This window comes from Pelobates fuscus, chromosome 8 (assembly GCF_036172605.1).
Source record: "Pelobates fuscus isolate aPelFus1 chromosome 8, aPelFus1.pri, whole genome shotgun sequence".
NCBI classification, from domain to species: domain Eukaryota; kingdom Metazoa; phylum Chordata; class Amphibia; order Anura; family Pelobatidae; genus Pelobates; species Pelobates fuscus.
In genome coordinates this window covers 175,171,614-175,243,702 of record NC_086324.1, presented here as the reverse complement: position 1 = coordinate 175,243,702, position 72,089 = coordinate 175,171,614, and the positions used below count along the sequence as shown (strand labels likewise).

General features: G+C 40.2%; 1 protein-coding gene, 1 long non-coding RNA gene and 1 pseudogene across 2 annotated transcripts in view; all 3 read right to left on the bottom strand.

The window, feature by feature from the left end:
* Nucleotides 1-4,882, bottom strand: part of LOC134571043 (uncharacterized) — a 12,295-nt gene extending 7,413 nt beyond the window's left edge. Inside the window, exons 1-3 of the long non-coding RNA XR_010085177.1 lie at nt 4,803-4,882; nt 3,848-3,912; nt 302-409 (exon numbers count right to left, since the gene is read on the bottom strand). This is a non-coding gene — a long non-coding RNA (uncharacterized LOC134571043). The remainder of the gene's footprint in view (nt 1-301; nt 410-3,847; nt 3,913-4,802) is intronic.
* Nucleotides 4,883-21,833: 16,951 nt separating this feature from the next.
* LOC134571042 (uncharacterized) lies at nt 21,834-63,810 on the bottom strand. Its single transcript, XM_063429084.1, has 14 exons — nt 63,774-63,810; nt 54,539-54,641; nt 53,941-53,974; nt 49,292-49,347; nt 46,881-46,944; nt 31,968-32,023; nt 31,325-31,375; nt 30,892-30,982; nt 29,324-29,406; nt 27,760-27,822; nt 25,884-25,940; nt 24,378-24,431; nt 23,016-23,067; nt 21,834-21,920 (listed from the first exon to the last, which is right to left on the bottom strand). Exons 2-14 carry the CDS (start codon nt 54,630-54,632, stop codon nt 21,896-21,898), a joined length of 780 nt encoding a protein of 259 aa, XP_063285154.1. The 5' UTR covers nt 54,633-54,641; nt 63,774-63,810; the 3' UTR covers nt 21,834-21,895.
* On the bottom strand, nt 38,968-39,125 carry LOC134572136 (small Cajal body-specific RNA 11; annotated as a pseudogene).
* Nucleotides 63,811-72,089: the final 8,279 nt, after the last annotated feature.

Below are 72,089 nucleotides of genomic sequence, written 5' to 3'. Positions count from 1 at the left end.
TGAGCAGGCAGTGGAGTTCAGTAAAAACACTAGTGACACTGTGTTTCCATATTGAGGGCAGTTATAACCCCCTGCACTATGCTACAGGCTCACAGAAGCATTGATTACATTAATTTACATAGCGTGCCAGGGCCGTGCCAGAACAGCCAGACATGTCATGTAAACTGAAAAACTCGTTTTTAATTAAATATCAGGTTGTAAAAATGCCCACGTGACATTCCTGTTAATATCTAATAAACGCAGTTAGCTATTTGTTTTATACATTTACGCCTTGACAAGTTAATAGCCGCGATTCACTTACAGGCCGGAGATTCGGTTCTGGTGATATTCTCGTACGAGTGGCACAGACTATCTGACAGTGTCAGCGATAGCGTGGCAGAGCTGTTAATGCTTTTTCTTCCTGCTGATGCTGAAAAAACGGAAAGAAATATAGAATGTGTAATAAGGATTGTGGCTGACATTTTCAGTATTTAACCCCTTAAGGACACATGACATGTGTGACATGTCAAGATTCCCTTTTATTCCAGAAGTTTGGTCCTTAAGGGGTTAAAGGAATAATCCAAGCACCATAACCACTACAGCTTCAGACAGTGTCCCGCTACCCGGTGTGGTAGTGGAGGTGGGTGCGGTGCTTGGTGGACTGCAGGTAAGAAATCAAACTGCTCTAAAATGGTTTGATTACTTACAATAGGGGTGGGGGTCAATCTTGGAACCATAATCACTGCAGAAATCTGTAATGGTTATGGTATTTGGATTGTTTTTTTAAGGTAAAAATGTGCAGAAGGCATTTGTGAGCTGCGCCCAAGCTCACACTAATGAGGGTTCACCTATCCCCCATTGCTCCTGTTTAGGTCCTTACCTGCACGTATGTGACACCTAGCATTTATCTTTGTAAAATTATGTTTATTACCGGATTAAAAACATTTGTTTTACTGCTGAGCTTTGAGTCCAAGTATTCAGCTGGTCATTCAGAAGCCATTGTTTAGTTATGTTTTAACTGTTTGAGGAATAGAAACCCTTTAAATGGTTGAGTTTTCAATAAATACTCTCCAGATTATCACTCTATGGAAATGTGCTGAGCACACTACGGTTACAAGCAAACACCACAATAACTTTAATACATATTACAGCTCCAGGATAAATACTGTACCTGCTTACGCGTGCTCACAGCTGTCTAGATTTAACCGTAGAAAACTGCTTTAAAGGAATGCTACAGACGTCTAAAGCAGTTTATTTGGCAGACGTACTTTATCTGTGAAGAGTGTGTCCCTTTTTTTAATTTTACAAATAGTGCAGATTTCAATAGAAATTGTCACATTTATAAATTAACCTTGTTACACCCACCTGGCTGTCAATCAGACAATCGCTCCTGTTACTTCCTGGTTTTGGTTAGCTCAGAGGAGATAAACTCAAGAGGCAGCAATTGCCCAGAGCACCTGCCTTGCAAAGACTTCTCATTGAGCTGCATTGGGGAGTCTGTGATTGGACAGCCACAGAAAGACTGGGCGGGGCCAGAAGGGGAGGGCTTGTAAAGATCTGCACCTTTTACAGGATGTTTAACCACGAATGAAAACATGCATAATGAAATACATGTGTTTTAATTTAAGGTATATCTACTAAACAGCTGTTTGCTTTTTTTGTTTGTTTTTTATTTGGGCAGTGGAGTGTCACTTTAAGTATAAACAACTTTCTCACAGAACACAGGAACCATCTTTTTCTTTGCAATGTGTTAACAAAACATGTATTGGGACTCAAGCAGCAATTCCCACCAGTAGAATCAGAATAACTAATGATGTAATTACAGTTATCACTGAAAAATCAAGATAGGAGAGAGCAATGTGTTGATGTTGGGAATAATAATTGTTTATAGTGGACTTTGTGTAACAAGCTATTTATCATTATCTGGAAGAGTTTGCCAAAATATATCACGGTATCATTTTATTTCATTTTATTGGCAAACTTAGGTTTCAAAGGAAACAGATAAAGAAAGCTAAATACAAGCACTGTATATACAATAAACTACTGGTGCCTGGTATCTCACATTCATACTGCCGTAGCGACCAAAATGTATACATGTAACAGATTAAGGAACCAAGCTCACATAAAAATACAGTTCTACATTTTATTAGTGGAATTAGTGTAGGACCCATCGATATTGGGGTACTGTGACATAATTAGTGTAGGACCCATCGATATTGGGGTACTGTGATGTAATTAGTACATTGCCAGCTACCCGGGTGGAGGATTTCATTATTTTCCACCCGGCGCTATGAAGATGTTTCGCACAGGGCGCCTAAAGGCCTAAGGCCGGCCCTGGTAGGACCCACCGATATTGGGGAACTGTGACGTAATTACAGTAGTGTAGGACCCACCGATATTGGGGTACTGTGACGTAATTACAGTAGTGTAGCACCCACCGATATTGGGGTACTATGATGTAATTACAGTAGTGTAGGACCCACCGATATTGGGGTACTGTGACATAATTACAGTAGTGTAGGACCCACCGATATTGGGGTACTGTGACGTAATTACAGTAGTGTAGGACCCACCGATATTGGAGTACTGTGACGTAATTACAGTAGTGTAGGACCCACCGATATTGGGGTACTGTGACATAATTACAGTAGTGTAGGACCCACCGATATTGGGGTACTGTGATGTAATTACAGTAGTGTAGGACCCACCGATATTGGGGTACTGTGACGTAATTACAGTAGTGTAGGACCCACCGATATTGGGGTACTGTGACGTAATTACAGTAGTGTAGGACCCACCGATATTGGGGTACTGTGACGTAATTACAGTAGTGTAGGACCCACCGATATTGGGGTACTGTGACGTAATTACAGTAGTGTAGGACCCACCGATATTGGGGTACTGTGACGTAATTACAGTAGTGTAGGACCCACCGATATTGGGGTACTGTGACGTAATTACAGTAGTGTAGGACCCACCGATATTGGGGTACTGTGACGTAATTACAGTAGTGTAGGACCCACCGATATTGGGGTACTGTGACGTAATTACAGTAGTGTAGGACCCACCGATATTGGGGTACTGTGACGTAATTACAGTAGTGTAGGACCCACCGATATTGGGGTACTGTGACGTAATTACAGTAGTGTAGGACCCACCGATATTGGGGTACTGTGAAGTAGTGGTGGGCTTAACGCAATATGGCTGTATGGTGGGACTGAAACCCCATATTAGTTTGTTGAGATAAGTGATTTTAATTACCGTAGTCTTATAGAATTTAGAAATGTATTCTCTGAATCCCCAGAGTCATCGAACTGCTTTGGGATAGGGTGATTATATGTTTCAGAGTTTTCTGTGGATCTTGGTGTACTCTTGCTCACTAAACTTGCCATTTTGTTTCAAATAAATTGCAAATTGTCAGAATTTTCGGTGATTAACTATTTGTCCAAAATTCCAAACTCCCAAAACACTGAGGACAAAACCGTCTGCAACTTGTTATTAGTAATAATTCCTAATATGTTAATATATCTATCGTAACGCAGCGGCTGTAACAACCCTGGATCAGATGGAACATCTCCTGCAGAACATTCTGTGACAGTAGGTGACAATAATGACATCAAGTATCCGTGTTTGGTGGCTCCATCATATGTTTCAATAAACTGATTTTATGGCAGTTTAATAGATGTCCAGCCAGTGGTCCATGAGGGGTTATGGTGACATTGATAGCGCAGTCACCCTGTGATAGAGACATTACGAGGGTGCACAGTGACATTGATAGCGCAGTCACCCTATGATAGAGACAGGATTCAGCCCACCGTTTAAAGGGACACTGCCACCTCCTGAGACAGAGCTACAGGCTGCGACTTACCCTCAGTCTTCTCCCCAAGAGGCTGCCTTAAATCCTTTTCATTACTTTCATCTGGAAGGACCTCGCTGCACAAAATATACAAAGAAAGTAAACACGTAGTTAAATAATTCAGGAGAAATGTGTAAAAATGCTATATAACTTATTATTAAAGGGACACTATAGTCACCTGAACAGCTACAGCTTAATGTAGTTGTTCAGGTGAGATCTATAGCTCCCTGCAGGCAATCTAATGTAAACACTGTATTTTCAGAGAAAATACAGGTTTTTTTTTTACATCGATTGATAGGAATACCTCCAGTGGCCGTCACTCAGACGGCCACTAGAGGGACTTCCTATCACGCAGGGCCCTAAAAAGGCCCTGTACACGTCAGATATATTAAGATCGTCTGACGTGTGCAGGAGAGAGAAGGCACTGTGCGCGCACCTTCTCTCTACTGCCTGTCAGCAGAGGAGAGGGGGCAGGCAAAGACCGCGAGCTGAGCTGTCAGTCAGCTCAGCTCGCGGCCACGCACACCGCGTGCATGCACGGTAGTGCGCTCAGGACTTCATAGGGCTATGAAGTATGTGCGCATGTGCGGTGAAGCACAAGGGAGCAATGACGCTTCCGAATGGAAGAGTCTGATTGCTCCCTGCTCGCACCCGCCTATTTCGTCATTTTGACGAAATAGGGGGCGCGGCTTCACGAGGCTCCCGGCACTGGGACGAGGTGAGTAAAAAGGGCTGCCTGGAGTGTCCCTTTAATCTAACTATCTATCTATCTATCTATCTATACAGTATGTATCTATCTATTTAAACAGTGTCTGTCTGTCTGTCTGTCTGTCTGTCTATCTATCTATCTATCTATCTCTCTTCCCTTTCACCCATATTATAAACACAAATCTTGTATAATAAATGTTTTATTGTTTGTCTGATCAGTCCTGTCTTTAATCACCCCTAATAAAATAATGCTTCTTACATGTACACGGGATACGTTTTTGTCTCAGTAGCTGTAGAAAAAAGGAAGCAAAGTAAAACAAATGTAGCAATAAACTAGATTATGATTGAGAAACATGGTAAATAGAAAAGCCCTACTTCTTCTTCACACATTGTTTCCATGCGCTTAATTAAAACTAAGACTTTATGGGAATTTGGGTCTCATTTCCAAAGCCAGACGGTGATTTCTTCTCAATAATCAATAAATCTGAATGCTATTCACACCGGCCCCCACTGATACCGCCCACTGCTCAGAACTGACCATTAAGAAAAGCTGTGAACGTTAAGAAAAGCTGTGAACGTTAAGAAAAGCTGTGGACGTTAAGAAAAGCTGTGAACGTTAAGAAAAGCTGTGATCTCCAGTTTATTGCAGAGTCACTCCATGTGGAGACCATGAACGGTTCAGTCAGCGCATGCGCACTTCACCTGTCAAGCTCTAGCCAATAAAAGTTACCAACAACCATGTTAATGGTACGGTAGGTCCAAGACAGTATACGACCACAGAACATGAGCAGAGATTTACTAACATGTGAGACAATAGACTGGGAGACATTATCATCCCAGCCTTTGTTCTATGTGAAATATTTGTCTCTGTGTTTAATTCTTTAACTTAAAAAATCTAACCCATTGTTCTACATTTTACAGAAATGTCCAAACGATGATTAAAGCTTTTATAATTATGATTGTACAGTATAAAATAACCAAGTAATGTGTTGTGTAAGCAGCGGTTTTCGGTATCACATCATGGCTTAAGAGCCTTACACTAATACATAGGAAATCCCACATTATAGGAAGCGGTGTTAACCGTTCCTATAAGCCTGGGGACTAATACACGTAAAATCCTATGTAGGAAACGAGTGTATCATCAAATTATATAACGGTGTTATGGGATCCAATGAGATGAAATTAGAAAAAAAACAATCTACAGTATACTAAATAAATTACAGAAAATAAATGATGAAATGACATCAGTAAAATAAATGGAAAACATTGTCAGAAATGAAATGCATTAATAAAGATTATACGGTATATCACGTGCTAAATTAGATATATTCAGATACACTGTCTTCGGGATATATGTGTGCTAATTTAATTACATACATATAATACATTATAATACAATTGTAATCCAAGTTAAATAAAGGTATAGGCAGCATTGTAATATACCGAAAGTGACAGACACTTGGAATAAGTAACACATAAATAGGAATTATTTTAAATTTGAGGTGCAGTATTTATTATTTGGGGCTGTTTTTTTTGTCACAAGATGACTTTGTAGAACCTAAGAAATTATAGCCTCAATTTAATATTTTGGGATCGTTTCCAAAAATTTTTTTTAAATATTAAAATAGCGAAAGTATATTATATAAAAAAAATATCAATATAAAAGTAAAACAATATCAAAGTATTAAAATATTTTTCCAAATATTAAAATATTTTCAAAGTTTATCGAAAAATATTATGACCTCTATTAGTAGATAAGAGCCCTCCCCTATGACAAGTCAGCTAGTTCCTATATTTCCAAATTTTCATTAAAATTAAAGGGTTTAGGAGGCGCAAATGGCCCGTGAGAGGTACTTGAACACCCAGAAGGAATGGATTATAACATTCGGCTTCAGGGAGCTGTAAACCTTCAGCCTGTTAATAGTGCTATCACAATATCCAGGGAGTGAATGGTGGGAATGATATGCTTGCTTGAAGTTTAGTTTTTTAGTGTCCGACATGGCCGTCACACTCGATTCATGTCACACCCCATCTCTATTGTGCTCAGTGCTGCACCCCACAATGCCAAGCCTGTGGTCATATTCTAGATATTATGGGATGCGCCAAACATAGGGTAGCGGGAGGGAATGGTAATTATTATCTGTAGGTTTAAGTGAATGATGACAACTAAACAAAATATTAACATTGTATCTAGATAACTATGTGGCTATTTGGCCATCGTGAGATATAGCTAGAACATTCTTTTCTTACCAATACAGTCATACAGTACTAGGTTTTGCATTACAGGCAGACGTTAAAGAATGTATTTAACCATTTAGTGGCTATAAAATACTTTACATTTTAGGTGTTCATCTTCGACATTCACATAGTCCCGAGATTGATCCTCTTCTACATATTTAGAGAAAACATACAATTTGTGCGTTAAACAGAGATTGAGAGCCTTGATCATGTAAAATACATGTGAGACGTAAAGAAACATTAATAAGTCTGTTTGTGATTTTCACGTACATGGATTGGAAAGCCAAGTGTGTGAATTGAACCTTTCTCTTTCGGACAACAATGTATAAATAGCCCATAATGCTTTGCTCCAGCCATGGTTCTCACCCTGCAGAGAAATGAATACCTTCCTGCATTCGGAGTGGGCAGTGAGTCGTCTTAGAACCCTCACTTCTTTGCAAGTGAGACATTGTGCATTCACGAACGTTGACAGGATTATTCAGTCAATTGAGAATTCAAAGAGTTTTTGCCCTTAAAATTTAGACTCGCTTGGAATTCTCATACTAGTAAAGTTAGCTTTATATCAGTATATCAGCCCTCAATGTCTAGTATATATATACTATAAAATAGCAGATTTGTAATAAATTCTCCTTTTCCACTGTAATCACAGCTCATTTATTGTAGCATAAATCTTAGAATTTTACATTTAGTGTATAAACCCCAAATGGATTAATCATTGGGAACGGAAAGTGAATTTAAAGTATTTCAGGCTTTACGACAAAGTAGACAAAATGATTGAGCCGTGTCTTCATGGATATTTTGAGATAAAATTTAAATTTCACACTTTATTAATTACCCTTCGGGTTATTCACTGAACGTTCAATGTTGGCATATTAGGGCCTAAATCTGAATTCCAAACAGAGCCAAACTGTGAGTTAATCCGAGACTGAGAATTTGTCCAGACTGGCTAATTTAGTTTAGTAAATCACCCTATGTGTCAGAGTTTAGTGACCGTCAGGGTTATTTACAAAAGTAAAATTCAAAGGATTCAAAGTGAATTTCAAAATTTTGTAAAACTGGTTGAATTCTTCAAATTCTCCAAGTCAATTCTAGCCTTATGTTTAAAATTCATTTTGAATTAACTCTGTTAGTCTTAAAGTTTTCAAACCCTTTGATTTAAAAGGACACTGCAGTCACCCGTCTCCATAAAGTGATCTGGACCCTCCTAATCCTGTAATATCAAACGTTGCAGGTTCTGAGAATCAGTGTTCATTGCAGGGTTAAGTCCTCCTCGAGCGGCTGTCAGTGACCGGAACTAGAGGCGCATGTCCTGCACTGACCGAGTGAAACTCAGTCGCGGAAGCCCTAGATGGAAGCATTAATTCATTGTTTTCATATGAGGAGGTTTGCGTATTAGATGACTAATGCTCAACATTGCCTGAGGCAGACATGCCTCCTTACTTATGTCCTCGGAGGCGGAGGGAGACTTGACGCTGAAATTTGCATTTTTCTACATTTTAATGCCCCCACTAGGAGGACCTAAATACAAGCAAAGGCACTACAGTGTCATGAATACAGATCTGCAATCCTGACGCTATAATGTTCTTTTAAGGCAAAGTCATTTTTTTTTAACATGTTTATCTTGTATATTTACATGCAACCAAATACTTACCGATATTAACATATGTACCTTGGTGACTGGTGCCTGCAAAAAGGAAAATTAAATTTTAATCATTGTTCTAGCGGACCTAGCCGCCCATAGACAATACGTCAGAGTACGCCTACATTTGGGGTCTTAGTTTCAAGTGAGGTTTTTTGACTAAACAGAGGTTTGTGAAGAACTGACATAAGAATTGATGAAAATAAATAAAAATGTTTTTACCATATCCTAAAATATGATTTGCTTACAATCAGAGGTGTAACTACAAACCACGGGACCCCGGTGCAAAAATTGCCCTGGGCCACCCCCATATGTCAACTCCCCCCCCATATGGCTACTTCTCCCCTCCCCCCACACACACATGCGGACTGACAGATACACATGCAGACACAAATACAGACACGCACATACTGTCAAGATCCAAAAATGTAAATTCTGAACTTTATTAATTTTTCTTAAATTCGTTCCTGCAGTGACTAATATTTGTCTATAGTTGCCTCCCTTACCACTAGCACTGAGATTTACATCGCTACCTCACCTACCTGGGTTCATTACTTTAGCTACAAAAGGCCACACCTAGCTTAATACTGAGCCTTTGCATCGAAGTTGTTGATTTGCCTGAAACATTTCAAATTCTGGCTCCTGTGAACCAACCTGTGGACTTACCTTCTTTGCTTCAATCCTTCTTACTTCCAACCCTGCTCAATACCAGCCTGAACTGCTCCTCAATCCTGCTTCCTTCCAACCTGCTCAATACCAGCCTAAACTACTCCTCAATCCTGCTTACTACCAACCCTGCTCAATACCAGCCTGAACTACTTCTCAATCCTGCATACTTCCAAACCTGCACAATTCCAGCCTGAACTACTCCTCAATCCTGCTTCCTTCCAAACCTTCTCAATACCAGCCTGAACTACTCCTCAATCCTGCTCACTTCCAAACCTGCACAATACCAGCCTGAACTACTCAATCCTGCTTACTTCAAACCTGCACAATACCAGGCCAAACTACTCCTCAATCCTGATAATTTAAAATGCAGCTCCATACCAGCCTAAACTACTCCTCAATACTCCTTAGCTGCAACCCTGCTCCACATCAGCCTGAACTACTCCTCAATCCTCCTTACTTCCAGCCCTGCTCCATACCATCCTGAATTACTCCTCAATCCTGCTTACTTCAAACACGCTCAATACCAGCCTGAACTACTCATCAATCCTGATAACTTCCAACCCTGCTCCATACCAGCCTGAACTACTCCTCAATCCTGCTTACTACCAGCACGAACTACTCCTCAATCCTGCTTACTGCCAAACCTGCTCAATACGAGCCTGAACTACTCCTCAATCCAGCTTCCAAACCTGCACAATACCAGCCTGAACTACTCCACAATCCTCCTTACTTCCAACCCTGCTCAATACCAGCCTGAACTACTCCTCAATCTTGCTTACTTCCAACCCTGCTCAATACCAGCCTGAACTACTCCTCAATCCTGCTTACTTCCAACCCTGCTCCATATCAGCCTGAACTACTCCTCAATCCTGCTTACTTCCAACCCTGCTCAAGACCAGCCTGAACTACTCCTCAATCCTGCTTACTTCAAACACGCTCAATACCAGCCTTAACTACTCCTCAATCCTGATAACTTCCAACCCTGCTCCATACCAGCATGAACTACTCCTCAATCCTGCTTACTGCCAAACCTGCTCAATATGAGCCTGAACTACTCCTCAATCCAGCTTCCAAACCTGCTCAATACCAGCCTGAACTACTCCTCAATCCTCCTTACTTCCAACCCTGCTTAATACCAGCCTGAACTACTCCTCAATCCTGCTTACTACCAACCCTGCTCAATACCAGCCCGAACTACTCCTCAATCCTGCTTACTTCCAACCCTGCTCCATAACAGCCTGTACTACTCCTCAATCCTGCTTCCTTCCAAACCTTCTCAATACCAGCCTGAACTACTCCTCAATCCTGCTTACATCCAAACCTGCTCAAGACCAGCCTGAACTACTCCTCAATCCTGCTTACTTCCAAACCTGCACAATACCAGCCTGAACTACTCCTTAATACTCCTTACTTCCAACCCTGCTCAATACCAGCCTTAACTACTCCTCAATCCTGCTTACTACCAACCCTGCTCAATACCAGCCCGAACTACTCCTCAATCCTGCTTACTTCGAACCCTGCTCCATACCAGCCTGTACTACTCCTCAATCCTGCTTCCTTCCAAACCTTCTCAATACCAGCCTGTACTACTCCTCAATCCTGCTTCCTTCCAAACCTTCTCAATACCAGCCTGAACTACTCCTCAATCCTGCTTACTACCAACCCTGCTCAATGGCAGCCCGAACTACTCCTCAATCCTGCTTACTTCCCACCCTGCTCCATACCAGCCTGTACTACTCCTCAATCCTGCTTCCTTCCAACCCTGCTCCATACCAGCCTGTACTACTCCTCAATCCTGCTTCCTTCCAAACCTTCTCAATACCAGCCCGAACTACTCCTCAATCCTGATAACTTCCAAACCTTCTCAATACCAGCCTGGACTACTCCTCAATCCTGCTTACTACCAACCCTGTTCAATAGCAGCCCGAACTACTCCTCAATCCTGCTTACTTCCAACCCTGCTCCATACCAGCCTGTACTACTCCTCAATCCTGCTTCCTTCCAACCCTGCTCCATACCAGCCTGTACTACTCCTCAATCCTGCTTCCTTCCAAACCTTCTCAATAACAGCCCGAACTACTCCTCAATCCTGATAACTTCCAAACCTTCTCAATACCAGCCTGGACTACTCCTCAATCCTCCTTATTACCAACCCTGCTCCACACCAGCCTGAACTACTCCTCAATCCTGCTTACTTCCAACCCTGCTCAATACCGGCCTGACTACTCCTTAATCCTGATAACTTCCAAACCTGCTCAATACCAGCCTGAACTACTCCTCAATCCTGCTCACTTCCAAACCTGCACAATACCAGCCTGAACTACTCCTTAATACTCCTTACTTCCAACCCTGCTCAATACCAGCCTGAACTACTCCTCAATCCTGCTTACTTCCAACCCTGCTCAATACCGGCCTGACTACTCCTTAATCCTGATAACTTCCAAACCTGCTTAATACCAGCCTGAACTACTCCTCAATCCTGCTCACTTCCAAACCTGCACAATACCAGCCTGAACTACTCCTTAATACTCCTTACTTCCAACCCTGCTCAATACCAGCCTGAACTACTCCTCAATCCTGCTTACTACCAACCCTGCTCAATACCAGCCCGAAGTACTCCTCAATCCTGCTTACTTCGAACCCTGCTCCATACCAGCCTGTACTACTCCTCAATCCTGCTTCCTTCCAAACCTTCTCAATACCAGCCTGTACTACTCCTTTTGTCTAAACCCTTTATTACATGGCCGAGTTTCTACCTGTAATTTCAGTTATAGGAGATTCTGTTTATTTTATAATGTCCAAATCCAGCAATAAAGATCGTAATGTTAACCCTGGCAAACATGTCCTTCCTGACCTGATCATGAACATGACACATGCACACGCATGCGCACGTGCACACATATAGAGGAACATACATACATACAGACACACACACACACACACACACACATACATACAGACACACATACACATACATATATATACAGACACACATATAGACACGCATACACTAACACATGCACAATGTTTAAGTCACCCTCATGTTTCCTACCTGTTTAGGTGCAGGAGGGTGACTTTCCCTGGGGTCCAGTGGTGCCTTAGGTTGATGGAAGTCAGAGTTCTAACTCTGACTCCCTCTCCTTCCTTCCTCCCGCCCAGATCTCTGATAGCTGGGAGGAGTGACCGGGGCAGTCACTTCCTCACAGTGTCTGACATCAGCACAGGTGGCCCGGTCGTGCAGTTAAAGTGCCATACTGCTGACCGGGCCCCCTGGATTTTCATTGCCCTAACAGCATGGGCCACCCGATGGGCCCCTTAAATGCTCGGCCCTGGCGGTTGCACCGCGCTGGCCGGGGCCAAAACATATGGTGGCTGGCACCTGGTCACAGGGGTCCGCAGGGCGGCCGCGCCCCTGGAGTGACTGGCCCAGTCGCAGCTCCGACCCCTGCTTCCAACAGTACTTACAATAGTTTCCTCAAGTGATTCTGGGAGGGATCCAAGTTTGATCCAGATCCAAGTTTGTGGTTTCTTTACTCCCCAAATACACTCCATATTCAGTGAGTGCACCCTTTGTATATTTGAGCTCCATTTTGTTACCTGGGCCCTTGGTCAGTGGCGTGGCCGTCTGAGCGTTTCCTGAGTTCTGCTGGCTCCTGGAAGAGATCCATTATTGTTCAGGCATTTATCTCCGTTTTATTGAAATTTATATGAAAGATTTAGCACCTGGCATCACAGTTCAGTTCAATCCTGGCACAGCCAAGGCACACTTTGGTTTGCATAAAGAGAGAGAGTCAGAAATATTAAGTTTAGTTCTAAAAACCTTCACTCCACTATACAAGCTTGTGGCATATCTGTCCATCTCAGCCACTTTTTATAAACTTTCTATACTTTGTACATTGTGGCATTTTGTTTTGTTTATACATTTTTAGTTTTTACTTTACTCTTAGCGGCTTCAGAAACATCTGCCAAAATGATGGCGGGTTAACATTATTAATGAATCATTAGACAACGGGTATTTCATCTAAAAATCGTTTAAAAAAGGATTTACAGGGACTGACATGGAGCAAAGAAAGAGGCGGCTTATGGACAGGGAATCCATTTTTAGTAAGAGGTAAATATTGTGGTGGGAATTTCTACATTCAGTTTTATTTGTCAGACCTCACAAAACACACATTTGTTAATTATAAGAGATAACAAAACGTGATGTTACAAATCTCGGCAAGCAATAGTTCTCTTTTAACAAACATTTAGAGTAACAGCATGATAACTTACATGTCGGCTGGATGTTTCATCCTCAGTGTAGGCACTTGGGGAATAAAATTGGACGAATTAAACATTTTGCTTGTTGAATTATTTCACTCCACACCCTGACCTGAATATTGCATTTTAATATATTCGAGAATCACATGAGAATAGGATTCTGGGAGTGATCCTCAGCAGCCAACATTTACACTCGCAGCATGTGATCCGAAGGCTGGATCTGTATAAATACATCCATTCAAGATAATCCAACGAGTGTGCCTCTCCTGCTACGGAGGACCAGGTGGACATTTTATTACATAAATGGAATTCCCCTAATTGCTCTGTGTAACAATGCGTGTTTTACTGTTACATTTATATCACCAATAACAGGAAATATTAATAACTTACTTTCTTCAAAATCATTATCAGAATCATTGTCAGGTCCTAGTCAAATAAAGGATATTTAATTAATTGAAAAGGAAATAAATTAAGATTCAAATAATTATTAGATTTTTTTTATCTAGGCGAGAAATATGGAGAAATACAAGGATCATTCATTCAATGTAAAAAACCTTATTGGGAGATTTACATGGAATAATGGGGGGATTAATATAGAGTAATGGGGGGAGTTATATAGAGGGTTATATGGAGTAATAGGAGGAGTTATAGGGAGGGTTATATGGAGTAATAGGAGGAGTTATAGGGAGGGTTATATGGAGTTATAGGAGGAGTTATAGGGAGTGTTACATGGAGTAATAGGAGGAGTTATAGGGAGGGTTATATGGAGTAATAGGAGGAGTTATAGGGAGGGTTATATGGAGTAATAGGAGGGGTTATAGGGAGAGTTATATGGAGTAATAGGATGAGTTATAGGAAGGGTTATATGGATTTATAGGAGGAGTTATAGGGAGGGTTATATGGAGTAATAGGAGGAGTTATAGGGAGGGTTATATGAAGTAATAGGATGAGTTATAGGAAGGGTTATATGGAGTAATATGAGGAGTTATAGAGAGTGTTACATGGAGTAATAGGAGGAGTTATAGGGAGGGTTATATGGAGTAATAGGAGGGGTTATAGGGAGAGTTATATGGAGTAATATGATGAGTTATAGGGAGGTTATATGGAGTAATAGGAGGAGTTATAGGGAGTGTTACGTGGAGTAATAGGAGGAGTTATAGGGAGGGTTATATGGAGTAATAGGAGGAGTTATAGGGAGGGTTATATGAAGTAATAGGATGAGTTATAGGAAGGGTTATATGGAGTAATAGGAGGAGTTATAGGGAGTGTTACGTGGAGTAATAGGAGGAGTTATAGGGAGGGTTATATGGAGTAATAGGAGGAGTTATAGGGAGTGTTACGTGGAGTAATAGGAGGAGTTATAGGGAGGGTTATATGGAGTAATAGGAGGAGTTATAGGGAGAGCTATATGGAGTAATAGGAGGAGTTATAGGGAGGGTTATATGGAGTAATAGGAGGAGTTATAGGGAGGGTTATATGGAGTAATAGGAGGGGTTATAGGGAGGGTTATATGGAGTAATAGGAGGAGTTATAGGGAGGGTTATATGGAGTAATAGGAGGGGTTATAGTGAGGGTTAAGTGGAGTAATAGGAGGAGTTATAGGGAGGGTTAAGTGGAGTAATATGAGGAGTTATAGGGAGGGTTAAGTGGAGTAATATGAGGAGTAATGGGAGATGTTACATGGTGTAGAACATGGAGTTAAATGGTATTGTCATACAGGGCAAAACTATAGAATTAGATATTTATCTATATATGAAATGCTATTCTTACTTTCTGTCATTTGTTGGCTTGGTGTTGCTGGGTAAAGATCTGGAATATAATTTCCATAAATAAAAATGAGGTTAATTGCCAGAACAGTTGATATAAATACTGCCTTTCTATGTTATACGGCCCCATGTCTCCTCTATATTATGTGCACTATTGATCGTTAGTGGTATTCATTAATCTCTGATTAAATAATTCATTAACCATTTCTCTGCCACTGTGATACATATTATGATTAATTAACTCATTCTTTCTGAGGATTCAGTTATTATTAGACAATAGTCTCTGCTCCGCCAGGCTTTTACGGAACATTTATCATTTTAAGGGGACGGTCTAGCCACCATAACTAGTTCAGCGTATTGAAGTTGGTATAATGCCAGTCTATGGGCCGTGTACCCTTTCATATGACTGATACAGCAGGAGTTATAGTACACCTGCTTTACAAAGCCAGGGTCTGAGTTATCAATATACATTAACCTCTGCACTGCTGGTTCTTAGTATATCTGCATATAGCTTTCTTGTATAGTTAATTATATAGTTATATTGGTCAAATGACACTGTTATATGAAATAGGTAAAGAAGAGAGATTTTGATAATGTTTCCTATTTTTTTAAACCTTTGAAGACTAAAGTTGCCTATATAATTCACTTTTTATTATTAATTAAAACCAGCATTAAAAGTCTGAAGGCTAGTCCAAGGCATCAGGTGAACGCTGGCGGCCCATGCTCCGACCAGATACTCACTACTTTCATATCGTGGAACTGTTTCCGGAGTCCTATATAAATCATACAAGAAAATCTGATGAATTATCGTCTCGATACGTCATTCAGAAATAATATAACAATTACACAGAGACGCGTTTCTTACGGAGGTGCCGGCCGGTTTGCGATGGAGACTGGTGACTTTTCTGTAAAGTTAAGAAGAAATTTTACATATTTATATTCACATCAAGACGACTGACAAGACAAATGTATATTTTGTATTGAGATGCCATCAGATTGTATGTTTTATGTCTTTTTTCTTAATTATAAATCTAAATGTCCATTTCCTGCATTTTACACCATTGATCAAAGCATTGAAGATCACCTACAACTTGCGTTCACCAATTTTTTCAATGTTCCCTTTAAACACAGCTTTTTTTTCTAGCATGGCACACAATGGAAATACATGCATCTAAAACCGAGCTAATGTAGGGGTTTATTCACTGAAACTAATTGTAGTGAATTAAAAACTGAAATGTAAACTTAATGCTTAAACTGCCCAGCTGTGACTATATCAGAGTAGGGGAATTACCCAGATCAGATATTTTCCCCTCATGTGTGCAATTTGGTCTCTATTCAACATCATTTGTTTGAATTCAAAATAATAGACGCAAGTTGGAAAAATAGCTGAATTGTTTCCCATAATTTGTATTTTCTGGTCAATTCTCCACAATCCGCAAACAGATATATGGCTTTGATCTTTTTCAGTCTGGTCAGTTTAATAAAGACGTGTTACTGGACTCTGTCCTTTGGTGGGTTATATTCAACGTGTTGATTTGTCCTACATTTATATGATTTCATCTTCTCCTATATCGCCTTTAACCTTTTCATTGGAATTAAATGGCATGTCATTATAGCAAAACATAACTCATCATATGTCCATCCATTGGCTAAAACAGAGAGTTGCTTCACACTGGAGAGTTGGACACGCTTATAACATGTTAAGATCATGGTATTTCTCAGTGAGCTTTAGACTTTTAGGAGGATATTTGATTTCCATTAGGAGATGTTGGTTACCATGGAATTTGACACATTATCAATTTACCTGAGTGACTGAGTGTTTCTTTGGGTGTAAGCCCAGATACACGGCCAGATTATCAGGTGCATAGTATTGGTGGCTGGATTCTTCCTACTGCGCATGACTTGACTTTCAAATTTTGGTTTAGGCAGTGTAATCCTTAATGACTTGGGATTGGTGACCAATTTCTTAGCTTATCTGTGATAATAACTATATGCTCTTGGACTTGTGGAGGATGACCAAATTCTAAGACTCTCCATGTAATTGATATCAGAATGATGTGAGGTTGATGGCCAGATTGTCAATGTGAGTGGACAATGTTCTCAGGACTCTGGTTGCAGGGCTGGAATTTGCAGGATCTCTCTCTGCATGAGTGTTGCTCCATGGATCTACGTATATAATTACATTATCAGAGTGTCACTTACACTAGGCAGATTATTGGCCTCTCGGAGTGGATAGCCAGGTTCTGAGAGGTCCTTGGGATTTAATAATGTGATTCTAAATTCCATAAGTTTTAGGATGTATAGCTCACTTCCAAACAATCAACGCTTGAACAGAATCTCAGCATTCCAGAATGCATTGCCACAGTCTCCTTATCCCGCAATCCATGGCCATACTGGCAGATGGAAAGGTTGTGGTCAGATTGTTAGGGTTATAATACAATGCTAAAACAGTCCAGAGAAAGATATTTTATGTTCTACTTAAATGAAATAATTGTTTGTGCTGTGCTTAGCTGAATTGTAATGAGGAAACAATAAACTGAATAAAGGCTACCTAACAAAAAATCTCATCAACCGATTTTGACTCACATGGATATTAAAGTTGGTGTCACAGTACGTGGCATCTACAGATTTCTATTTTCTAATTATGTTATTATCAACTCATTCAAATATCTCCCAGCTCTGTGGGAAAGTAATGGGTACTCACTTTGGCAGCAGATGATGCAGTTTATGAGAAGGACGATGAAAGATATTCCGCATAAACCAAAGACCCAATGTCCAAGTCCTGTTTGAAGCATTACCTCCTCCACAGACATCTTTTGCAGTCTCTCTCTCTCTCTAACCCAACGTTACTGCCAACCTCTCTCATCTAGCTGTCCTTATCCGCATGTCTTCCTCACTAACTTTCTAACTTGAGCCTCTCTACTTTAGGGTCCTCTCACTAAAATGTTACTTTAGGAAATGTTACCGCTTGTAATGCCCACTGCTTTTGAAATGTTACCTACCTCTCTTTGTCTACAATTAATTTTGCCTTAAAATATCCTCTTCTTCAATCCTTGCAAATGTATTCAGCTAATCGTTGTAAGCTACATATCTTGCTACAGTTCCCACCCTCTGCATTAAATTCCCCTTATTTGTATCACCCCTTCTCTCACTCTACTCTTACTCTCCCAGCCTGATGTTCCATCTTGGCTCACTTATTTAATCTCTTTCTATCTCTAAGAAAGGATAACTTGATTTATTCTGTTCTAACTCTGTGCCTGCTGTCTCTTGTTGATCTGGGTGGATTTCCTGGGTTTCAAATATACAAAAATTCACAAGCAAACTGTGGACAGTCTCCTCCTATGTCTGACTCAGATCAAACTTTGAAACCCACAGAACGCAGGCTGTTAACTATCCACCTCTTTAGCTTTGAGTTCTAATTTCATTTCCTGCCCATTCTGACATTTACAGGTCTATGCAAATTGAGCAACCTCGATAAAGCTTTATTCGTTTCTCTACCACCTCGGATAGGAGCTACTGACATGGCTCATGTATCTGTGATTTCCAATGTGTGTGGCACAAACCCTGATCAAGTCAACACCATCCTGCAGAATTAACTCATCAACAGCTTGCTGTATCTGATTTTGGGAACATCTGGTTATATACCAATTGCATTCCTAATTTAAAGATACTGTAAAAATGTTAATTTTGCTATGTTGGCAATGTATGTTTAACTGTGGTCACAAAACCCCAAATTTCTAAACAAAAAAATATAAATTTAATATTGTGATACTCCAAGGTATTAGCTGTGGAGCGTTTGACAGCTTTTTTTTTTATAGATTTTTTTATCTCCAGTCTACTCTGTGAGAAGTTCAGCAAAATACTATAGCATAGGCACCTAACCTAATTTTAAAAAGAGCATGTTCAAAATGTATCGTTAAATCTCTCGCTTGTACCCGCAGGAAGTGAGATTTTTAGAGGTGTGTGTTTACTTTTTTCAAAGCATTGAGGAGTTTGGACTTACCGAGGGTTAAGACTGTTGCTTTATTAACTCTAAGAGGATTAATAAAACTCACGTCATTATCATCGTTGCAAGTGACAAACAGACTTGGGTCTCCTTTATCACTTTCATCGCCTTATATCTGTGATCGTAACTGCATTCTTTTGGAATCACGTAGGATGACCAAATGCTTTAATTATAAATATTTAATGATTATTTTTTCAAGGAGAGGGTAGGTGAGGGCATTGACAGGAATGAGGACAGCTGCTTGAGTAACCATAAAGTCTCCTCCTCATTCACAGTGACTAACGGGGAAGACTCTGGGGGATATTTATCAAGGTGTTCTTAAAAGTGTCTGTTAAAATCAGTCATTATTATTTAAATGATGATGATGATGATAAATCGAAAAAGTGAAATTTTTTCCTAGTAATTACTAACAGTTTTCAATGAAGTTTCCACTTCAGAACACTGCTATATTTATAGTGCCGAAGAAATTCCACCATTTTTCTAAATTCTTTTGCAAAAAAATAGTGCATATTCAAAAATGACATTTTATGTGTGAAAAAGCATCAGATTACATAATCAGACAGATTTAAAAACTCTGCCAAAAATCTGGTGAAAATGAAATGTAATAGTGTCCGACAGTCTTTGATAAATCTCCCCCAGAGTGTTACTATTGCACTGTGTGTCTGTCAGCACTTCCAGCATCTGTCTGCCTATCTGTCCAACTGTCCATTCATCCATCCATCCATTCGTCCACCCATCCATCCGTCAACTAATCCATCCATTCATCCATCGATTGACGTGCCTATCCACCCATCAACCCATCCCTTCATCTGTCCATCCATCGACCCATCCATCCAATCACCCATCCATTTATCCATCGATCAACCCACCCATCCATCCATCGACCCAACCATCCATCCTTGCGTCCATCCATCGATTGACCCACCCATCCGATCACCCACCCATCCGTCGACCCACCCATCCATCCATGCGTCCATCCATCGATAGACCCACCCATCCAAATACCGATCCATTTATCCATCGATCAATCCACCCATCCATCCATTCATCCATCGATCGACCCACCCACCCATTCATCCATCTGTCCATCCATCCATCCATCGACCCACCCATACATCCTACTTGTATATTTTGCTGTTCCCTGCACATTGCTGTGGTATATATCAGCCCTTTGTAAACAATTAGTAACAATTATGCATTATTAAACGATTGCAGTTACGTGGCATGTGGGATATTGGTTATATGCCTCTTGCACAGCAATGAGATTTTAAGAATATTTGTGTAAAGGTGGTTAGCATGTTTCTATTTAATTATTAATAGCACTTTCTACTTAAATAACTAGGAAGGAAGTGTTTGGGTTCCGCTATTATTCATGTATTGCAGTTTCCCTAATGTATTGAAAGGTTTGGACAAAGAGAGCAAAGGATCCATTTCCTCTTTTATTCCACAGTGACTATGTATCAAAGGGAGTGTTTTGTATAGTTCTGAATGCGAAGGTTTATCTGACCTTTTACCAATTTAGCAGAACTTACTGCTATTGATGTGCTTTCTGATTAAATAGATAACATACTTTGGATGCATTTTATTGGTAATGGATCATATAAAAAAATGCACAATACACAGGTTTCATTAATTTCTAATATTTTCTCTATATTACAGCCATTAACACGTTGCAGAAAATATATGAATACAGGTATTAAATAAATGCAGATTCGCATATAATCAAATTTTTTGCATTTTAAATACAGTTTTCACCCAGTGGGTTCGTAGAGTTTAATAAAAAAAAAATAATAATAATACTGGGAAAATCTCAGGTTTTTTCAGTCAGAAACAACAGAAACAAATATAATACACAAATAATCAAAACACGACAATTTGTGGGTTCTGTATAAAAGGTCATTCTGGGGCAAAGTTGGAAACCAGCAAAACGTTTAAGCTGATTTCCCCATTCTTAGGCTTTCTTCCTTATGCAGAACCCAGTTTCTCAGGAACACAAGAAGTTACAAAACATCGGTTTAGACATAATCAGCGTAACAAAATAAAATAACAAAAAAAAAACACAAAACGTTCTTAGAACCTCGCGATACGTTCGGATAATTTAGCAAGAGTGAAACGTTCTTTTTTTTGTTAAATAGTTTTTTCTAGTGGGAATCAAATCAAGATCTAACCTCCTAGCTGTAATTAAGCAAAAAATACAAATAAAAAAATGTACGACTTTGGTTTGAAAACTAACAATATAAAAGTGGTCACATCTGTGATGTTTTAAAACACCTGTTTTCTTTGTAGAGAATGTTGGTTTAACTTCTTTGTTGGTTTAACCTCTTTTCAATAAGACGATTTATTTGTCACTTTTCTGCAGACTGGAGCGGAAACTGTTTTTTTTTTGTGATTTCCAAGAGACAGAGAACTCGATATCAAGTGTAGCGGTTCAGCTAGACATTGCTCAGAGCTCACATTCGTGTTTATCGACAAGAAAGGCTTTGAAAACATGTCTAAAAGATTTTTAAAAATCCATCGATCTCCACTCCTGGATCCCTCTCTCACAGGCGTATTTTATGTTATTAACAATAATGTCTCGGGTCTTTAGGTCCCAGGCATGATTGCTGTAGGGTCACATATTCGAAGTAACCTCTTCCTGTGTGCGGAAAGCTGAAGATTGAAAAGGAAACTCTGAGACAATGTGCAGAAATAGTTACGGCAAAGCAGCCACAAGGCAGATTGCAGACTGGGGTCTCTGAGACATGACACAGGTATATCTTACTAGGACCGATCCTTCAACAGCTGCTGTGTCTTCCTGACCTGAAAATATTAGAAAAGACGATATGAAAACCTTAAGGAAATGCCCAGATCCCTCACAACCAACTCCTTCTTTAATTACTGTGTTTGTACATAGGATTGCTATTTTACAATGCATTCTGTGACAAACTGAAACAACAAACAAACTGCTCCCCATTGCTCCCACGCTGGCCCTTCCTCGGACATGAAACTAAAGTCTGTGCGTGTCCTCTTTTTTTCATTTTCCAAAAAGTGGAGATTTCAATAGAAATTGGCACTTTTATAAATTAACCTGTTTACACCCCCTTGTCTGTCAATCAGACAACCGGTCCTGTTACTTCCTGGTTTGTTTAGCTCAGTGGAGATAAACTCAAGAGGCAGCAATTGCCCAGAGCACTTGCCTTGTAAAGACTTTTCATTGAGCTGCATTAGACAACTACAGAAAGTCTGGGCTGAGTCCCCCCAAATTACAGTGCATAATTAAATGCATGTTTCCATTTGGGACATGTCTACTAAACAGTGTTTTTATTTGTTCTATTTGTGCTGTGGTGTGTCTCCACCTGTTATTGCCATTTCATTGCTATAGGATTGGGGCTATTGAACTAAATGTGGGGTCTAGAGGATCCCATAAATGCTGGGGGTTCTGATTAATGTCCTGCCCATCACTTCTAATGTACAGACGGTGAGAAATTAACAGCCAATAAGAGTCTGTTTGTATCAGCGTAATCTTCTTGCGTTCTCTCCCATTTGCAGTGGGTTAACTAGAAAACAATTTGAATCTCCCCGTTTGCCTCACCTGATTCCAATAATTAAATGAACATTTGTTACAATGAAGACGATAAGTGGACAAAACGTGACTAGGCTAGCAAGATACAATTATTATTATTTGAATTATTATATTCAAAATTTCCTTTCAATTCACTTTGAATTCTCAACCCTGTAAATCTGTGAATTTGGGCCAAAGGAGGGAATTTAAACATTTGTATTATTTTTAGAAAGAAAACAGAATGCCGGTATAAACGGTATAAAAGCAAGTTTGAAGTGTCCCTTTAAGAAAAGCACTATTTTCCCTCCCTAAAATTCATCGAAGTAAACATGAAAATGATTATACAATTTTACCTTGAACCTTTTTGGCTTTTGACATTTTCATAATCATTTTCGTCGTTGCTGTCTGTGTTCAGAAGGGATGACACGGTTAGTGCTGGGTATAAACAGACAGATATTTCTTACATTTTGGGGTAAAGATTGATTTTATTGTTGGATATAAAGCCTTGGAATACGACATTGACACTAATTCATATTTCAACCTATTCAGCCTGAAAAAAGCATTGTCGGCATTTCATTACGATATGGAAAATCTTATACAATATTTTATGTGTGTTTGTCTGTGTGTGTGTGTGTGTGTGTGTATGGGCGCACCTTTGGGTGTCTGTATGTGTACATCTCTGTCTGTCTGTATGTGTGTACATGCTGTGTCTGTGTGTTTCTATTTGCATGTATGTGTACCTGCCTGTTTGTGTCTGTGTTTCTATGTGTATATGTTTGTGTGTACAAGAGTGTCCCTCTGTGTGTATGTGTCTGTGAGTGTTTGTGTATGCCTGTGTTTGTACATGTCTCAGGGTGCGAGGAGGGAAAACTGTTAATAGTTTAATAGATATGCAATCCTGAAGAAGTGAGTCCTGAATGCTTTTTTTTGAAGATTTGGAAACTGGGTGAGAGTCTAATGGAGAAAGGAAGGGCGTTCCATAGCACCGGTGCAGCCCTAGCGAAGTCTTGATGGTGAGCATCAGAGCTGGGACTACTGACAGAGGATAGACATAGGTCTTCAGCAGCGAGTATTGGCTTAGACATGTATTAGTGAGGATAGGTAGGTTGGAGCAGCATTATCTAAAGACTTGTAAGCAAGTATCAGAATTTTAAATTGTGCCCTATGTGTCAGAGGAAGCCAATGTAGGGTCTCACAGAGCGGAAAGGCATGGGAGGTGCGAGTGGACAGGAAGAGGAGCCTTACCACCACAATGAATATAGACTGTAACGGGGCAAGCTGGGAACACGTAAGTCCACAGAGAATGGGATTGTCAAAGCGAGAGAGAACAACGACCAGCACCTTAGCCGCGTCTGGTGTAAAATAGGGCCTGATGCACAGTATGTTTTTAAGATGGAAGAGGGACGGGTTTGGCGATCGACTGGACAGGAGGGGTGAAGGAGAGGTCGAAGTCAAAGAGAACACCAAGGCAGTGGGCCTGCAAGGTAGAGATGATGGTAGCAGCGTGGACTTGGAGGGAGACAGACACGGGAATAGCAACACATGATGGAGGAAAGACCTGAAGTTCTGTTGTGGACAGGTTGAGTTTAAGAAAGTAAGAAGCCAGTTGGAAATTTGCAGAGAGGCAGCCGTCATAATCGGAGGTGATGGTGGAAAGATTTTTTCGATTTTTTAAAAATATTTTTTAATATTCTCCTTGTTTGCAAGGTACTCACCATTGCCAGAATTCTTTGGATCATCTTCCACATTTACATATTCTGAACTCTCACCTGTTGTCACAAAAAGGAAAGTATTTATATATAAAAATGTTAACAAGGTTGACCTAGTAGGTTTTGTTTTATGTTCAACATTTTAACCTATTCGAATGCTTCAACAGCTGCCTTACTCTCCCATTGGTCACAGCTCAGAGCCACTTACCTGCTCTCTTTACCTTCTAATCGCAGCTCATGTACCAACCAACTGCATTTCATCCTATCAATCACTGCTAATAGTCCACCAACTGTTCTCCCTCCTAATAATCACAAGTAATAGTCCACCAACTGCTCTCCCTCCTATCAATCACAGATAATAGTCCACCAACTGCTCTCCCTCCTATCTATCAAAGCTAATAGTCCACCAACTGCTCTCCCTCCTATCAATCACAGGTAAAAATCATCAACTGCTCTCCCTCCTATCAATCACAGGCAACAGTCCATCAACTGCTCTCCCTCCAATCAATCACAGCTAATATTCCACCAACTGCTCTCCTTTCTATCAATTACAGGTAATAGTCCACCAACTGCTCTTCCTCCTATCAATCACAAGTAGTAGTCCGCCAACTGCTCTTCCTTCTATCAATCACAAGTAATAGTCCACCACCTGCTCTCCCTCCAATCAGTTACAGGTAACAGTCTATCAACTGCTCTCCCTCTTATCAATCACAGGTAATAGTCCATCAACTGCTCTCCCTCTTATCAATCACAGGTAATATTCCCCCAACTGCTCTCCCTCCTATCAATCACAAGTAATAGTCCACCAACTGCTCTCCCTCTTATCAATCACAGGTAATAGTCCATGAGCTGCTCTCCCTCTTATCAATCACAGGTAATAGTCCATGAGCTGCTCTCCCTCCTATCAATCACAGGTAATAGTCCATGAGCTGCTCTCCCTCCTATCAATCACAGGTAATAGTCCATGAGCTGCTCTCCCTCTTATCAATCACAGGTAATAGTCCATGAGCTGCTCTCCCTCCTATCAATCACAGGTAATAGTCCATGAGCTGCTCTCCCTCTTATCAATCACAGATAATAGTCCACCAACTGCCCTCCTCTTCCTCTGACCATAGCTCACAGTCTATTACCTTGCCTCTCTCCATTAATTTTTATTGAAATCCCAACACAGCCAGTTTTATTCTTGTTTGGACACACTTTCCATTGAATATCACTCTCCCCTCTTCCTTTTCCGTCCTGTGTTTCCCTGTTCCTCACAGAACGTGCTGCTCATATCATTCCCCTTTCATACCTCACCCCCTCGTTCTCTCCTATGCTCTAATTAAATGGTTTTCAGCCTCCTTTCCTGCACTGCTTGCCTGAATCTTTTACTAGAAATAGGTTTCATTCGGAATCCGAAATACGATTCTAGAATTCTGTAGGAAAAACGGTTAATCAGTTACCAGTGAAGGACTTATCGGAGCCTCTATCTGTTAATAGAGAAGGCAGAGCTAAAGCCTCTGTAACTCTTACTTTGTTGTGTATCCTCCAGGTCACTTGTTCCCACGTTTACATAATTATCATCGTTACCTGCAGTGGGAAGGGGAGAAAGTACTCTAAAATCCAGCAGATCATTATAATGATACCCCATAGAGCTTACTCTGATCTGCCACTAGGGGGCACAATACAAAGACAGAGAAACCTCTGTGACATAGCAAACGTTGTGCAAAGAATCAGTTTAAAGAGAAGGATTAATATTCATTAAATATACATATATATATATAGAGAGAGAGAGAGAGAGAGAGATCTCCCGCTAAGCATGTCTCACCCCATGTGATTCTCTGTTAGTAACACACGGTAAGTACATATTGAATAATCTCCCGCTAAGCATGACTCATCCCGTGTAATTCTCTGTTAGTAACACACGGTAAGTACATATTGTATGGTCTCTCGCTAAGCATGTCTCATCCCGTGTAATTCTCTGTTAGTAACACACGGTAAGTACATATTGAATAATCTCCCGCTAAGCATGACTCATCCCGTGTAATTATCTGTTAGTAACACATGGTAAGTACATATTGTATGGTCTCTCGCTAAGCATGTCTCATCGCGTGTAATTCTCTGTTAGTAACACACGTTAAGTACATATTGTATGGTCTCTCGCTAAGCATGTCTTATCCCGTGTAATTCTCTGTTAGTAACACACGGTAAATACATATTGAATAATCTCCCGCTAAGCATGACTCATCCCGTGTAATTATCTGTTAGTAACACACGGTAAGTACATATTGTATGGTCTCTCGCTAAGCATGACTCATCCCGTGTAATTATCTGTTAGTAACACACGGTAAGTACATATTGTATGGTCTCTCGCTAAGCATGTCTTATCCCGTGTAATTCTCTGTTAGTAACACACGTTAAGTACATATTGTATGGTCTCTCGCTAAGCATGTCTTATCCCGTGTAATTCTCTGTTAGTAACACACGGTAAGTACATATTGTATGGTCTCTCGCTAAGCATGTCTTATCCCGTGTAATTCTCTGTTAGTAACACACGGTAAGTACAAATTGTATGGTCTCTCGCTAAGCATGTCTCATCCCGTGTAATTCTCTGTTAGTAACACACGGTAAATACATATTGAATAATCTCCCGCTAAGCATGACTCATCCCGTGTAATTATCTGTTAGTAACACACGGTAAGTAGATATTGTATGGTCTCTCGCTAAGCATGTCTCATCCCGTGTAATTCTCTGTTAGTAACACACGGTAAGTACATATTGTATGGTCTCTCGCTAAGCATGTCTTATCCCGTGTAATTCTCTGTTAGTAACACACGGTAAGTACATATTGTATGGTCTCTCTCTAAGCATGTCTTATCACGTGTAATTCTCTTTTAGTAACACACGGTAAGTACATATTGTATGGTCTCTCGCTAAGCATGTCTTATCACGTGTAATTCTCTGTTAGTAACACACGGTAAGTACATATTGTATGGTCTCTCGCTAAGCATGTCTTATCCCGTGTAATTCTCTGTTAGTAACACACGGTAAGTACAAATTGTATGGTCTCTCGCTAAGCATGTCTCATCCCGTGTAATTCTCTGTTAGTAACACACGGTAAATACATATTGAATAATCTCCCGCTAAGCATGACTCATCCCGTGTAATTATCTGTTAGTAACACACGGTAAGTAGATATTGTATGGTCTCTCGCTAAGCATGTCTCATCCCGTGTAATTCTCTGTTAGTAACACACGGTAAGTACATATTGTATGGTCTCTCGCTAAGCATGTCTTATCACGTGTAATTCTCTTTTAGTAACACACGGTAAGTACATATTGTATGATCTCCCTCTAATCACACAAGTCCCCATGTAATTCACTATTAGTTACAGTATATAATGCCTTACAGCTGCACGAGTCCTTCGCTTCACAAGAATTTTCCACATTTACATAGTTTTCATCTGTGTTAACTGCAAGGAAACGATAACTTGTTCATTAAGAAATTAGAACCTGTAAACAAACATGGCACACACCTCTAAACACAGACATGTTACCATCATGTAAATATATTGCATGGATCCAAACATGCCTCATGTATGTAAACACACTCTAAACATGCTAAATGGATCGATATACTTCCAAACACAGAACATGCACCCAAACACAGAACACGGATTCATTCTTACTACATGCACATATTACATGGATTTAAACACATTACTCACCCATTTACAGTGAGCAAATCATGCTGCAGGCAACTTATTATATTATATTCTTTCACATTACATGGATCCAAAAGCACGTCAACCCTGTATGTATATTCCATTCATCCACACATGCTTCATTCATGTAAACATATTCCATTGACGCAAGCACACTACATGGTTCTAACACGTTATGTGTATCAAACTAACTACATATATGTAAACACTTTACATGGCTCGAAGCATGGTGCATGGCACTAAACATATTAATTTGTTCTAAAAACATTACAAATCCCCAAACCCATTACATAGATCAAAACATGCTACATGTGTCTAAACACGTTACACTGTTATTAAAATAATACATGTATCAAAATAGATTACATGGATCCCAACACACTTAATTCCTCTAAAACTATTGCACAGATTCCAACACACGACATGCATCTAGACATGTTACATGTTCCCAGATACACTACATGTATCATAGCACATTACATAGATATAAGCACACTCTGAGTTTCTAAACATATTACACTTATTAGTCAAAGCACAATACATGCCTGTAAATATATTACATGATGCAAACATGTTATATACCTCTAAACATATCACATGTCTGAAAACCGATAATACAAATCCACACATGCTACATACATCTAAACATATTGCATATGTCCATATGCATGAAATGCATATAAGCCCATTGCATGGATGCAAACATACAACATGGATCTAAACACATTTGAGAAAGGCAAATACTAAATAAATTACCAGTTTCCAAACATGCTACATGCATCTAAACCCCATTACATGGATCCATGCCCATCCCAAGCCTTTACCCCATTACATGGATCCATGCCCATCCCAAGCCTTTACCCCATTACATGGATCCATGCCCATCCCAAGCCTTTACCCCATTACATGGATCCATGCCCATCCCAAGCCTTTACCCCATTACATGGATCCATGCCCATCCCAAGCCTTTACCCCATTACATGGATCCATGCCCATCCCAAGCCTTTACCCCATTACATGGATCCATGCCCATCCCAAGCCTTTACCCCATTACATGGATCCATGCCCATCCCAAGCCTTTACCCCATTACATGGATCCATGCCCATCCCAAGCCTTTACCCCATTACATGGATCCATGCTCATCCCAAGCCTTTACCCCATTACATGGATCCATGCCCATCCCAAGCCTTTAACCATTGCATGGACCCGTGCTCATCCCAAGCCTTTACCCTGAACATGATGCTGTACCTGAAGACATGCTGGTCCTGTTATCTTGGCTTATGAGGACATTGATGGTGGGCACTTGATCATTTTTTTCAGGGATCACCTCTCTGTGTGTAAAGACCCCCCAAGAAGATATTTTATTAAAGCAAAATAAATCTTAATAATAAATATCTAATATTGCATGTTTCTAATTAAATGTCCTTTCTAATATGACACATTAACAGACAAAACATTCACTAACTCCAACTGCCGACATAACATGTTTTCTTATCAGTATGTTTTACTGATGGGTTGAACATTGTGATATAAATCGAGAATGTGCAAAAAGAATGACAGATATCCCATCTAAACAACTACAACATCCTTCCATGGAAATAGCATCAATCTGTGTGCATTATTCTTTAAAACTGGTTTATGGAAATGAGTATTCAGGGGACATTGCCACTTTAAGCATGTCTCGCCCCGAGTATTCCGGGGACATTGCCACTTTAAGCATGTCTCGCCCCGAGAATTCAGGGGACATTGCAACTTTAAGCATGTCTCGCCCTGAGTATTCCGGGGACATTGCCACTTTAAGCATGTCTCGCCCCGAGAATTCAGGGGACATTGCAACTTTAAGCATGTCTCATCCCGAGTATTCTGGGGACATTGCCACTTTAAACATGTCTCGCCCCGAGTATTCAGGTGACATTGCCACTTTAAGCATGTCTCGCCCCGAGTATTCAGGTGACATTGCCACTTTAAGCATGTCTCGCCCCGAGTATTCCGGGGACATTGCCACTTTAAGCATGTCTCGCCCCGAGTATTCAGGGGACATTGCAACTTTAAGCATGTCTCATCCCGAGTATTCTGGGGACATTGCCACTTTAAACATGTCTCGCCCCGAGTATTCAGGTGACATTGCCACTTTAAGCATGTCTCGCCCCGAGTATTCAGGTGACATTGCCACTTTAAGCATGTCTCGCCCCGAGTATTCAGGTGACATTGCCACTTTAAGCATGTCTCGCCCCGAGTATTCCGGGGACATTGCCACTTTAAGCATGTCTCGCCCCGAGTATTCAGGTGACATTGCCACTTTAAGCATGTCTCGCCCCGAGTATTCAGGTGACATTGCCACTTTAAGCATGTCTCGCCCCGAGTATTCCGGGGACATTGCCACTTTAAGCATGTCCCGCCCCGAGTATTCCGTGGACATTGCCACTTTAAGCATGTCTCGCCCCGAGTATTCCGGGGACATTGCCACTTTAAGCATGTCTCGCCCCGAGTATTCAGGTGACATTGCCACTTTAAGCATGTCTCGCCCCGAGTATTCAGGTGACATTGCCACTTTAAGCATGTCTCGCCCCGAGTATTCAGGTGACATTGCCACTTTAAGCATGTCTCGCCCCGAGTATTCAGGTGACATTGCCACTTTAAGCATGTCTCGCCCCGAGTATTCAGGTGACATTGCCACTTTAAGCATGTCTCGCCCCGAGTATTCCGGGGACATTGCCACTTTAAGCATGTCTCGCCCCGAGTATTCCGGGGACATTGCCACTTTAAGCATGTCTCGCCCCGTGTAATTCTCTGTTAATGACACAAGGCTTTCTTACATGTAATCACGTGCGGTTTTCTCGTTGGTATAATTTCCCCCATTTTCCTCCTCATACTCTTCATCGCTGGACTTGTCTTTCCTTGAATGACCTGTGAAGAATCAACATTGTATTAATCTCACTGTGAATTCTGATAATTATATGATAACGAGAGCGACCCAAAGTCAACTCTTAATACTGACTGAATGTTTTATTTAAGATTTACCAATCTTTTTGTTTGGAAATAATTTTGCAAAATATGAAAAATTTAGACTTTTTTTAAATTCACAGTATGTATAGATTAAAACATTCCAAAATGTATTGTTATCCAGAGAATATGATACAGCACACTGGGTTTTATATTAGAAATCATTTCAGTCTGAATGGGCGCAAGTAAAGGATGCAATATGTATCTTTATCCACCAGGTGGTGGGGTTGAACAAGGATAACGTACTGACAGAGTGCGATCGCTGCTCACTCCTATTACCGAATTCCAAAGAAATTCCTGTAAAAAGAGAGAAAAGAAGAAAAATACAAAACCTGTGCAACACAGAGAAACATCGAAACATAGAAACATAGAAATATAGAATGTGACGGCAGATAAGAACCATTCGGCCCATCTAGTCTGCCCAATTTTCTAAATACTTTCATTAGTCCCTGGCCTTAGGATAGAACATTAAACTGAATTTATATAACAACCAGGGTGAGTGAGAGAAGATATATGAGTTATACAGAGCAACAGGAGGAGTTATAGAGAGAGTTATAGGGAGAAATAGGATGAGTTATAGGAAGGGTTATATGGAGTAATAAGAGGAGTTATATGGAGAGGGATATATGGAGTAATAGGAGGAGTTATAGGGAGTAATAGGAGGAGTTATAGGGAGGGTTAAATGGAGTAATAGGAGGAATTATAGGGAGGGTTATATAGAGTAATTGGAGGAGTTATAGGGAGGGTTATATTGAGTAATAGGAGGAGTTATAGGGATGGTTATATGGAGTAATAGGAGGAGTTATAAGGAAAGTGGAATATACAGATATAACAGGTAAATGGAGCCGAGGAACCAGTGCTAATAATGTAATATATCTTCAGTACTTACCAGGCTCATTGGCCTCTATATAGCTTACTCGCCTTGGGCCCAGAGCTGGGGTTCTACTGTGAAAGGTAAGAGTTAATAATTAAATCATTGGAATTTGATGATTGTAATCGTTTTCATTCCTACTCTGACAGTGTTACCGAAGGTTATGTTACGTTTCTGGACATTGTTTGTTAACCCGTCTCATAGTGTAGAAATCTTTGAACACCCGATGCCATATTGTAGTCCGTGACGGGATGATACTACGTAACTGATGTGTTAGAATTCACCCATTCACAGACTATAGATCTCAACTATACTCACCAAGATTGAATATACTATCAGACTTTGGGATTTTCAAAACCATGTTTATATTCATCTTATAGACTGAGTAACACGACCGGTTGCTTATCAATTCAATTAGACTGGAGAAACGAATTGAAGGGAAACTCCCCAAGAGTCAAATAGAGCAAAATAACTAATTTTTCTAACTATTAAAGCAGGGGTTCTCAACCCAGACTCTAAGGTGTTTTATTTTTCTTTTTCTAAACACCTTAGACTCACCCAGGTAATCCCTAAACCCTGGACTGGTAGGGGGTCCTTGAGGACAAGGTTGAGAACCCCTGTATTAAAGCCAGGTAGGGCTGAGCAATGTGCATGGAAAATTCATATTTATTTACACCCCCTAAGTATTAGATCAACTGCAAATCAAAAAGTCAATATTACTTATAGCTGTATATTAAAGGGGGGAGGGGGGAGGGGGGGGAACAGGGAAGAAAGGAGAAAAGCGAAAGAGAGTAAAGGATAATATATATATATATTTATAATCTAAAAGGGGGAAAGTACAAATTAAGGGGATACAACTTAACTTCACACATTGAGTCTCTGAGTGGAACCTTTATTATCATTTCCAATCAATTGGAATTAACCTACTCACAATAATATTTTAACTATAAATAACACTATTAAAGAAAAACATCCTTTCTCTTAAAGTGATAAACCCTTCATCGGCTATTAGTCCGTTTACAATCCAACTATTAATTAACATCCACAACTTCTCAATACTAGATATCTATTAACTCTTAAGGAGAAGATAACATCAAAGAAAGAGACGAAAAGTGGGAAAAAAGAGAAAAAAGGGAGAAATAGATAAGAGGAAAAGGAAATAGAAAGAAGATAGAAAAGAGTGAAGAAAAATAGAATGTAAAAATATAAGAAATAAAAAGAAATAAAAAGGGGAGAAAAAGAAAGAGTATTTTCACCCTCCCCCCCCACTATATCTTTGCTCGCCTGACATGGCACCTAAAAAAGAGAAGATACGAAATTCAGACAAAAATAAATCCCATAATACCTACTATTCGCCTAAGAATCCAGGAAGGTAAAGCAAATCTAGAAGGTCGCTTGGAATCTTGGACATCTTGGCATCAATCAAACTTACTAACTCTGAACAAGACCATTCTGAATTACATCAACCTCTAACTAACGAGTGTGTGACGCAACTAATGGACAACCTACATAAAAAAAAAATAAACAAGATATGACATCTCTTGTGGGTTTTTTAACCCCTTCAGCCCAGCGGGAAGGGACCCCGAGAGAGGGGGCGGGGGGAGGGGGGGGGGACCTACTAACGGGTAGGCAACCTTTTAGCCGCACTGTGCCGATATAGGATTGTGATGTCCCGTAGCGCGCGGTCCTATTTTTTTTTAAATTGAGGTGTGTATGCTGCCGTATTCTGCTTGTGTTATTTTTACTGTAATTGCTTTGTATCGTTGTATATGTGCGTATATGCAGGGCCGTCTTTAATATTGACTGGACGCTGGGCAAAGCATTTGCTTGGGGCCCCCTGGACCCTGTCCCCCCTCCCCAGGTGTGCAATCACGTCCTCCACCCCAACGCTGACACACACAGACACGCTGACACACACAGACATGCTGACACACACAGACATACTAACACACACACACACACAGGTATGCTGACACCCACACACAGATATGCTGACACACACACTGACAGACATACTGACACACACAGATAGAAATACTGACACACACAGATATAATGACACACACACACACAAGCATACTAACACACTCAAAATTTACACTTTTAAACCCACCCTCCAGTTTCCTACCTTTCCTGCTGGTGGCTGAAGGTGTTGGGAGTTGGGATCTGGCTCTCTCGGCCAGCCCCCCTCCACTCTGCCTACTCTTCTTTCCCGCGCGCTCCTCTCTTTGTGGGAGGAAGTGATGCACAGCCGTCCCTTCCTCCCAGCCTGCTGCCGAAAAGCAAGGGGCCCACTGGCGCTGTTAAAGCGCCTCAGCGCGCGACCAGACCTCTGCTGACAGAAGCCCACCTGGTGGCCCTTTGTGCATGGGCCAGCCGGTGGGCCTCCTTAGTGTGCGGATTACCGGCCGGGGGGTGAGAAATAGTTGAGGCCAGCGGGGCTCACGGTGCATCTGCCCCGTTTGCCCCATGTTAAAGACGGCCCTTCGTATATGAGCTATTATATTGTATATGTTCATGAGTAGTTTATGGTATTGTGTATGGAACATATGAATGTAAGCTGTGTATGGGGGCTGCTTGTGGAATTGTGTGTGTGGATGGATATGTCTCATCCACTTTGGTGGAGTCGTGGGGTTGTGTGCATGTATGTGGATTGTTGGTGGTGTTGCGTTTGTTCGGATTGTGTGTATGTTTGTGTGTGGGCTGTCTGTATTATTTGTATGGTGGGAATGGTTATTCTGCATTTCTGTGTATATCTAGCAGTGTGGGTGACTTCCTTGGGTTCCAGTGGGGACCAGGCCGGCCAGGTACATGTCAAAGACAGGAGCTGCAACTGCGTGCTGCTCTACTACTGTGTGGTTTCCCATTCACTAGTGCTGGGAGGAAGAGATCACTTCTTCTACGTGCTGCAATGCATAATTTGAGGATTGTCCTTCACCACCTTTTTGGATTAGCAGATATCTGAAGTTTTACTGGGACTCCTGATAGGCCAGAGCCTGTTTGGCTCTAGCAGCCTTGAGTGCCGTGCAAAGACACCTCGAGTGCCGTGCATGGCACTAGTGCCGTAGGTTGCCTACCCCTGCTATAGTGCCAGGAAAACGGGTTTGTTTTCCTGGCACTATAGTTTTCATTTAAGTGAGATCAAAGATGTAATTTATACTTTGAAATCAAACAAAGAACATGGGCCAGACGGCTTCACGTCTATTTTTTATTGAAAATTCCAGGTATTAGTGGCTTTATTGCGTTTGAGGGTATTCTTCCAAAGCAGGCCCATTTACCGGAGGAATATCTCCAGGCCTCCATTCTACCAAAAGAGAGTAAAGATCCCACTAAAACCACCAGTTACAGGCCCATTTCCTTGATAAACTTAGATGTCAAGATCTATTCGAAGAAATAATACTATTCTGAATTCACGGAGTAGGCGGGGTCCGTCAGGAACAAAGGCAGTGCTAATAACATCCGAAGAGTCCTTAACCTAATCCACAGAATTAATTCTAAATAAATCAAGGCAGCCTTTTTGGCTCTGGATGCCGAAAAGGCTTTTGACAGGCTGGACTGACAATTTATGGATTTGGTTTTACAACAATGTGTCGGCAGTCACCATCACCAAGAGCTTCAGATGGACAACGCATATATATATCTGGATGATTCCTTTGTTTAAACCACACCGTGTCCATTGTGGGTGCAGGATGTGTGTGTAATGTGTTTTTTTAGGGTTAAATGTTAGCGTGCTCTCCTGTCTTGCAATTGATTGCAATCAACTAGGTGAATTTTGCTGTGGATCCTATACAGTGCCACCTGTTTGTTGCAGGATTCCTTTAGCCCTGGGATAAATCAAGAGAGCTAGGCCTGATAGCCACGAGTGCCTTTGTAAAGGCAATGGAAATTGAATTGCAGGCAGAGGTGGATACCTGCCTGGATGAACAGCTGCAGTGGGATAGGCAGAGGGGACAATACCTGCCTGGAAGGAGAGCTGCAGCATGGTGCATTGGAAAAGCTCCAGAAGGACCCCAGTCAAGCTTCGGCAACTGGGGCAGAAGCGTTTCAAGTTTCCCGGCTCAAGCTAGGTAGCAAGTTTGGCGGAGGTACTCAGCCAGGGTACAGGGATCTCCATCACAAACAATATGGACTAATAGGTAATTTTAGAGACAGTGTTAAGATATTATGTACAAATCCAACAGCAAAGGTTATTTTTATATTAAAAACGGTACAAGGCAGGGATGCCCTTTGGCTCCCTTGCTATACATTTTGGCTATGGAGCATTTAGTTGCTTTAATATGACAAAAGGAAGCAGTGCAGGGAATCATGGTCGCCAAGTAGAACATAAGATTATTTTATTTGTGGATGACGCCCTCTTGACCTTGACCCTTGAAACTATTCCAGCTGTGATGAAATTGATGTCCAAATATAGCGAACTTTCAAATCCTAAATTAAACATAACTAAGACTCAGATCTTGACTAGTGATGTCGCGAACATAAGATTTTCGGTTTGCGAACGTCGAACGCGAACTTCTGCAAATGTTCGCGAGCGGGCGAACCTGGCGAACCGCCATAGACTTCAATAGGCAGGCGAATTTTAAACTCTTTCTGGCCACAATAGTGATGGAAAAGTTGTTTCAAGGGGACTAACACCTGGACTGTGGCATGCCGGAGGGGGATCCATGGCAAAACTCCCATGGAAAATTACATAGTTGATGCAGAGTCTGGTTTTAATCCATAAAGGGCATAATTCACCTAACATTCCTAAATTTTTTGGAATAACGTGCTTCAAAGCACGTAAAATAAGGGGGGGGAACCTACTAAAAAAGAATAAGGGGGGGACCTACTGTCCTCCCCCCCGGCCCCCACCCCGGAGCAGTGGGTGGGGGCCCTAAATAAAGATGAGGGGACCTACCCTGAGTGGTGGGTGGGGGCCCTAAAAAAAACTATAAGTGGTGGGTGGGGGCCCTAAATAAAGAGAGGGGGGGGGAACCTACTGTCCTCCCCTCGGCCCCCACCCCTGAGCAGTGGGTGGGGGCCCTAGATAATAATGGTGGGGGGACCTACCATCCTCCCCCCGGCCCCCACCCCTGAGCGGTGGGTGGGGGCCCTAAAAAACAATAAGCGGGGACCTACTCTCCCCCCTGGCTCCCACCCATGAGCTGTGGTTGGTGGCCCTAAATAAAGAGAGGGGGACCTACTGTCCTCCCTCCGGCCCCCACCCCTGAGCAGTGGGTAGGGGCCCTAGATAATAATGGTGGGGGGGACCTACCGTCCTCCCCCCCGGCCCCCACCCCTGAGCGGTGGGTGGAGGCCCTAAAAAAACAATAAGGGGGGACCTACTGTCCCCCCCAGCCCTCACCCCTGAGCAGCGGGTGGGGGCCCTAAATGAAAATCCACCCCAATCAAGGTGACTAGGGGTCCCAAGCCCCTAGTCACCCCCCCCACCCAAATCAAGCTATCCCCTACCTACCCCCTTACCCTAAAAATAGTGAGGGGGGGAATAAAATAACTAACCTGTAAAAAAAAATTTAACTTACCATTTGACGTCTTCTTTTTTCTAAAATCTTCATTTTTCAGCCCCAAAAAAGGCCAAATAAAAAGCCATCATACCCGGCGAACTTAAAATAAAATAAAAAACCCGAGCGCAAAAAAAAAACCTGACGAAAAAGAAAAAACCCGATTAAAGCCTTGCCCCGCCCTGCAATTAAGCTAAGAACACTCTGATTGGTGGGTTTAAGCCAATCAGAGTGCTCTTTGTCATTTTACACAGCGTGGGAAAGTTCTTTGGAATTTTCCCACGCTGTGTAAAATGACACAGAGCACTGTGATTGGATTGCTTGAAAACCATCCAATCACAGTGCTCTGTGTCATTTTACACAGCGTGGGAAAGTTCTTTGGAATTTTCCCACGCTGTGTAAAATTACACAGAGCACTGTTATTGGATGAATTTCAAGCCACACAATCAGAGTGCTTTGTGTCATTTTACACAGCGTGGGAAAGTTCAGAGTGCTCTTTGTCATTTTACACAGCATGGGGAAGTTCTTTGGAATTTTCCCACGCTGTGTAAAATGACACAGAGCACTGTGATTGGATGGCTTGAAAACCATCCAATCACAGTGCTCTGTGTCATTTTACACAGCGTGGGAAAGTTCTTTGGAATTTTCCCATGCTGTGTAAAATGACAAAGAGCACTCTGATTGGCTTAAACCAGCCAATCAGAGTGTTCTTAGCCTAATTGCAGGGCGTGGCAGGGCTTTATAAGCCTTCCCCCGCCCTGCAGAGCTCAGTCTGCGCGGAGCCCTCCATGGCTGAAGATGGATTAATTTTCTTTGCGTCTGGTTTTTTCTTTTTCGTCTGGATTTTTTTTTTGTGCTCAGGTTTTTTTATTTTATTTTAAATTCGACGGGTATGATGGCTTTTTATTTGGCCATTTTTGGGGCTGAAAAATGAAGATTTTAGAAAAAAAAGAAGTCAAATGGTAAGTTGAATTTTTCTTTACAGGTTAGTTATTTTATTCCCCCCTCACTATTGTTTAGGGTGAGGGGGGTAGGTAGGGGGTAACTTTTTTGGGGTGGGGGGTGGTTGACTAGGGGCTTGGGGACCCCTAGTCACCTTTGATTGGTGGGGGATTTTTACTTAGGGCCCCCACCCACCACTCAGGGGTGGGGTTCTGGGGGGGACAGTAGGTCTCCCACTTATTGTTTTTTTAGGGCCCCCACCCACAGCTCAGGGGTGGGGGCCAGGGGGGAGGACAGTAGGTCCCCCACCCTCATTATTTTTATAGCCCCCACCCACCGCGCAGGGGTGGGGGCCAGGGGGAGGACAGTAGGTCCCCCCATCATTATTTGTATGGCCCCCACCCAACGCTCATGGGTGGGGACGGGGGGGAGGACAGTAGGTCCCCCCTCATTGTGATTTATGGCCCCCACCCACTGCGCAGGGGTGGAGGCTGGGGGGGAGGACAGTAGGTCCCCCCCTCATTATTTTTATGGCCCCCACCCACCGCGCAGGGGTGGGGGCCGGAGGGGTAGGACAGTAGGTCCCCCCCTCATTATTTTTATGGCCCCCACCCCTGCGCGGTGGGTGGGGGCCATAAAAATAATGAGGGGGGGACCTACTGTCCTCCCCCCCAGCCTCCAGAGGGGGAGGGAGAGTGCCACAGGGAAAGGAGGGAGAAAGAGACAGAGGGGGAGAATAGAGAGACAGGGGGAGGGAGAGTGCCACAGGGAAAGGAGGGAGAAAGAGACAGTGGGGGGAGAATAGAGAGACATAGGGGGAGGGAGAGTGTCATAGGGAAAGGAGGGAGAAAGAGACAGAGGGGGAGAATAGAGAGACAGAGGGGGAGGGAGAGTGCCATAGGGAAAGGAGGGAGAAAGAGACAGAGGGGGAGGGAGAGTGCCACAGGGAAAGGAGGGAGAAAGAGACAGAGGGGGGAGAATAGAGAGACAGAGGGGGGAGAATAGAGAAACAGAGGGGGAGGGAGAGTGCCACAGGGAAAGGAGGGAGAAAGAGACAGAGGGGGGAGAATAGAGAGACAGAGGGGGAGAATAGAGAAACAGAGGGGGAGAGTGCCATAGGGAAAGGAGGGAGAAAGAGACAGAGGGGGGAGAATAAAGAGACAGAGGGGGCAGAATAGAGAGACAGAGGGGGGAGAATAGAGAGACAAAGGGGGGAGAATAGAGAGACAGAGGGGGGAGAATAGAGAGACAGAGGGGGAGGGAGAGTGCCATAGGGAAAGGAGGGAGAAAGAGACAGAGGGGGAGAATAGAAAGACATAGGGGAAGGGAGAGTGCTATAGGGAAATGAGGGAGAAAGAGACAGAGGGGGAGAATAGAGAGACAGAGGGGGAGGGAGAGTGCCACAGGGAAATGAGGGAGAAAGAGACAGAGGGGGGAGAATAGAGAGACAGAGGGGGGGGGGGAGAGTGCCATAGGGAAAGGAGGGAGAAAGAGACTGACGGGGGAGAATAGAGAGACGGAGAGAGAGTGTCATAGGGAAAGGAGGGAGAAAGAGACAGAGGGGGGAGAATAGAGAGACAGAGGGGGAGGGAGAGTGCCACAGGGAAAGGGGGGAGCACACTATGCTGGCGCAATGCATTATGGGGCTGGTAAATATTTTTTTCCAGGGCTGCTTTTAATTCCCAGTCCGGCCCTGCCGGGGGGGAGGACAGTAGGTCCCCCCTCATTATTTTTATTTAGTGAATATTCCCCTATATAACAATGTTTGGTATTTAGTGAATATTCCCCTATATAACAATGTTTGGCATTTAGTGAATATTCCCCTGTATAACAATGTTTGGCATTTAGTGAATATTCCCCTGTATAACAATGTTTGGCATTTAGTGAATATTCCCCTATATAACAATGTTTGGCATTTAGTGAATATTCCCCTGTATAACAATGTTTGGTATTTAGTGAATATTCCCCTGTATAACAATGTTTGGCATTTAGTGAATATTCCCCTGTATAACAATGTTTGGCATTTAGTGAATATTCCCCTATATAACAATGTTTGGCATTTAGTGAATATTCCCCTATATAACAATGCTTGGTATTTAGTGAATATTCCCCTATATAACAATGTTTGGTATTTAGTGAATATTCCCCTATATAACAATGTTTGGTATTTAGTGAATATTCCCCTGTATAACAATGTTTGGCATTTAGTGAATATTCCCCTGTATAACAATGTTTGGCATTTAGTGAATATTCCCCTGTATAACAATGTTTGGCATTTAGTGAATATTCCCCTGTATAACAATGTTTGGCATTTAGTGAATATTCCCCTATATAACAATGTTTGGTATTTAGTGAATATTCCCCTATATAACAATGTTTGGTATTTAGTGAATATTCCCCTATATAACAATGCTTGGTATTTAGTGAATATTCCCCTATATAACAATGTTTGGCATTTAGTGAATATTCCCCTATATAACAATGTTTGGTATTTAGTGAATATTCCCCTGTATAACAATGTTTGGCATTTAGTGAATATTCCCCTATATAACAATGTTTGGCATTTAGTGAATATTCCCCTGTATAACAATGTTTGGTATTTAGTGAATATCCCCCTGTATAACAATGTTTGGTATTTAGTGAATATTCCCCTGTATAACAATGTTTGGTATTTAGTGAATATTCCCCTATATAACAATGTTTGGCATTTAGTGAATATTCCCCTGTATAACAATGTTTGGCATTTAGTGAATATTCCCCTATATAACAATGTTTGGCATTTAGTGAATATTCCCCTATATAACAATGTTTGGTATTTAGTGAATATTCCCCTGTATAACAATGTTTGGTATTTAGTGAATATCCCCCTGTATAACAATGTTTGGTATTTAGTGAATATTCCCCTGTATAACAATGTTTGGCATTTAGTGAATATTCCCCTATATAACAATGTTTGGCAGTTAGTGAATATTCCCCTGTATAACAATGTTTGGCATTTAGTGAATATTCCCCTGTATAACAATGTTTGGCATTTAGTGAATATTCCCCTATATAACAATGTTTGGTATTTAGTGAATATTCCCCTGTATAACAATGTTTGGTATTTAGTGAATATCCCCCTGTATAACAATGTTTGGTATTTAGTGAATATTCCCCTGTATAACAATGTTTGGCATTTAGTGAATATTCCCCTATATAACAATGTTTGGCAGTTAGTGAATATTCCCCTGTATAACAATGTTTGGCATTTAGTGCATATTCCCCTGTATAACAATGTTTGGTACTTAGTGAATATTCACCTGTATAACAATGTTTGGTATTTAGTGAATATTCCCCTGTATAACAATGTTTGGTACTTAGTGAATATTCACCTGTATAACAATGTTTGGTATTTAGTGAATATTCCCCTGTATAACAATGTTTGGCATTTAGTGAATATTCCCCTATATAACAATGTTTGGTATTTAGTGAATATTCCCCTGTATAACAATGTTTGGTATTTAGTGAATATTCCCCTATATAACAATGTTTGGCATTTAGTGAATATTCCCCTGTATAACAATGTTTGGTATTTAGTGAATATTCCCCTGTATAACAATGTTTGGCATTTAGTGAATATCCCCCTGTATAACAATGTTTGGCATTTAGTGAATATTCCCCTGTATAACAATGTTTGGCATTTAGTGAATATTCCCCTATATAACAATGTTTGGCATTTAGTGAATATTCCCCTATATAACAATGTTTGGCATTTAGTGAATATTCCCCTATATAACAATGTTTGGTATTTAGTGAATATTCCCCTATATAACAATGTTTGGCATTTAGTGAATATTCCCCTATATAACAATGTTTGGTATTTAGTGAATATTCCCCTATATAACAATGTTTGGCATTTAGTGAATATTCCCCTGTATAACAATGTTTGGCATTTAGTGAATATTCCCCTATATAACAATGTTTGGCAGTTAGTGAATATTCCCCTGTATAACAATGTTTGGCATTTAGTGAATATTCCCCTGTATAACAATGTTTGGTACTTAGTGAATATTCACCTGTATAACAATGTTTGGTATTTAGTGAATATTCCCCTGTATAACAATGTTTGGTACTTAGTGAATATTCACCTGTATAACAATGTTTGGCATTTAGTGAATATTCCCCTGTATAACAATGTTTGGTACTTAGTGAATATTCCCCTGTATAACAATGTTTGGCATTTAGTGAATATTCCCCTATATAACAATGTTTGGTATTTAGTGAATATTCCCCTATATAACAATGTTTGGCATTTAGTGAATATTCCCCTATATAACAATGTTTGGCATTTAGTGAATATTCCCCTATATAACAATGTTTGGTATTTAGTGAATATTCCCCTATATAACAATGTTTGGCATTTAGTGAATATTCCCCTATATAACAATGTTTGGTATTTAGTGAATATTCCCCTATATAACAATGTTTGGCATTTAGTGAATATTCCCCTGTATAACAATGTTTGGCATTTAGTGAATATTCCCCTATATAACAATGTTTGGCAGTTAGTGAATATTCCCCTGTATAACAATGTTTGGCATTTAGTGAATATTCCCCTGTATAACAATGTTTGGTACTTAGTGAATATTCACCTGTATAACAATGTTTGGTATTTAGTGAATATTCCCCTGTATAACAATGTTTGGTACTTAGTGAATATTCACCTGTATAACAATGTTTGGCATTTAGTGAATATTCCCCTGTATAACAATGTTTGGTACTTAGTGAATATTCCCCTGTATAACAATGTTTGGCATTTAGTGAATATTCCCCTATATAACAATGTTTGGCATTTAGTGAATATTCCCCTGTATAACAATGTTTGGTACTTAGTGAATATTCACCTGTATCACAATGTTTGGTATTTAGTGAATATTCCCCTATATAACAATGTTTGGTATTTAGTGAATATTCCCCTATATAACAATGTTTGGTATTTAGTGAATATTCCCCTATATAACAATGTTTGGTATTTAGTGAATATTCCCCTATATAATAATGTTTGGCATTTAGTGAATATTCCCCTGTATAACAATGTTTGGCATTTAGTGAATATTCCCCTGTATAACAATGTTTGGTACTTAGTGAATATTCACCTGTATAACAATGTTTGGCATTTAGTGAATATTCCCCTGTATAACAATGTTTGGTACTTAGTGAATATTCACCTGTATAACAATGTTTGGCATTTAGTGAATATTCCCCTATATAACAATGTTTGGTACTTAGTGAATATTCACCTGTATAACAATGTTTGGCATTTAGTGAATATTCCCCTGTATAACAATGTTTGGCATTTAGTGAATATTCCCCTGTATAACAATGTTTGGCATTTAGTGAATATTCCCCTATATAACAATGTTTGGCATTTAGTGAATATTCCCCTGTATAACAATGTTTGGCATTTAGTGAATATTCCCCTATATAACAATGTTTGGCATTTAGTGAATATTCCCCTGTATAACAATGTTTGGCATTTAGTGAATATTCCACTATATAACAATGTTTGGCATTTAGTGAATATTCCCCTATATAACAATGTTTGGTATTTAGTGAATATTCCACTATATAACAATGTTTGGCATTTAGTGAATATTCCCCCTATATAACAATGTTTGGTATTTAGTGAATATTCCCCTATATAACAATGTTTGGTATTTAGTGAATATTCCCCTATATAACAATGTTTGCCATTTAGTGAATATTCCCCTATATAACAATGTTTGGTATTTAGTGAATATTCCCCTATATAACAATGTTTGGTATTTAGTGAATATTCCCCTATATAACAATGTTTGGCATTTAGTGAATATTCCCCTGTATAACAATGTTTGGTATTTAGTGAATATTCCCCTATATAACAATGTTTGGCATTTAGTGAATATTCCCCTATATAACAATGTTTGGCATTTAGTGAATATTCCCCTATATAACAATGTTTGGCATTTAGTGAATATTCCCCTATATAACAATGCTTGGTATTTAGTGAATATTCCCCTGTATAACAATGTTTGGCAATTAGTGAATATTCCCCTATATAACAATGTTTGGTATTTAGTGAATATTCCCCTGTATAACAATGTTTGGCATTTAGTGAATATCCCCCTGTATAACAATGTTTGGCATTTAGTGAATATTCCCCTATATAACAATGTTTGGCAGTTAGTGAATATTCCCCTATATAACAATGTTTGGCATTTAGTGAATATTCCCCTGTATAACAATGTTTGGTATTTAGTGAATATTCCCCTATATAACAATGTTTGGCATTTAGTGAATATTCCCCTATATAACAATGTTTGGCATTTAGTGAATATTCCCCTGTATAACAATGTTTGGCATTTAGTGAATATTCCCCTATATAACAATGTTTGGCATTTAGTGGATATTCCCCTATATAACAATGTTTGGCATTTAGTGAATATTCCCCTATATAACAATGTTTGGCATTTAGTGAATATTCCCCTATATAACAATGTTTGGTATTTAGTGAATATTCCCCTATATAACAATGTTTGGTATTTAGTGAATATTCCCCTATATAACAATGTTTGGCATTTAGTGAATATTCCCCTGTATAACAATGTTTGGTATTTAGTGAATATTCCCCTATGTAACAATGTTTGGCATTTAGTGAATATTCCCCTATATAATAATGTTTGGCATTTAGTGAATATTCCCCTATATAACAATGTTTGGTATTTAGTGCATATTCCCCTTTATAACAATGTTTGGTATTTAGTGAATATTCCCCTGTATAACAATGTTTGGCATTTCGTGAATATTCCCCTGTACAACAATGTTTGGTATTTAGTGAATATTCCCCTATATAACAATGTTTGGCATTTAGTGAATATTACCCTGTATAACAATGTTTGGCATTTAGTGAATATTCCCCTGTATAACAATGTTTGGTATTTAGTGAATATTCCCCTATATAACAATGTTTGGCATTTCGTCAATATTCCCCTGTATAACAATGTTTGGTATTTAGTGAATATTCCCCTATATAACAATGTTTGGCATTTAGTGAATATTCCCCTGTATAACAATGTTTGGCATTTAGTGAATATTCCCCTGTATAACAATGTTTGGTATTTAGTGAATATTCCCCTGTATAACAATGTTTGGTATTTAGTGAATATTCCCCTATATAACAATGTTTGGTATTTAGTGAATATTCCCCTGTATAACAATGTTTTGCATTTAGAATTTAAAAAAAATTATAAATAAAATAATAATAATAATAATAATAATAAAAACAAAAAACTGAATGAAGCTTCCGAATGAATCTAAAATGGATGCTATCCAGGAGGTGGGAGGGTCGGGGAGGGAGGGTTTGCTGCTGATTGGCTGGAATGTGTCTGCTGACTGTGAGGTACAGGGTCAAAGTTTACTCAATGATGACGAATAGGGGGCGGACCGAACATCGCATATGTTCGCCCGCCGTGGCGAACACGAACAACCGATGTTCGCCAGGAACTATTCGCCAGCGAACCGTTCGGGACATCACTAATCTTGACATTTGGGTTATCCTCCTTAGAAAAAGCTCATCTCAAATCTTTGTATAAGTTTAACTGGGATCAGAGAACTATAGAATATTTGGGAGTGAAGATCATCTCTTGATGAATTGATTGACTGTAATTATTTAAGTATCCTGGAAAACTTCAGAACCCATCTTATAAAATGTAACAGAATCGAGTTATCCTGGACAGGGAAAATTGAATCAACTACAGCGTACCTACTCCCAAAGCTGTCATTATCTGTTCAGAACAATCCCAGTTAGAGGAAGTCATACAGTTCCTTTCAATCTATTATTTCTAGGTTTATATGGGCAAATCAGAAACCTAGAATTTCACAGAGAATTCTTAAGAAATTAAGGAAGAATGGAGATCTGTGATTCCCAGATATCTTTGCATTACACAAAGCCTGTATGTTAGCCCATTTTCTAGCTTAGGATAAAAGTTACAATAATATTAATTTATGGAAGGAAATTGAAACTCAAGAGTTCAAAACAGATAAACAAGGTCCTTATTTCAAATCTTTGACGTAAACAAGATGGTCCTCCACCACCTACAGTCCAACTCTTCAACTTGAGAGGGATTTGGCTTGGCTTGTGTCTGACTACCGAATGTAACCAACACTGGAAGGACTACCCCCAAATACTCCAGGCACCATAACCACTAATTTATGAGAGCAAACATTATATACATTTTACTCTCTGCAGTTGTATTTGTGGCTACGTTTTAAAGATAGCTGGTATACTCAGTTCCATAAATGAGTATCTTGATATAAAGTCACCTACTCGGGGTGCGAATGTTAAAGAATAGCTTACTTAATAACAGGAATTGCAATATTGTATTGGGTTTCCTGTTACTTATCAATGTAGAACAAGTTGTGTATTAAAATGAAAAGGCAGCAGATTTGGCTCCCTTAATAAGGCGATACTCACGGTATATCAAGAAAAAGGTCCCTCTGAGATACAATGCTCGGAGAGGTTAAGGTCCTCTGTGGATCTGTCCAAAATAACAAGTAAAGATCTGATCAAACGCAATTAATGTTTGGAGAGAAAGTTAAATAAACCCTTAATATATATATTTTAGCAACCTAGTTTTCTACCATACCCTTACCCTTTGTGTCACTATACCCCACTCCCTCTAACATGTAAACTCACTGAGCAGGCCCTCAATCCCTCTGTTACTGTGTCACTATACCCCACTCCCTCTAGCACGTAAACTCACTGAGCAGGCCCTCAATCCCTCTGTTACTGTCACTATACCCCACTCCCTCTAACATGTAAACTCACTGAGCAGGACCCTCAATCCCTCTGTTACTGTGTCACTATACCCCACTCCCTCTAACATGTAAACTCACTGAGCAGGCCCTCAATCCCTCTGTTACTGTGTCACTATACCCCACTCCCTCTAGCACGTAAACTCACTGAGCAGGCCCTCAATCCCTCTGTTACTGTCACTATACCCCACTCCCTCTAACATGTAAACTCACTGAGCAGGGCCCTCAATCCCTCTGTTACTGTGTCACTATACCCCACTCCCTCAAGCACGTAAACTCACTGATCAGGGCCTCAATCCCTCTGTTACTGTGTCACTATACCCCACTCCCTCTAACATGTAAACTCACTGAGCAGGGCCTCAACCCCTCTGTTACTGTTTCACTATACCCCACTCCCTCTAACATGTAAACTCACTGATCAGGGCCTCAATCCCTCTGTTACTGTGTCACTATACCCCACTCCCTCTAACATGTAAACTCACTGAGCAGGCCCTCAATCCCTCTGTTACTGTGTCACTATACCCCACTCCCTCTAGCATGTAAACTCACTGAGCAGGGCCTCAACCCCTCTGTTACTGTTTCACTATACCCCACTCCCTCTAACATGTAAACTCACTGAGCAGGGCCCTCAATCCCTCTGTTACTGTGTCACTATACCCCACTCCCTCTAGCACGTAAACTCACTGATCAGGGCCTCAATCCCTCTGTTACTGTGTCACTATACCCCACTCCCTCTAACATGTAAACTCACTGAGCAGGGCCTCAACCCCTCTGTTACTGTTTCACTATACCCCACTCCCTCTAACATGTAAACTCACTGATCAGGGCCTCAATCCCTCTGTTACTGTGTCACTATACCCCACTCCCTCTAACATGTAAACTCACTGAGCAGGCCCTCAATCCCTCTGTTACTGTGTCACTATACCCCACTCCCTCTAACATGTAAACTAACTGAGCAGGGCCCTCAATCCCTCTGTTACTGTGTCACTATACCCCATTCCCTCTAACATCTAAACTCACTGAGCAGGACCCTCAATCCCTCTGTTACTGTCACTATTCCCCACTCCCTCTAACATGTAACCTCACTGAGCAGGGCCCTGAATCCCTCTGTTACTGTGTCACTATACCCCACTCCCTCTAACATGTAAACTCACTGAGCAGGGCCCTCAATCCCTCTGTTACTGTGTCACTATACCCCACTCCCTCTAACATGTAAACTCACTGAGCAGGCCCTCAATCCCTCTGTTACTGTGTCACTATACCCCTCTCCCTCTAACATGTAAGCTCACTGAGCAGGCCCTCAATCCCTCTGTTCCTGTGTCACTATACCCCACTCCCTCTAACATGTAAGCTCACTGAGCAGGCCCTCAATCCCTCTGTTCCTGTGTCACTATACCCCACTCCCTCTAACATGTAAACTCACTGAGCAGGGCCTCAATCCCTCTGTTACTGTCACTATACTGCACTCCCTCTAACATGTAAACTCACTGAGCAGGCCCTCAATACCTCTGTTCCTGTGTCACTATACCCCACTCCCTCTAGCATGTAAGCTCACTGAGCAGGGCCTCAATCCCTCTGTTACTGTGTCACTATACCCCACTCCCTCTAACATGTAAACTCACTGAGCAGGGCCCTCAATCCCTCTGTTACTGTGTCACTATACCCCCCTCCCTCTAACATGTAAACTCACTGAGCAGACCCTCAATCCCTCTGTTACTGTGTCACTATACCCCACTCCCTCTAACATGTAAACTCATTGAGCAGGGCCCTCAATCCCTCTGTTCTGCGGAACTTGTTGGCGCTTTATAAATAATAATATTAATATATATATATAATTAATTCTGTGTGATTCAGGAGAAAGCAGACAATGAAAATTACTCAACCCTTCAATTAACAATAAATATCTCTAAAATAATTCAGGCGTTTTCATTACTGAACAATATATGGATTCTCCCACCTCTCTGAAATAGTAGTTAGCCTCGAGCTATTTGATTTAAATATCACATAATTTCCTCCCCATCAAAGACACGTTGCAATAGATAAGTGAGAATTATACAAAGATTTACTTACAGTGTGACCCACTAATCACTATGAAACTGCTAGATGGTGGTTTGGTAAAATTATCCCTGAAAAACAAAGGGTCCATGAAAATGAATCCAGTGAACATAACTAACAACACGTGAAGGTTTAGTCAGATGTAGATGTGATAGACATTATGCTTTATTTATTAGAGGGAAATTAGTGGGATTCTGAGTGTTCATTTCCGGGCTAGCTTGTAGCAGCTAATACTTACTAACAGGGTTCCATTTTACTGACTGGCCGCCCAAGATACCGACCACTGAAAGATGAGTTACTAGCTGGTAATTCACAGAAAAAACAAACCGTATCAGGTGTCTCCATAGCAGCCACTTCTCGCCAGTAAAAAGGGCTCACCCTGAGCATGCGTACATCACCCTGTGATGGGCTCTAGCAGCGGGGTACCAATAATGTATCCAATGTATTGAACGTGGATATTGCTATGTCAGAACATTTCTATGGCACTTTTGAGGGGAATTTTCTTTTCAAATGATTTGTATTAAACATTTTTCAGAACAATTTTAAACAAAATAAACAATTAAAGAAAAAAAGGGAAGGAGAAGGATAAGTAACACAATACAGGGTGTAATATTACATGATTGTGACAACAACCAATATTTTACAGATATTTCAGGGTATGTGAAATGGGTAACAAGAGATGAAATAGCCAACTTATCCGTTGCATTTTTGGAAATAAGCGTAATCATTAAATTATTATCTAAGACAACATTTTTATCACCACATATAATAAGTGTATCCTCATATCAGTAGTGGATCAGGGGGAGGGGGCAACAGGGCAATTGTCGTCCCCCCAGCTTCGACAAAATAGTGCAGTTATTGCCCACACTGAACAGCCACCCCTGCATGGGAGTCAGAGTCCTTCTCAGGACTCTTCACTGTCATGTCTGAGCTGCAATACGGAGCAGGGATAGTGTTAGGTTGGTGAAGAATTCCTTAAAAGTGCTTGCTTGCCATGGACTCCTATTAATGTATCAATCGCTGGTTTCGTCTGTACCTCTGCAGTACTGGGAAGCCCAATTGAACACACACACGTTGCTGATTCAAAAGGACAACACATTTAATTGTAACACACAACAGTATATGAAATTAGGATTATTCATGCCCCTTATTAGATCATCCAATAGAGTACTAACACATAGTTCTTAAAGGGGAATTCAGGATATGGAGGGCAGATAGAATCACACATTCTTGCAGCCTGCAGGATTTGGGGAGGGTAAATAAAATACTAACAGATGGTCACTGGTATACAAAGAAAGGATACCAATGTATAGACATGGGGGGGGGGGGGGGGGGAGGGGATGTAAAGAAGGTGTGACGAGACCAATCTCGCCACATTGCATTGGAGGAGCCTGGTTGCCCGCCTGCTGCCTTTAGACTATGGCCCCATGTGGAAACGCTTGATTTTCCCCTGCAAAGACACGAAAGCCGGGTCATTCGGTGCTTGCCCTGTTTGAGCGGTGATACCCCAGATAGCTATGCCATGGAGCCCATTCGTATAATGAAAGACTATGGGAAAGACTTTGGCTCCATGGCAATTGAACTGTATGTATGTGATCTGAGCGCCATTCAGTAATAATGTGCGCTCAGATCTGAGCTATCTGGGGATATGTTGAATGTACCTGTTTTATGCAATGGCTGCACAGTTATATATTTTTATTTTTTTTATTGTCTTTTGCTGCCATGTGTTCAATGGAGTTTTGCCTCTGTAATTGGCGATAATTGGATTACTTCCCAATTTTCTCCAGGATAGAAGACTCTGTGGAACTGGTTTTGGGCAGAAAAGCCATGCTTCAGTTGGTCACAAAGGACTACGATCTATCTCTTGAACCACTGGACCAATTTGTATGATTTTTGACGTATGTTTGTATTTGGAGTATGCTGATTCTGAAAATGTAAGTTTTATGTGAATGTAATGCATACTTTTAAAGTTATGAATAATGTGGAAAAACTGTATTTCTCTGCCTGTGATAATTACATTACCCATTGTGTAAGGTAATTGTATCACAGGCAGAGGGGAGGATTTTGTGTGGGAGTGTCTGAGTGTATTGTATGTGTTTATTGGTTGTTTTCCAAAACCCTGTGGGTGGTACTAATGTGTATATAAGAACAATAAACCCACAGCTCTGGCTGTTCACTGCTTGACCCTCAAAACGGAGCCTTGTCTCGTTCTTGGGGGGATTTATTGTATGCTGTTCCAGTTTGACGTCTAGGAGTGTAAACCTATTCGTATGGTTTTTCCTATTTGGCTGTTTACATCATGGTTCCGGTTCGCTGTTTACGGCATTCATATGCTTGTCCGGTTTGGTGGCTTGGTGTCTACAGTAGCTGTGCCTGTGTCTCTGGAAGGAAAGATCTACTATATGGTGGTTTAACCCCTTTTATGCCTGGGGGTGCTGTTACAGAAGGACAGAAAGTAGGGTAGAAATTCTGGAGACACTAGGTGAGTATGGAAAGAGGTACAGAGTAAGAGTAATGTAGAATGGGACAATATGGAAAGAGGTACAGAGTAATGTAGAATGGGACAATGTGGAAAGAGCTACAGAGTAATGTAGAATGGGACAATATGGAAAGAGGTACAGAGTAATGTAGACTGGGACAATATGGAAAGAGGTACAGAGTAATGTAGAATGGGACAATATGGAAAGAGGTACGGAGTAATGTAGAATGGGACAATATGGAAAGAGGTATAGAGTAATGTAGAATGGGACCATATGGAAAGAGGTACAGAGTAATGTAGACTGGGACAATATGGAAAGAGGTACAGAGTAATGTAGAACGGGACAATATGGAAAGAGGTACAGAGTAATGTAGAACGGGACAATATGGAAAGAGGTACAGAGTAATGTAGAATGAGACAATATGGAAAGAGGTACAGAGTAACGTAGAATGGGACAATATGGAAAGAGGTACAGAGTAACGTAGAATGGGACAATATGGAAAGAGGTACAGAGTAACGTAGAATAGGACCATGTGGAAGGAGGTACAGAGTAATGTAGAATGGGACAATATGGAAAGAGGTACGGAGAAATGTAGAATGGGACAATATGGAAAGAGGTACAGAGTAATGTAGAATGGGACAATATGGAAAGAGGTACAGAGTAATGTAGACTGGGACAATATGGAAAGAGGTACAGAGTAATGTAGACTGGGACAATATGGAAAGAGGTACAGAGTAATGTAGACTGGGACAATATGGAAAGAGGTACAGAGTAATGTAGACTGGGACAATATGGAAAGAGGTACAGAGTAATGTAGACTGGGACAATATGGAAAGAGGTACAGAGTAATGTAGACTGGGACAATATGGAAAGAGGTACGGAGTAATGTAGAATAGGACAACATGGAAAGAGGTACAGAGTAATGTAGAATGGGACAATATGGAAAGAGCTACAGAGTAATGTAGAATGGGACAACATGGAAAGAGGTACAGAGTAATGTAGAATGGGACAATATGGAAAGAGCTACAGAGTAATGTAGAATGGGACAACATGGAAAGAGCTACAGAGTAATGTAGAATGGGACCAAATGGAAAGACCTACAGAGTAATGTAGAATGGGACCATATGGAAAGAGGAACAGAGTAATGTAGGGTAGTAGGTAAATGATGCAGTTAGCATCAGCCAATAGAGTTTCCTTTCCCTCAAACTATTTTGCAGTATGACGTCATGACGTTCCTCTTCTAACATCTACCTAGATTCTGTTTAGACTTCTATCTACTCTTTATGAGTTAGAGCTCAGAGCGGGTTGTACAGATTCTCCAGCTTTTTTAGGGGCCACATTGAGAAGTTGTTTTGGTCACAGTTTTCTTATAAGGGATTTGGGGACAGGGACATCCCCAATTCTAGTATGCAGTGCATATTTTCCCAGGAAAACGTTATTATTTTTGTTTAATCTGACCATGCCTTTGGCAAGAAAAATGAGATCCCGTGTATATTCCAGAATATAGAGATTAGAAGAAGAGTTTGACTTTCTAAATGAAAAAAAAAAGACAGGATCACAAGAAATATTCCTAGGCAGGGATCTTGCAACAGCATGTGGAAATAGCCACCAGTTAAAAGTAAAAGACACTTAGTCTGGATTCTGGTTAGCAAGTCGGAGAGGGTAGAAGTCCTTGATCGATGGATTGGTGGTTAACTTTGGCTGCGGGTGTGTAATAAGGTGGAGAGAATTAAAGCAATGCCCATCAGATGGAAGCTTTGGAACCCACAGAAGAGCTAATGGGCTTGGGTGGGAAGGTAATAAGTATTTGTTTGTTTACTATATTTGGGATGTTTTTATGTTGGTCCTTTATTGTTTTATATTTTTACTGAAAGTTTGTACCCATGATTTTCCTCAATAGCTGAAGGATGAGCCACAAGCATCGGACAACAGAGCAGCTCCCTCTTGATACATCAGGGGAGGCACGTGAAGTGCTTGATTTTTTCCAATCGTGTGAGTGCATTCATAGTGATGCACACTCTGTTTTATTAACAATATCACACCATTTGCTGTTTATCTCTGATTTCCAGCTGTATCTGCATTCTGTTTGTTATATATCAGTAATCTCAACCATTGAATGGAGAATGTATGAAATGTTACTAAATTCTGGTAAATCATCTCATAGGAATTAGTCAATAAACTTACTTGTAAACACATTCGAACGTCTGCTGTATCCGAGCTGCAAGAGAGACAGACAGTCATTTAGAGGCGGTCACGAAATGGATTAGAAAGGTGGGCATTATTAGACCTGTCGCAGATATCACTTCAAAAAATGGTGGATCAACTTTATAGTAAATGAAACCATTAGCTTAGCAATGTTTACATACACTGTCATTCCAGCCCCTAGATAATTAACAGAATACACAGAGAATTCCAGCATTCATCATTGTACAAGTCATGGCACAAGCTGGGTGCTCGCTGGTCCTAGGGAGGCTTATAATACAGAGACTTTAAAACAAACATCGTGGCTATAAGACTGACCCTGGGCCAGTGATGTCATTCAAGATGCACACAGCATGCACACAGCATGCACACACTACACACAACTAGAACAAGTCATTATCTCCTTTGGAGAGAACACGTACATGCACACCTCATAACATATCAAATATACAAAGAGGGACACTTCCACTATAATGACGGATCCACTATCATTTCAAACTTTTAGAATTTACACTGAAGAAAGACAGCAGTTCACAGTCATGAAAAAAACCTAATAAAAAATGTCAGTGATTTTTTTTACTTGGTTTCTTCTTTTTGCAGAAAATGCAGAGCACGGTGACAGGGATGAACATGAGAAAAGCCCACGTGGCAACTGGAATATCTAGAGGTTCCATGTCTCCTGCCTGGAAGACAGGAAATAAAGTAAATTAGTCCAGGCTAAAAGCACTATCGGACTGGGGAGAACTTTATATACAGAATATGTGACACAGAAAACAAGAGCAGAAACATTTTCCTTTACATGCAACAACTTTTTATCTAAAGAAATCCTTTAACATTTATCAACAAGGACACAGCCAAATATTCCTACATCTTTCCATTGTCCATTACCAAGGCCATCTTTAGAATCTTGTAGACAGACAGACAAACAGACAGAGATCACTCAAATCTCAGATCCACAATAAATCTAAACCACACTGAATTTTAGAAAATAAAATGCAATTTAAGATGTGCACATTATTGGTATTTATATGTCTAAAACAGAAATGATATAACCATTAGCACAAAATTTATTGAGACCAACACATATTCCTAATCTGAGTTCCCAATCTTAGTTCCCAATTCAAGTTCCCAATGCGAGTTCCCAGTTCAAACTCCCAATCCGAGTTCCCGATACGAGTTCCCAATACGAGTTCCCAATTTGAGTTCTCAGTTTGAGTTTCAATACAAGTTTTAACGTTTTTGACTCATCACATTTATACCTACATTATTTTGATGATAACATAAATAGGATTGTTGAGCAGACTCATTTTACTATTTATATAATTAATAAAATACCTAAGGGAAAGCATTGGGTTGGCTGAGATCATCAACATTGAGGATCTCAGCCAAAGAGTTGGAGCTTCACCAAGGAGACCGGCACGGCAAGGGCTGAAAGGTAAGTGAATCAAATTTTTTAATCATGGCAGTACTGGCCCTATGGTGGCTGATACACTATAGTGTTTTTATTCTTAACGCTATACTGTTCAACAAAAAAACTATTTTGCACTATTTTAACTGGATTCGTAGAAGTATTAACATGCCCCACTGACCTTCTCCTCAATTAGCAGAAAAATAACCAGACCTGAAATTTATTTAGTGAAGCTGCTGTCATTTCAGTTTCGGTTTGGGTGTTACTTTCACCCATAATCCCCTCCCCATGCTTGTGGCGGAAGAGATCATTTCTGCACCTGTATCCTAATGTCTGTCTAGCCATAAATGCCTACGAACCTCAATAGCTGAAGGATGAGCCACAAGCATCAGACAACAGAGCGACTTCCTCTTGATATATCGACGACGTATAGTATGCTAGCTTTGCAGTGCTGCGTGCTAGAAACGGACTAAATAGTGGAGTTATTATTTTACTATTATATTATACATATCTAATATGTTGCAGTCTAGTAAACACATTCTTAATACATTGATAGAAATAAAACCCTATTTTAGTTTAATAGTTACCTGGTGTTTAACATGTTTCACTAGGTTTTATGACTATTTCCTTTTTACTTTGGGGAAACCAATGTTTGTATTAGGTTGGAGGGGACAGGGCGCTCAAAAGTCAATACTCAGCAGACAGCCTCTGACAACTTCAGAATTAGTGCCGGTACGTTAAATACAGAGAGATTGAAATATGCTTATTAAAAGCGTTAATGAAAAACTATGGTTTAGGAATCTGATCAACTTACATTGCAGTTTAATTTACACATAAAGAGGAACTAATGATTCAAACAAAATGATTCAAATAATCATCACTTCACTCACTTAAGTCACAAATGTGTTAAATCATAACTATCACATGTGGTTTTTGCACAAGATTAAAAAAATAGTTAGCTGTGTGTAACATCAAATAAAATAAAAAAAAGTCCTAAAACATGTAATTGTTACTTATTAGTTTATATTGTATACTTGCTGTCCTAGTCCGGCCAGAGAATGCATCTAACCCTTATAAAGCTGTGTGCATGGCTGTATAGCGCTGTACACACTTTCCCTGCAGTTGTACAGGGGGTGATGATGTTGCCCAGAACACAGAAGCGGAGGTAAGTACAGTTTTTATTTGCACTTGCCATCCAAGTAAGCTATAGACTTGTGCCTGGCAAAAAAAAAAAACACTGAACAGGCCACATGGTGGTTCATCTTGTCTGAATTCTATTAGCGATGAAATGAATCAGGTGAACTAAAAGGGCACATAAATTGGGCAATCGGTGTGCATCAAAATATATACATATTATCAAAATCATAAATATTTATTGCAGCACACGGACGGGTGTATGTTTCGATATTTATATCAAATATATTTAATAAATACATAATTTATAAATGTATAAATATGTATATTTTAACTGTTCCTCCATTTTTCTACCTCTATTGGTCACTTCTCATTTGATCTGTGAAAAAAATCAACATTTAGTGACTGTCTCACAGCCAACAATCATTTTTTTTTTGCCGCCACGGACAGGATTCTGAATCACAAATTAAAATGAACACGCTCATAGATTGTGCAATTCGTGGTTTGGATACATTTTGTCTCGGATTTTGGGAATTCATGCGATTAATTGGTCAGCCCAAGTTCAGCTGGATGGCAGTTAGTAATGAAACAAATCTCAATGTTTGGTGAGCTATTCACTAACAGTTACTGGGTGAGGTAACAAGGAGCTGTCACCTGCATAGAAATGATATTTCAACCTTAAAGGGACTCTCCAGTGCCAGGAAAACAAACCGTTTTCCTGGAACTGCTGGTCCCCTCTCCCTCCCATCCCCCATCCCAGGTTGCTGAAGGGGTTAAAACCCCTTCAGTGACTTAACTGTATCCAGTGCCGATGTCCCTCGGCGCTGGTTCAGGGTTCGCCCACGCTCCTCCCCCGCTGACGTCATCCGGCGGGGGAGACCTATTGCGCATGCGCGCCCGGTGACGGGGGAGACCTTATGCGCATGCCCATGCGCGGCCGGTGACGGGGGAGACCTAATGCGCATGCGCGGCAATGCCGCGCACGCGCATTAGACCTCCCCGTAGGAAAGCAATGAAAATCTGTGCTATAAACCTGGAAGTGCCCTCTAGTGGCTGTCTAGTAGTGGCTGTCCAGTGGGCAGAAGTGATCTGGGTGCCTGGAGTGTCCCTTTAATGTGTTGCTAGGAAACAAAAGACACATTTTAGATCAAAATTTTATTTTTTAATGGCTTCTTTGGTGAATATTTAACAGAATTCTCTATTAATATCTTCACAGTTCTCAGCAAAGGAAACACCCCATGTCACTAACTGTTTAAATGAATTTGTATTACATTCTGGGTTCCTAAACAATAAAAGTAATTTGTTATAAAATTAAAAACAGTTGTTGATTAACAAAGCTTTAAATGTTTCTAGAAGTCAGAAACCCACACGGCTTGTGTTTAAAATAACATAATATCTAAGTTACATATTATTGTATCACCAGGACGTATCTACTAGAGAATGAGAGCATCCTCGACATATCCTTCCTGGTAAAACATTGCAGAATTAATGAACCACCTTAATCAGTCCATGCACGGATTAGAATTACCATCAAACGTTTTCAGCAAAGCTGTTATGAGAAGCCATTGAAAGGCCACAGTTTAGATTGTGTAAAATTCTGATGGAACTTTTAATGAGAATAAGGAGGATTTCACCTACAGGAAAGTAAAATGAAAATGTATCCTCCTCAGAAAAAAAAGTAAAATATATCAGTTGTTAATTCTGCTTTTCCTATTTTTGTTTAATTATTTATTTTCTGTAGTTTTACTGCTAAATTTTTATTAACTCCCCACCCTCGAGAATCATTCAATGTGAAAAGTTATTTTCTGGCTGCAAAAAAAAATAAATATATAAAATTTCCGTGGGAACTATCTGTGATTTCAATCATAAAGACGCAGAAATAAGAGGAAATGTCAATTCAAAATAGCAGAATTAGTAAAGTCAGACATTGTGCTTCCAATTGATCCATTCTGGTCAGAAATGTGAAATTCACTTTAAATTCAATAAAACCATAAGGTCTACTAGCTAAACTCCAAATTATAACCAATTAATACCCAAAATACAAAATGGAGCCAGCATTTAGAAAATTGTACCCAACGTTTTCAATGTTGTTTTTAGATTTTTTGATTTACAATTAACATTCAGCAATAGTGAATGGAAATTTTTATCATTATATAAATTCAATACAAAAAACAAACATTAGCAAAAAACTGTTACATTTTGATTCATGTTTGTTGTAAAACAATGTGCAATAATCTGCCTAAAATATATATTTACATGCTTCAGTAAATCAAAATTCGTCAATAACAGAATACAATTGAAAATATATATATATATATACTGTGCAATTTAACAATTTTTCAAAACTTTTTTTAAAATGGCATTACTTGTGAATTATCATCCCTTTATTTTTTTGTTTCAGAAAAATGCAGTTTTAAAAATAAATCACACATGGAATGAAAATGTCTATCATCTTTCAACAGGAAAAAGGTTTGCTTATACTACTCCAAATGGGCAATACAGATCAAATAATAGCAAACAAACAAAGTGGAAACCACCCAGAATACGTATAAATGTTGAAATAAAGTGGGACAACCTGATGCAGATCAAATGTCCTTAAATCGAATCTGTGTAATGTACACAGATTCGATTTAAGGACATTTGATCTGCATCATTATTTCAACATTTATACGTATTCTGGGTGGTTTCCACTTTGTTTGTTTGCTATATATTCTTATAGGTGGTTGTGAAGTTCACCTGGGGCTATCCACAGTTCTTTAGTGTATATACTTTGTTTTTTGTTTCATAGATCAAATAATATACTGACAAATTAACTGTAAATTCTACTACTAGACAATCCTTCAGATTTTATTAGTCAGTTTATTATATAATGGTGAGAGAGTTAGAGAGAACTGATGAGAACTGGAATTAAAAGCACAGAATGTTTACTGCTGTCTGGAGGGTAATACCGTTTATAACCATGAATAATAAATTATGATTTCTTTATTACACATTTTAATGCTACTCATGTTACAGACCTCTGAAAGAACTCAGGTCAAGATGAAAATAATCAATCCTGGTGTTTGTAGAAGACGTGCATATGATACAGCAACAAACTGTGATATTGCACCCTACGCAGCACAAACATTAAATTCAACATTCTAGAGAATATGGCGTATTCCTACTTAGAGCAGGCTAAGATATCAGAGCTGAATGCATCGATTCAACATTTCAAGAAGAGATTTTGTATTATTTCTGTAATTCAGCATCTAAATCTAGATAAATCATATGTATACCCTATTTACTACATTGCATAGTTAAGATGGGGAGAGGCATACATCTCACATTAAAAAATGCAATATATTCACCAAAATGTGAATTGAGCAAATTGAAAACAAATTGAAATCTAAAATAACACAATTGTTAAAACTTTTGCAACTGAATTTTTTTTTTCAAATCAAACTATTTCGGCCTTACGATTTTGTCACCCACCACAGAAATATTCCTCTTCTTATTGTTTGAGATAAATCACAAACAAGCAGAAAAAAATGTAAAATTTCAGAATAAACTACAGTAACTAGTGGCTGAATAATTAAGGTTTTTACCACATTAACTGTATGATAGTTGCAATTTTTATATACAGTATGTTCTTCGATTTAAAAGCTGGATAAAAATCACATTACTAGCTTGCATGGTTACAAAGATAAGGTTAATCCTCTTTGACGTTTCCTGTTACCAGTAAAATACTACATCTCATTTCTGATACCTATAATGTATAGATAAATGTTCCCATGCTAGGTGTAATTATGGGCACCCACTTCGACAGTATTTATCTGTGAGGTGAAATACACATATTAAAATGATATAATCCCTGATTTCACATAACATTAATATCTCCAGCTCAGTTTAATGGGGGATTTCTCTTAAGCTTGCCAATGCTCACTTTAGAACGTGTAGTTTAACGAATAGGCCCAGATAGGTTCCGAACATGTTCTGCATTTAAGATCCATGCTCTGGCAGTAACAATGTATTCTTAGGTCATTGCGGACAGCTACCAGTGACTGGGAGTCATAAGAATTTTAATCGGAAATACTGTATTCATATATATTTCTTCTCTAGAGCTGAAGTGCCTGGGTAGGAGACATTTGTTCTTTAAATAATTGTATTTAAAGCTGCTCGGTCCTATAAACTCATCTATTTTGCTATTTCACCTTTTCATACAATGTTTTCCCAGCTTGGTTATAATTAGCCACATGCTAGTAAAGTCAATTACAAAATATAAAAAAGTGTAGAGGATTAGCGCCACTCTAAAAAGACACTGGTGAGAATATTATAACCACCATAAGATGCCTTAAATAGGTCTACAATAGATAGATGCACTTAAAAAATTGGATACAATGAGACCTAAAATACAAATAAATATAAAATAAGATAAATAGAATATTAACAAATAAAAAGAAGAAGAGGATAACGGTGCAGTATGTCCAGAAAATATAAAAATAAGAATACAAATATATATGGTCCTACTCACGTTTTATCGAGCTTTAAACCAGCTCTAGTATGAAAGGCGTACAGTGGTACAATCCCCACTTATGGGATACGTGAAGAATGGTTTCAATGATGTGTGGACCAAAAAATAAAAAGAAACAACACTAGCGCTCACTGTATAAAATCAACCAGAAGAATAAATAAGAGAATATTACTCACATTTGCCCGAGCAGACAAACTGCTCTATGGATAGGGCGTGGGTGGAATAATCCCCACCTAAGGATTTCTTGAGTAGTTCTTATTGGGAGTAAAATCAGGATAATAGGCAATAAAATAATAAAATAATAATAACAGAGTAAAACGAGTAAAATGGCACACTCAATGTAAAAGTAGCCAAAATACCTTTATTAACACAATAGCAAAACAAATTAAAAGTCCTCAAAATACCTTTATTAACAATTGTTTACTTTAATTTGTTTTACTATTGTGTTAATAAAGGTGTTTTGGCTACTTTTGCATTGAGTATTTTTTTGTATTTTAGGTCTCATTGTATCCCATTTTTTAAGTGCATCTATCTATTGTAGACCTATTTAAGGCATCCTATGTTGGTTATAATATTCTCACCAGTGTCTTTTTAGAGTGGCGCTAATTCTCTACACTTTGTATATTTTGTACGTGCCTCCCTACTATAGGGATAGAGGGATTCCCTTCCTTTTGGAGGACAGCTGCCCTAATTTCACTTTTCCCAGTTTGTTCTATCAGCGCTGACCCTTTACTACTGTTTCTAGTACAGTCAGTTGCCAATTTATTACATCTCGCTGTGTATAGAGGCCTGAGAGTCCTTTTATTTATTATATCATTAATTTGCCATCGGTGTTGGAAAGACACCAATGCTTTGCATATAGTAAACTCACTGTTGTATACATTGTATGTTATACTGTGGGACGCATTGTGCTGATGCTGCAAACATCAGAAGGAACCTACCTCCTAGCTCTCAGAGCTCTGTGCAGGCTGCATGGCCCACGCCTGCTCTAGTGGTTACCCAAATGAATGTTCAGCCACGTTGGGCTGCAAAGTACAAAGACACATCAGCTGCATTTTGGTAACTTGCTAAACCAAGACGTTCAGAGAGATTTGTGGATATTCTCAGCCACACTTTGCAGAAAGGTCGCGTGAGAATATTTAGCGACCAGGCATTATCCGACAAAATATATCTGCATGGCTTATCAATGGAAGAGAGCATTAAACAAGTAATAGCTCTGATTAGAACTCTTTGAAAATCTCATTTTTTGTGCAAAGTTAGATACGTGTTTTTTGCTTGAAAAATACATTTAGCCTGGTCCTCAGCACCTCGCGATAGCCATAATAAATTATGCTATGACTTTTATTCTGTGCGTTTCTCCTACTAAAAGCTGTGCTGTACTCAGAAAAGCATGCAAACTCTCCGCGTATGTTTCACAGTAACAGAGTCTGCTCTTGCTCAGAGATCTTCTAACACTAAGTGTCAATGTGCAGGAGCTAGGCCGCAGGGACGCCGAAACTCACTGCAGCATGAATGACGCTGATCTCAGCACTAATAGCCGCAGTGAGAAGCTGCTCTCTGCTATGGTTAGGGATTGAGCATAATTCAAGCAATTCTCATGCAGAAATATGATCGCTGAGAGCAAAACCCATGGATTACTCTTGGTTAGGGCATCGACTATGCACTGCTTCAGTATGTCATGCAATTTACTAACTATCGATCACCATCCGTGATTTCAAAAGAACACAAAACACACTTTGTATAAAAATTCATCATTAATCTAAATCAGTCTGTGAGAGTAGATATCCCCGAAATGGTAATCCCTAAAATATCCCTGAGAGAGTAAATATCCCTGAAACGGTAATTATTACGAGCAATGTTTCCGAATGCTAATGACGGGCAGCGTTTGGTCTGGGGGTACGTACAAGCGACCAGTTTTTTTGTGATCAAACCAATGTAACTTCACACCCCATTCCATCCCCTTTTACCATTTTTCATATTTCTGTATCAAGCACACAGAAAACTCCAGTGTTCAAACTCCCACTACTCTTGGGCAGCAGCAATGGCTATAGTATTCACGAGCTCTCATATATGTAAAACAAAACCAGAAGGTTACTTGTGCACTTTCCCAAAAGACTATGTAGCTTTATTTGAATATGCACATTGGGATCATGTGCAGATAACTTTACCATGATAAAGGGTATGGTGTAATACAGCTATGTTACTCTGCTGTGTATACCCTATAATGGGTTAATAATTGGGGAAGGATAATAAACACACCCCTTTCCATCTCATTAGAGATATAGCATTTTATCTGGGAGCAGCAAGGTGACGTGTTAGTGTAGGGCTCAACTAAGAGGTTTGCCTTAACTTGGCAGGTGAGCTTACATTTAAATGTGGTACTAAACCAAGTACAGAAAGGTTACATTAACTCATTCACTTCTGTAATATCATTCATGTTCTGCACAATTCCTGCCCGTTGTCTCTTTCCAGCCAGGAGCACTGTGTCAGCAAACAGTCCATACCATCAGTAGAGAAATGGTGGTGTAAGGCTGCAGTCTAAATTTTCTCCAATCCCCCCCCCCCCCCCCCCCTGACTCCTTCGCCAGCTCTTCCCTGTTGTCAAATGAAACACTGTGTTTGCACAGCTCTTCCAGTAAATCCTGGGGGAATTTAGATTAGCACATACACAGATATAACAACGAAGAAATGTCACTATTTGGAACCATAACTTGCAGGCTTATATCTGGTATTTTCCTAGCGTTGCTCATTGCTTACACTTACTCCAGGAAAACAGAATCGAGGGCTGGGATCAGTTACATGTCAAAGCCGGGCTGCAAGCTGTGATATCATGGATGTATAAACTAATTAGTAAGCATAACTGATATCAGCAGCGGTGTAGCTATTTACACTTTTTATTGAACCAAAGTGATTGACTTCATTTGTTTCAATCACAATCAGAAATGATTCCATTCTGTTAAAAAAAAAAGATTGATCTTAAAAAAAACATAGACTTAATAGTGAACCTGAGTTCTTTCAGAGGTCTATAAACCGAGTATCATTAAAATGTGTAATAAAGAAATCACCATATATTATTTGTGGTTATAAACCGTATTACCCTCCTGAAAAAAGTAAATTTTCTGTGCTTTTAATTCCAGTTCTAATCAGTTCTCTCTAACTCTCTCACCATTATATAATAAACTGACTAATACAAATCTGAAGGATTGTCTAGTAGTATAACTTACAGTTAATTTGTCAGTATATTATTTGATCTATATTGCCCATTTGGAGTAGTATAAGCAAAACATTTTTTTTCTGTTGAGAGTTGATAAAAAATATTCTCATTTAATTTGTGATTCTGTCCACTTGGCATTGGATACATTGAGCAGAGGTTGGGATAACAGAAACTCGATACAAACACATAGATACAACACATTAGATTGGGAGTGCAACCTGTGCCCAAGAAGGACCTCTCAAAGTCCAACTTGAGACAGGCAGGCAATGGATAACAGTCATTTTTTGTATTTGCACTGTGGGAAGTTTTATCATGTTTGGTCTCACCAAAATCTTTTTGGTACCCAGCTATAATTTAATAGGGATACAGATTGTTGAGATGTGTAACTGACTACGAGTTAAGGAAGTGTACCAGGTATTGGTTAAATTCAGATAATATGAAGCTACAAATGTTGGCACTGATAAAACAATTAGCAATTTTCAGGTTGAGAAGGAAGAGAATTATCACATGTTAGTGTATCCCTTAGGACAGCTTAGGAAACATCTTGGTAATAGCAGAGGAAGGATGTCAGAGAGTTGAAGGAGTATACTTTGTATAGGGTGAAATTCTGGTCTTTCCTCCCTCAAGTGTTGTTACTCCTGTGTCTGTCTCCCTTTGACTCCGACCTCTCCTTCAAGCCTCATGTTCAGTCTATCGCCAAATCCTGTCATTTCCATCTCAAAAACATGGCGCGCATCCGCCCCTACTTAACGCCAGATGCGACTGAGGTGTTGGTCCATTCCACTGGCCTTTCTCGCTTCTCAGTGGTCTTACGTGCTCCAAACTTGCACCGTTACAGTCCATAATGAATGCGGCAGCGAGGTTCATCTTCCTGACTGCCCGCACCTCCCATGCCTCACCCTTCTGTCAGTCCCTACATTGGCTTCCTATAAAATATAGAGCTCAATTTAAAATTCTGGTTCTTGCTTTCAAATCTCTACATAATGCTGCTCCCACCTATCTATCCTCCCTTATACACAAGTATGTCCCGTCTAGGCCCTTACGATCTGCTGAAGACTTACGTCTATCTTCTGTCTGTACTCCCACCTCTGATGCTCGCCTTCAAGATTTCTCGAGGGCTGCACCGTTCCTGTGGAACTCGTTAGATGCTCACCCAGTCTCCACTCCTTCAAAAAATCATTAAAAACCCACTTCTTCATAAAGCGTATCAATTAAACTGTTAATGGCTCCCAACTGATTCCTCTTCTGCAACTGTCACTAGTCTAATACTATCCTTACCTTTTTGTGTCATTTTAACCAACTCCCTCTAGCATGAAAGCTCATTGAGCAGGGCCCTCAACCCCTCTGTTTCTGTACGTCCAACTTGTCTGGTTACAACTACATGTCTGTTCGTCCACCCATTGTAAAGCGCTGCAGAATTTGATGGCGCTCTATAAATATCATCATAATAATAATAATAATAATAATAATAATAATAATAATAATAAAGGGTGCAGATCTGGACCAGAAGACAGGAGATCTTCACATGTCAGAATCGGGAGTTTGAATCTGATAGTTGGTAGGATGGGAACCAATAACGGGCTTTGCAGAGTGAAGTAGCAGACGGTGAATACATTTAAACCATGCTTCCCTGTCCAATTGAGGAATGACGAGGGTAAATACATACTCGTGTAAATGATATATAAGTATAAACACAGTTGATGTAAAGAAGTTAAACGTTGTTCTCAAACTCTCATTGCTCATGTCAAGGTTCTCATGCTTTTAGAACCACATCAATCTCCTGTGTTCATGATACACACCGCTTGAGTGCCACTTCCTTCAGAACACATAAACTCACTCATGTTACACAGATTGAGTCAAACAGCAAATAAAGATATTATCTCCAGGAGTATACCAGCTGCAAACGGTTTATAAAAAAACACTTCCGACCTGCATCTTGTCTCCCCAGCACTAAAACAAATGTGTGTGCACAAATAATACACCGTGATATGGATAACATGGAGATATGTATTCCTGTTACTGGATTAGAGACAGGATCAATACATTTCCAGTAGGGCCAGTCTGCCCAGCGACATATCCCCAGGAGGACAATCAGTCTAACATCACATTTCCTGCAGCATGGAAGTGCTGGCGAGGGGGGCAGGAGGGGAATTGATCCCCGAGACACAAGTTTACAGTGACTGCAGCTTCCTATCACCATTGCTAGCTGATTGAATGCAGTGCTAGGTACAATGGGCGCTCTATTGGCGCAGTACTGCAGGAGGGAGGCGGCAGGAATTGTTCAGGGTCCAGGGATAGAAATCTTTGAGTTAATGTGCCAACCTTTGTGTTGGGGCTGGTGGCAGCAACTTCTACAATTATAAAAGGGATTGGGATGGAATGGGACAGTGGGTCAAAGGTTGCCCATCAGGTCCAGTAACAAAGCATAATTCACCCTCTGTCCTTCTAGGAAATAGAGCGTTGGTGCTTGAAACCCTTTTAATAACCACTGGACTGATTTCATGCCATGAGAAGAACCATTGTGACCACAAAACAGGAACAATTCATTTAACAACAAGTTTACACTCTGATCGAGAATACTATTACCAAACCAGAAGTGCAATACCTTAATGGAGGTCTCGGGCAACTGACTAGGACTCCACGCAGACATGTATAAAGAGTTACATGCAACATGACCAATCCCCCGCTGTGAATGAAACCTTCCACATTTCATGCTTTGGAGTGCTTAGTCATAGGCCTAAGTCACCTCCGTGAGTTACTGAATTTCCTCTCCATAAAGCTGGTGACAAGCAGCTTTGCTTTCATTGTTCACAGACTTTTAACTTAATTATTATTTTACTATAATAATAATAATAATATTTATTATAAATCTTTAATAACCCAGGGGTGTCTTGACCAGATGAAAAAAATAAAAAAAATCCAAGTCTTAGAATCCTGTTTAAATGGGGCAACAAAATCAAGTTATGGGTCTGCACACGCACAGGTTGCCACTTTATTATATCGAGGGTCAAACCTCCTTTTGCAGCTCTGTAGGATGTATTGATCACAGTATAACAATATGCTACTTCACTGTGAAGGAATTCCCCTGTTTGGCATTGGGATGACAGTTTGTATTCCCTTACTCCTATCTATTCCCTACTCCTATCTATAACACTAACCATAACACACTGCAACTAACCATTACATTAACCTAACACTATCCTTAACGATAAAGCTAAACTAACCCTACTCCTATCTATAACACTAACCATAACACACTGCAACTAACCATTACATTAACCTAACACTATCCTTAACGATAAAGCTAAACTAACCCTACTCCTATCTATAACACTAACCATAACTCACTACAACTAACCATTACATTAACCCAACACTATCCTTAACAATAACCCTACTCCTATCTAACACTAACCATAACACACTAAAACGAGCCATGACATTAACCTAACACTTTCCTTAAAGGACCACTCTAGTGCCAGGAAAACATACTCGTTTTCCTGGCACTAGAGTGCCCTGAGGGTGCCCCCACCCTCAGGGACCCCCTCCCGCCCGGCTCTGGAAAGTGGAAAGGGGTTAAATCTTACCTTTTTCCAGCGCTGGGCGGAGAGATCTCCTCCTGCTCTCCTCCTCCGATCTTCCTCTTCTCCTCCCCGTCGGCTGAATTCGCACGCGCGGCAAGAGCTGCACGCGCATTCAGCCGGTCACATAGGAAAGCATTAATAATGCTTTCCTATGGACGTTTGCGTGCTCTCACTGTGATTTTCACAGTGAGAATCACGCAAACGCCTCTAGCGGCTGTCAATGAGACAGCCACTAGAGGACATAGGGGGAAGGCTTAACCCATTCATAAACATAGCAGTTTCTCTGAAACTGCTATGTTTATGAAAAAATGGGTTAACCCTAGAAGGACCTGGCACCCAGACCACCTCATTAAGCTGAAGTGGTCTGGGTGCCTAGAGTGGTCCTTTAACGATAACCCTCCAACTAACCCTACTCCTATCTATAACACTAACCATAACACACTACCACTAGCCATGACATTAACCAAACACTTTCCTTAACGGTAACCCTAAACTAACCCATCTCCTATCTATAACACTAACCATAACTCACTAATCCTGACAGTTTATAATTTACTGATAATCCCTGTTTGTGCTATACTTTATCTCTATTTAGTAATATTATACTATTTTTCTATCCTATGCTACATTTATTTTTTACTTCACCTGTAAACTGCTGATACACCTCTGCTCCCTGACAATCGGTACAACGAGAATTCTGGCACAATGTTCTGAATATGAATTGGGCACCATGGAAACTAATACAAAATTCTTGTTGATCGCTACACTCTTACAACGGGTCATTGAAAAAAGTCTGATATTTAATTTATTGCATGTTTCCTTCATGCCGACCCTATGTCTGACTTTAAACCTATAAAAAAATAGCTAAAAGGATTTTTATAACATTGTAACAAACTTTAATCAAACATAGACATATATATATAAAGATAGAGAGAGAAAGAGATAGAGATATAAGATAGATAAATAGATAGATAGATAGAACAGAAATGTGAAGATAATTATGTAGTTATATTACATTATTTCAAAACACAGCATATTTATTGAAAGTGTCTCCAATCAAACACACCAAACTTGTTACATACAATGTATTAACAACATCCATAATTTTCCTTCGCCCCATTATAATTATTATTATTATTATTATTATAATTATTATTATTATTATTATTATTATTATGATATTTATATAGCACAATCAAATTCCGCAGCGCTTTACAATGGGATGATAGGGATACCGAGATTTTAGGTAACCCTACCCAAGGTTAATACCAACATACCACGGCCGCCATTACATCGTTTAACAGCTACTTAATGGCGGTAAACGAATTACCCAGAAATGTGTATGATTGTTAGATTAAATGAACCTGGATAACAGACATGGAGTGCTATTCAGATTGGTAAATAAAGCGTTATACAAGACTCTATTATATAAAATGACTAACTAATACTGTGATAAAACACTTTAACCCACAGCTGCCGGGTTACTATGAGAGAAACAAGCTCCTGAATTCAATGTGTCTGCACGGAGTGAGTTTCCCTGAAAAAGAAACCTACAAATATTTCTGCTGTATTTTATTCTTGCGGAGTGAATGGATGACCGGTTACTGGAGTCCTTGCTACCCACAGCATAGAAAGTCACAGTGGTATAAATGGGGTATATTTAGAGAATCCCTGCTCCCCCAATGTACACAGTATGATTAAGGTGCATTGCCAGTAGCAGTGCCCCCCTGTATTATTGGGGTGCATTTCAAGTAGCAGTGCCCCCTTGTATTATTGAGGTGCAATGCCAGTACCTCTCTCAATATTTCAGTATTTCACTAACGTGTGTGGACTTCAATGGAAATATTGGTGTACTTCATATTATTGTCAGTAATTCTCTCTGAATGCATGGTGTTATTAGGGTACATTGCCAGTACCTTTCTAGGAAGGCATGGCATTATTGGGGTGCATTGCCAGTACCTTTCTAGGAAGGCATGGCATTATTGGGGTGCATTGCCAGTACTTCTCTAGGAAGGCATGGCATTATTGGGGTGCATTGCCAGTACCTCTCTAGGAAGGCATGGCATTATTGGGGTGCTTTGCCGGTACTCAGTACCCCTTGCTCTCCTGTGTAAGTGTTTTGTTACTCACCGGTGGGAGCTGCAGTAGTTCCGATCTCACTCCTGTGACTCTGGTGGTGTGTGTGCATGAGATTTGCAGGAAGCTAAGAGTGAGTTTTAGTTTGTCAGTGTGTGAAGGTGTCAGGAAGCCACAGATCAGCCAAATGCAGTAATCAGCTCTACTCCTTAACTACAACTACATTCTCAGTAGCTTTATAACAGTATCTCTTGTTTCGAGTTACATCACCCTACTGACCTGTGCAGTGGTTCAAAAGACCTACAATTCAGATAGATCCTGCTAAATACATACGGGGCCAATAATTATATACAGGAGGGGGGCATGTCATGTGAGCAATGAGTGTAGGCTGTTAAATACATACAAGGGAAGAACATGACATTGTCCCCCTCCACCCATGGGCAGCAGTTGGGGGCTAATATATACATGCAAGAGGACATGCCACTGTACTTCCCAACTCACCACCCATGAGCATCACTTGGGGAGGCTCATTAATCAAATGAAGGAAAATGCCAGTAGTACAAATTCCAATACTCATGGTGGGAGCAGAATGCCCAGGTAAACAATGCTTTCGGTGGTGGATAAGGGTCATCATGGGCACTCTGGCCAGTCTTTATCTATGCAGCCCCATGCACAGCAAACTTTGATGCACTGTGTGTTCTGACACTTTTCTAACATGTACTATCAATGAGTCTTGTGAGCCTTTGACCCTGATACTGGTTGTCATTCCTTGCACCATATCAGGTAACGTACCTCTGGTGGGATTCAAACTCCTGCTGTGCACAACTTGCTATACCACTGTAGAACATGATATCTTCACAATGGTTTTCTGTTTTATTCCTTAACCACTTGATTTTCTGATTGTTTTTTTTGGGGGGGGGGGGGACCTGTGGATATTACAGGTGTAAACTTTCTTACTTGATTGCTGCCAGCAAGCAATAGCCAATCAGGTACAGGGCCTCCCTATTTTAGGAGGGCTTTCAGGCTACTCTGGGTCCTTTCATGGTTCCAGAATTCTAGTGATATTTTTGTCCTGATCTTGTTTCATTGTTTTTGACCCAGCTTATCCTTTTAAAATGCTTGATCTCATACCTGGATTGCATGACTACCCTGTTCGTATGCCAGACTCTGATTGTTCATCGATCTGTTCCAGTCTGTAATCCTGTTTAACTACGTTTGTTCTTATACCAGCCTGTATTTTGTCCGATACACAGTTTTCACTAGTTTTTTTTTCTGCGTTCCAATTTGGCCTGACATATTTGTCTAATTTAGTCCTGCTATTTCCTAGTTCCTACTTTAAGGAAAGCCTGGCCACTCTAGATCCGGTAATACGCCGCTTCTATCCTTCCATCTTTGCCTTTGATAGGATGGTGCCTCTCACCTTACTGAGAATCCTCTAGGCAACGCTGACACGCTACTTTTGGTAAGTACTAATACCCCACAAGACCTTAATACCCCACAAGACTTGCTGTTTTGGAGATGTTCAGACCCAGTCACCTATCCGTCACTATTTTACTCTTGTCAATGTCACTCAGATCGTTTGATTTGCCCATATTCCTGCTTCCAACACATGACATTCAAGAGCGGACTGTGCACTTGCTGCCTAACATATCCCACCCCTTGGCAGGTGCCATAGTAAAGCTATAATCAACGTTATTCACTTCACCTGTCAGCAATGTTATTTAATGTTGTGGCTGATCAGTGTAGTGTTTGAAATACAAGCATATTCCTAACGCTATAGTGTTTCCCCACCTATATGGGTGTCCACTCCCCTTCCTTTCCTTAACCTACTTTTCATCCCGCTGCTGCTACTGCATCTTCTGGGTCGAGATCATCAAGGCTGATGATGTCAGCCAATCCAGTTCCTCCCCATAGGGAAGCATTGGGAGGCTAGCTCACTTATGAAGCATATTAAGGTCACAGTAGTGAAAACATTGCCATTCCTTCTAAACACTAGCTGTTGCCCCGTCTTATGTTGGGGATAGAGTGACAGTCAGGGTTAAGAAGAGACATCAAACAGAATGAAACATGATCGCACTGCCAGGCCAGTTAGCAGGCGGAGAGTTATTTTTTGTTGTAACAACTTAACAAACAGTGAAACTGAAAGTATGAAGGGCATCTCATGAAAGGACAAGAAGAAAGAAAAAAGGAATTAAACCCAGGGGA

Excerpts from the sequence above, each read along its gene's own strand:
- LOC134571042 (XM_063429084.1), bottom strand. The coding sequence starts at position 54,632 with ATGGAACCTCTAGATATTCCAGTTGCCACGTGGGCTTTTCTCATGTTC. Across the intron at positions 49,348-53,940 it reads ACGTTCGAATGTGTTTACAA|GGATAATTTTACCAAACCAC; the intron begins GTAAGTTTATTG and ends TTTGTTTTTCAG. Across the intron at positions 32,024-46,880 it reads GACCTTTTTCTTGATATACC|TAGAACCCCAGCTCTGGGCC; the intron begins GTGAGTATCGCC and ends TACCTTTCACAG.